Raw genomic sequence first — 72,089 nt, 5'->3', positions numbered from 1 at the left:
TTTTGATCATTTCTTGTCTAATCTTGCTAGAGTCTTGGAGAAATGTGAAAAAACTAACCTTGTTTTAAATTTTGAAAAATGTCATTTTATGGTGGAATAAGGTATAGTTTTAGGTCACGTTATTTCTAGGAATGGTATATCTGTAGATCCTACTAAAATTGATATTATTTCACAATTGCGTTACCCCTCTTCTGTGGAAGAGGTTCGATCTTTTCTTCGACATGCAGGATTTTACAGGAGGTTTATCAAGGACTTCAGCAAGATAGCCAACCCTCTCTCCAACTTACTACAAAAGGATATACCATTTGACTTTCAAGAGAGGTGCAAAGATGCTTTTGATACTTTGAAAAAGGCGCTAACCACCACTCCTATCATCCAGCCACCTGACTTGACATTACCATTCGAGTTTATGTGTGATGCATCAAACTTTGCAGTAGGAGCGGTACTTGCACAAAGAGATGGGAAGCTACCACATGTGATATATTATGCTTCCAAAACATTGGATACAGTGTAGGCTAACTACACCACAACTGAGAAGGAATTATTGGCAGTTGCGTTTGCCTTGGACAAATTCAAACCGTATATACTTGGTTCCAAGGTAATTGTTTACACTGATCATGCAGCATTAAAATTCCTTCTGAAGCAGATTCGAAGCCAAGGTTGATTAGATGGATGCTACTGCTCCAAGAGTTTGACATTGAGATTCTAGACAGAAGTGGGGCGCATAACTTAGTAGCCGACCATCTTAGCAGGATTGAAAATGGAGAAGATAACATTCCTATTTAAGATGACTTTCCTGATGAAGTCCTCCTAGCATTGACTGTTGTCAAAGGTATGTTTCCAAAACCTTGGTTTGCTGACATTGTTAACTATTTGGTTGTTTTTGCTATTCCTCCTTCCTTCTCCAAATATGAAAGAACCAAGCTAAAAAGTGAGGCAAAGTACTATATCTGGGAAGACCCAATCTTATGTCGCATTGGTAGTGACCAAGTCATAAGGAGGTGTGTTACAGATATCGAGATACCTCATGTGCTTGAGTTCTGTCATTCGTCTCCTTTTGGTGGACATTATGGCAGACAAAGAACAAGTAGGAAAGTGTTGGATTGTGGATTATATTGGCCTACTATCTTTAAAGATGCACAGAGGGTATATGAAAATTGTGAGCAGTGTCAAAGGGAAGCCAAATCCATTTTAAGAAAGGATTAAATGCCTCAACAACCCATGCTATACTGTGAAGTATTTGATATTTGGGGTATTGATTTTATGGGTCCTTTTCCTCCTTCTTCTAGGTTTACTTATATTTTGCTTGCTGTAGACTATGTCTCCAAATGGGTGGAAGCCATAGCTACAAGGACTAATGATTCTCGAGTTGTTATGAATTTTGTCATGTCTAACATTTTCTGTAGGTTTGGGATACCACGAGCCATCATCAGTGACCAGGGGACTCATTTCTGCAATAAGCTACTTGAGAACATGTTGAAGAAGTATGGGGTGACACATCGCATTGCTACACCATATCACCCCCAAACTAATGGGCAAGCAGAGATCTCTAACAAGGAGATTAAAAAGATACTAGAGAAAGTAGTGAAGCCTAGTCGAAAGGATTGGGCCACAAGATTGGATGATGCACTTTGGCCACACAGGACAGCCTACAAAACACCTATAGGTATGTCGCCTTTTAGGGTGGTTTTTGGAAAGGCTTGTCATTTACCTGTGGAGATTGAACATCGGGCCTATTGGGTTGTGAAAGCATGCAACTTGGATTTGGAAGAAGCAGGAAGTGAGCGAAAACTTCAGTTGCAAGAACTACAGGAGATTAGGCTTGCAGCCTATGAAAACTCAAAGTTCTACAAAGAGAAAACGAAGAACTTCCATGACCAAACGCTTGTGGCTAGAAAAGATTTCAAGGTAGGCCAAAAGGTGTTACTATACAAATCCAAGCTTGGTCACATGAGTGGTAAGTTGCGTTCTACTTGGGAAGGACCATTCATTGTTACAGAATTCTTTCCTTATGGAGCAGTGGAGATCAAGGAAGAATCCTCAACAAGAACTTTTAAAGTTAATGGGCATCATCTTCGGATATTCAATGAAAATCAAGATATGCTGAATAAGAAGATGGATGGGATGAACTTGACTTCTCCCGCATACCTTCCACCTTGAGGAGGTAAGTACACTTCATACTTTTTCTTTGCATTATATACATATTGAATACATTGAGGACAATGCATGGATAAAGTGTGGGGGTGTGGGGAGATTTCCCCCTTTTCTGATTTTGTTTTCTATTTGTTTTGTTTCTCTTTTCTAATTTTGTTTTTTGTTTGTTTTCTTAAAAAAAATTAAAATAAAAAACAAAAAAAATTTTGCTTTCAATAAAACATATTGACATTGGATTTTTGGATTTGATTCACTAATTGGAACGGTCATAATTCTGGGAAGATAAGAGTCATGTGCTATCAGTGGATTGTTTCTTTGATTTACTAATTGAGTTGATTTGAGAGTTTCTGGAATAAATCTTTTGTGAAAGAGTTTTTGACCTTGTGAGTTTTGAGCTTTATTGTAAAGGATGGACTACAATGTGTCATTCCTATTTTTCCTTGTGTGACTTGCTCATGTCTTGTTTATACTCAAATGTTTAGCTTGATTCTTGTGTTTTGCATCTTAGGTGAATATGCATGATTTGATATGACTCAGGCATTTCTTGTTTTTAGATACTTGGCCAAATAAGCTAACCATGACATTGATCCATTGGTAGCCCCTTGAGCTTAAACCCCTTTTTTCTTGTTTTGAGCATATTGCTAAACCTTAAAAAGAAAAAGACCATGTTTTTCCTTGCTTTAGGGAGAAAGAGGGAGCTAGTGGATTATGTTAAGATTGGTTGAGGAATAAAGTGTGGGGGGTGATTATTTCCCCCACAAAGTTATAAAAATGGCAAAAGGAAAATAATTGTTGATGACAGAGTGTTGAAATGAAAAATGATTATTGTCTGAAAAAAGAGCAACAAAGGATAAAAGAGAAAAAAAAAACATAAAAAAAGGATTGTTTTTGAAACTATGCTCCATAATTCTTTCTACCTTACTATTTCAAAAACACTAAAATCCTAAAAAAATTTCCTACCTTTGCCTTGGCCCTGTTATAACCTGTGAAAAGTCCTCATGATTTTTGAATGCATGTTTTATGAAAGCTGTAAATATTAGAGTCTTGCTAAGCATTGAAAGTGTTTACTTGCATGGGTATTTTGAGTGGAAACACAAGCCAAAACACTTGAGCAAATTTTGGTGAGAAAATATACATTTAACTTGAGTGTTTCTCTTTCATATTTGATTATCTTGTAAACTCAAAAGATTAACTCATGTGTGAAAAACAGAATCTTTCCATTTATATGTGCATGACAACATGATTTCTAGAAGATTGATCTGTTTCCATTTGTATTCATTCCTTTAATCCAGTGAAAATATGAAATAAAAAAAAACTCAGAATAAAGTTTTGAAATTATTCAATTTTGCCCAAGAATGCAAAAGGATAAGTGTGGGTGAGTGATGAGTTCAAATTTTTGCCCTCATTTAATATTTAAATTTGGGGATTTAATTGAATTTTTTGTGCTTAAGGATTGCTTTAATTAGGATTTGTGATTATTGAATTTATTGAGTAAGTTTGGTAAAGATGGCGTAAAAATTGATTTTAGTTGCATAAAATATTATTGGATATTCTAACGTTTGTTAACGCAGCTGGAATTTATTTTTGGTCATTAATAGTGTGGATTTGAAATATTCAACGTTACAAAATAAGTCCAAAATCAGGAAATTCTGGAAAGGAATAAATCAGGAGCTAAATGCATCCCCAGTTTTTATTTACACACTCCTCCTACAAGTGGACCACAAAAACCTGTTCTGCACCCCTAGTTTTTACTAAGTTGCACCCCTCCTACCACTTAAACTCCACTTAACCAGATTATGCCATGTGGCAATCCCCACCTTGCAAATTAGGCCAACCATATGCTGACACGTGTCATAATCCTCCATTCACCAAAATGACCAATCAGATCTTGCCATGTCACCATCTCACACATGAAACCCTAACCCTAATTTTCATCATCTCTTTCCATCACCATGGCAGTCGCCGCCGCCAATCTCATCGTCAAACCTCCGGCCACCACAGTTCCACCATCTTTCTTCTCGCCGGCCACCATTCACGTTCTAGCACCTCCATTGCGCTTCACCATGCCGGAAATCGTGCACCATTCGCGCATCCAACCTATACCAGATCTGCAACCTTGGGCCACCATTTCACCTTGCTGGAAACGCAAATCTACACCACTGATGCCTTCCGTGAGCTACTGCAACAACACACCATTCACTTCGCACCAGTCACGAAGCAGTACCTACATCATCACGCCATAGTGAACGACGCAACAGTAGCCACCCGAGGAGAAGAGAAGCTCTGCCACCATAGCCACCGCACCTGCAACGCACAGCAGCAGCGCGTCTCCAGCAGCAGTCCATGAGCCAGCAACCATCTCGCCGGAGAAGAGAGGAGTCAAGCACCAAGTTTCTGAACCATTGCAGCTGCGAAACTGGCATCACTTCGTAGCTGCAACGCCAGATCACGAATCAGAGTTGCACCTTCGATTCATCATCTTCCCGGAAATCGCAAGCACACAACAGCGTTTTCCATCATCACACACTACGCCGCCGCGTCATTCCTGCAGCTTCGCAACAGAGCCAACCTCGCACCATTGCAGACGCGAGACAGCTTCATCTTCTCGCACACCGTGAACGAATCTGCACCTTGCGCCATCATCTCCAGCCATTGACGCAAATCTTACCACCATTGCCACAACACCACGCGAGCACACAGCAAACAACCATGGCAGCTTCAAGCATCAGATTCGCGTAGCCACTGCGCTCGCCGGAACAACACCAGAACCTCGCACCACCGCACCTTCGCAGCCAAAGTGTGAGAGAAACCCTAGTTTGGAGAGAGAAAGCACTCTGCCACGTGTAAGGCTGCTATTGGACAGTCAATTAGTCAACATTGGTCAACTAGTTAAAGCCAGCAATCAACTATGGTCAAAACTTCAAAAATGGTTAAATAAGAGGGGCAGAATTGGAAATTGGACAGAAATTAAGTTGCTAATTAATTAAATAAAAATAAAAGATTTTAGCAACCGACAGATAAAGCTCAAAGTCCAGTTGAAGCCTATATAAAGAGACTTAAGGGAGCAGAAGCGAAACAACTTACACACTTAGCAACTCTCTGGTTTTAGCAAATACCGTCATCCACCACATCTCTCCTTCTTCCTTTTATTTTCTTTCCTTCATCATATTATTATCATGTATTCCATCAAAACCATGGAGGGCTGCCTAATCATGTATATTCCTTTGTTTCTTCATCAATTGCTTTGTTGCTCTTTTTTTTTTTAGAAAGCAATTATTTCAACACTTTTTCATCAACAATTTTTTCTTTTGTCATTTTTATTAATTTGTGAGTGAGAGACTCACCCACACACTTTATTCCTCAACCATTCCTGAACACAACCATTAGCTCCTTCTTTCTTCCTAAGGTAGAATATGGTCTTTTCTTTTCAAGGTTATGCAATAGGCTTAAAATAAGAAAAAAGGAAGAGGTTTAAAAGCTCAAAGGGGCTACCAATGGATTAATATCAAGGTGGGCTTATTTGGCCAAGTAGCTAAAAACAAGAAATGCCTTAATCATATCAAATCATGCATATTTACCTAAGATGCAAAACAAAAGAGTCAAGTTAAACATTTGAGTATAAACAAACATGAGCAAGTCACTCAAGAAAAAAATAGGAATGGCACATGGCGGTCTATCCTTTGCATTAAGACTCAAGACTTACAAGGTTAAACTCTTTCACAAAAGATTTAATCAAGAAATTCTCAAATCAACTCAATTAGCAAATCATAAAAACAATCCACTCATATCAACATGACTTTTATTTTACCAGAATTATGATCATCCCAATTACTGAATCAAATCCTAAAAATCCAATGTCAATATGTTTTATTGAAAACAGAGAAATATTTTTGGTGGATTTCTTAAGAGACATATTGTTTAAAAGTTCCACTTAGTAAAAAGTTTATACTTTCACAATTTTCTCGAAAAGAAATCACAATTTTTTTTAAATGAAAATAAAAACAAAAAACAAAAAAAAATCCTACCTACAGTTTGTCTCCCCTACACTTATTTAAAAAAAATGTCTTTGATGGACTTATTTTGGGAGGAAACGAAAAAAATTATGACTTCTGACTCAATTTGGTCATATGTCAAAATTTATTTTCTTTAATTTTACAAAGTACAAATCAGCTTGTACCATTTTTTTAATTTTTACTTTTTAAAGTTTATGAAAACTAAAAACAAAAAAACATATTTTTGAATTTTTTTTATTTTTTTATTAAAATCAAAAACAAAAAACAAATATTCATGCATATTAACTTTTCTATCAACAATGATTTCAAAAGAATTTGAATCTAAGGTTTTTACCTGTTGCAACAACCTTTATTCTTTTTCTACAGCCATGTCAACAAAGATAACCACTAAAAACTTATTTACATCATTCACATCAACAAACTTGATGTGTGGAGTGTGTGGCTTCAACTCATCTTGAGCATTATCAGGTGCATTCGGATGGTTAAGCAGATCATCAATAATCCTCATAATTTCATCTTCTGAGCAAAAATTTTCACCTGGTGTTGTTGACTCTACTGCTTCATCATTAACCAAGTCAGTTGCAATAGTAGATGCTTCAGCTGCATCTTCAAATATCGTTGGCTCTTCAACTGCATTTGGTTCCTCTATTGTATTGTTCTCACAACTTTGCTCTTGAAAATGATCATTTGTACTCATATCCTCATCAACAGGTACAACTTTGTATTCACATTGAGCATCATCAACATATCCATCAGTAGCTATGTTTATGTGAGAATCTTTAATTTCTTCATCAGCAACATCTTTCGCAAAATTGATATGTCCATCAGTAGGCATATTACTATTAGTATCATTAGGTCTATTAGTAGATATATCAGTGTGATGTGATTCCGCTATCAATTTTTCAGACTGATTTTGCAAGCTTTGTGTGGCGGCATTCATCATCTCTTTCTGATCTGTCTGATTCATCTTCATCATTTCAGTCATCATATTCATCATATCTTCCAAAGTGACCTTTCTAACTGTATCATTCATTAGCTGACTCAAATCTTCAAACATTTGTTCAGCTCTGATGGCCAACTTCAGAAGCATATCTTTGATTTTATGACGAAGTGCGTTAAAATTTGGATGTTCAGGAAATCTCTGATGGGGTTGAAGGGTGGTATTAAAAGTTACAAGTAATTTTATGAAGTTGTTTTTACTTGCATCCCTCAACATATCAAACAATATTTTCTTATTTTCATACCACTCTTGCTCAATATTTTTGCATCGTGATCAACTCGCAATCTTTCATCCCTGGACTCTAATTTCTCTATAACTTCTCCCATTAGTATCATAACTTCTTTGTAGGATGGTCCATTCGTTGCTTCAACTTGTTGTGGTGGTACAAATTGTTGTTGAAAACTATTTGGAACATATGGTTGTTGAGGTGGACACTCAGAATATGGTTGTTGCTCATATCCCAAAAAAGATGATCTAGGATATAGATCATTAAATTGTTGTAAAGTTAACCCACTTATATCAGGTGCAGAAGTAGGTGTGACAATTGGTTGTTGATAATCATATGAATCACGTGGTTGTTATGGATAGTAATCATAGTTCACTTGAAAATCACATTGTTGATTATTTTCATATGAAAAATTATTTTGCATTTTTGAAAGAGGTTTTCTAAAAATAAATAAGTTGAAAGCTTGTTGAGTAGGCTTCTAGGAAAGAGAGGTGCGTCTCAATGGACAACTTAAGTACCTTATCTTTCCTTAGCCAAAGTGTTTCCCAACTAGTTTCACAAATTTCCCAACAAAATTCCTCAAACAAAATTATGCTTAAAAAAAACTAAACAAAATAAAATATGTACCACACCTGGCCGGCCTAGCCGAATAATAACCATAAAACCCGTCTATGTAACTACCAAGGACGTAAATAATAATAATCACCATACATACGCTAAGTGAATCAAAGTAATTGGCCTAAGCCGCTAAAAGAGCAACAGCGGCCGAACACACTAAAAGAACAACAGCGGCCGAAGCCGCTAAAGAGTAACCGGTCTAGGCCGGTAACTCTAGAAAACTAAGCAAGAACTTGGCAAATTCAGAACATTAATGGTAATACCAATAGGGCCCACGATGATCGAACTAAGGGACCTGGGTTAAGGCCCAAGCCCACTTACGGTCCAAACAAGGGCCCAGCCCATGACATGGCCAGACATAATTAATAATCTGTAAATATGCATGGACCCCACGAATTAACGGTACGCATTCATTACTCTTCTAATCACGAGATTTGACTTTCTAAGAGATTTTACTGACTTGAGCTTCAGAGTCTCTTCTGCAGGTAACCCCCCTCGGGTTCAACCAATTCACACCGCGATATCCACAGGCGACACGTATGGGCCGGGAGGAAGCCTACTGAGGAGATTGCGGACCAGAGTAAGGTAACGCTTGTGTCCGATATATCTTATTTGTTCTCTACAGGAACAAAATAAAATAAGTAAAGAAAATAAAATAAATGTTACGAAAAATAATTGAGAGCAAAAAAATGTTAGTGATAAAAAATAAAAAATAAAATCAAAAGAAATAAAAATAATTAAAATAATTAAAATAAGAACTAAAATGATAAAAATTCTAACCGTGTTCCCCGAAAACGGCGCCAAATTTGATAACGCTGTCATTGACGCAATCAAATTAATACTACTAAACTACAGCAACTTCAGTATTGCTAAGATAATAGTCAAGAAAATAGAATGGGTCAAGTAACCTTAAGTCGTCTCCCAACGAACACGGAATTGATTTTTAACAAATTAGTTCTTATAAAACTATACAAATGAGTTGGTCAAATAAAATAAAAAATATAGGGGATTAAGATAAACAAAGATAGAAATAAAATTTAAAAGATAAAATGAAATAAAAACAATAGTAAAGAAAATAGATTGATTCCATTGCTTTTTCAAAATAGATTCATCATTGGTTATCTAAAGATTATTGGTCGATTAATTATTGTTATAGATTTACAAATTAATCAATGTAAAGTCTTAATTAATTTGTTGGCGTTCTCACTTTTAACCAAAGTACAGTCTCAATTAAAAGTGAGAACTTTTAGATTATCCACAATAAATTCAACCAAAGTACAGTCTCAATCAAATTTTACTATGCCTAATCATGTCTATTCTTTTATCTCCTCACCAAATAAAAAGCTTAATTAATCAAAGTAAAGTCTCAATTAATTATAATTAGAGTAAATACCTTAAACCAAAGTAAAGTCTCAATTATTGGTAAAAACTCATTTAATCATATGAAAGTTTCTAAATAAAATCAAAATAAAGTCTCAATTCAATTTAAAAACTATTGGACTTATATGACCAACATGCATATAGATTTAAAATCATTACTTCTTACGTGATTCAAAGATAAAAGACATAGATGAGTGAAAACCTCAACAATAATAAAAAGAACAACGAAATTAATCGATCTAACCTCAAAATTCAATTATGAAATTACAATGGAATCAACGCAAGAAGTTTAGAACTCCATGAATGCAAAATAAAGAGAGAAGAATAGAGAGAGAAAGGAAACGAAATTAGGCCACCATAAGGGTTCCAAAACTCCGATGTCTCGACCTTTTTTTTCTATTTCTCCCTTAGTCTCTTTATATAGGAATTGGACTTAGCTTTTATGTTGCTAAAACCTCTCAAATATCTTTTAAAATAAAGATAAAGATAAGTATTCAAAGATATTTGGAGAGATATAGACTATTGACAAATATAGTTGGTTAATAATTTATGATATAATTAAAAAAATTAATTATTTAAAGATATCTGATAAATTATCACCAAATAATATTTGTATTAATTTTCTAAATAACCCATTTTCAATCCTCTAGTCCAATTTTGCATAGACATCCAAAAATATCAATATTTGCAGTTAAACCCCTTTCCTTTGACCAGTTTTTGACTTTTTTACCAGATTTGACCAACTTTGACCATTTCAGTGTCCATTTAGAGGATGACATGTGGCAGCTCCTTCTCTCTCCCAAATTAGGGTTTCGTAGATGCTTGTAGTTGCTCCAACAGCGTGTGGCGCGGTGGTCGTCTTCTCCAACGACCTGGTCTGACGTGAACGCGGAGTGACGAAGGTCTGCTACCAGTTTCCACAAGGTGCATGGCTATTCCGACGTTTCTGGCTCGCGATAGTAGATCTGTGAAGATGGTTGGATGCGTTGCGTGATTGGTCAGTTTAGTGAGTAGAGGATCATGACACGTGTCATCATATGGTTGGAGAGATTTAGAAGGTGAGGATTGCCACATGGCATGATCAGGTTGAGTTTATTTTAAGTGGTAGGATGGGTGCAACTTAGTAAAATTCGGACTATAGAACAGGTTTTTGTGGTACACTTGCAATAGAAGTGTGTAAAATAAAATCAAGGGTGCATTCACTACAAGAAAAAATATTTTTAACGAAGGTTTATTTTTACATTACCTAGGGTTAAAACCTCTACTAAGTTCTTTACCCGGGGTTTTGATTTCACTCGCTAAACCATCCCTAGAGAACGTGTTAACCGAGATTTTTATGAACCCCAAGAAGCACCATTCAATAACGAAAGTTTTTTATCCTCTTATATTTAAGATATGTTTTAAAACCTCAGTTAAGTTTTGTGAATTTAAAACCCCGGTTAATTATCATGAATTTTAAAACCTTCATAAAATATCGTGAACTTTAAAACCTCCATAAAATACTATGAATTTTAGAACCTCCATAAAATAACATAGGTTTCAAAACCCCCCATAAAATACCATGGGTTTCAAAACCTCCGTAAAATACTATAGGTTTCAAAACCTTCGTAAAGTACCATAAATTTTTAAATTATTATTATTATATTTTTTTACTCATTTATCATTTATGTATTCATATATATTTTTTCAATCACAATTATTTACATTTATTCTATTTTTTTAATCTATATTTAATGAAATTATACCTAAATAGATATAAACTCATCAAATTGACATTATTTATAGATGACTAAATGTATATCAAAGTACAACAAATATACGAATTCAAATTCAAATTCAAGTATAATATTAGTCAGCAAAAACTATCATGAAGTACTGCAATGGTTCTCAAAACATTAAATGATTCAATTAACTTCCACATTATATTATATTCTTTAACTATCACATGATTTTTCTCATGTCCAGAACTTGTTGTATTAGTCGACACACTTCCTTGATCAGAAACCTACAATATAAATGTGAATCATAATTACAAATGTAAACTCTGAAAAATAAAAGAAGTTATGTAGTCTTACAAATTACCGGTGCAGGATTGAACACAGACTGATAAAATTGATCAGGTGAAGTTATGACTATTCAGATAGATGCTAACCAGACCCCATAATAATCAATTTGGGTTGTCATTGGAGAAAATATTTAAAAATAAATAAAAAGGAAAACTGGAAAAAAGAACCCACAAAGAATAGGAAAAAAAATCTAACAATTATAAAGTTGAAAGAAAATTGATATCTTATATCCAAAGTTGGATCATGAAAAGAATAGAAAAATAAAGTTAAAGAAATAAATTATATCTATCAAGTGCTTTTGGTATTTTAATGTAGTTGGTTGGGTACAAAATTTCCAAACACAACCGGTTGCTATTGGTATTTTAATGTAGTTGGTTGTGTACAAAATTTCCAAACACAACCGGTTACTTCTACTTGATACATTTTGAAATTCATTCAACCTATTAACCCAACTTAACTAAATAATTTTAGCTCGGGTAAGGTCGGTCAGGTGACCTCATGATCATTCCTAGTTGGAATGTCCTTCCCAGTTATCTCACCTCTCAGAAGGCTGTTGTTATTGGCACATACCTATATTTTCTAAGGTGTAAGAACAAATGAAAAGCAATAAAATTTACGCATGACAAAATTTGTTGACCGCAGGCAGTGTCCAGTAATAGACCTTCATCAACTGAATATTATTTAAAATGAAAAGTGACCATCTACATTAAAGGCTTAATAAGATTTGGCTGACATTATCAGTAACAATTTAACAGTAATGGATAATGACATCAACATGAATAGAAACTGGTTCAACTCTGAAGAATATTTTAACAATGAAATTGCAACAATATAAAAAAAAATTCCTGTAAGATGAGTAATGAGTATTGTTTGCAGAAGAAGAAATGCAATGGTTCCCAAAGAAGATAACAAGCTCTAACCCATTTTAAAATTCAGGGGCAAACTAGGAGGGGGGATTTGAGTTGGGGAATTAAAAGTGTTAAACAATAAAGATAAAGATGAACATTGAGCTGAAGCCGTGTGTTTCTATAACAGCACAAGTGATTTATTTATATTGAGGAAAACAAATCAATATAATAAATAGAGAAGATTTCTTCTCCTTTGTAATTTTCCAAACAGTACCTCCCAAAAGATGGCCAGCAACATGAGGCGCAATCACAATTCCTTCTCCTTTGCCTAAAAGTGGTTAAAAATTAAAATGCCATTAAAGATGACACGACCCAAATGAGGGAATATTAATACTCGTCGAGAAGGTTATATGCAAGGTTTGGGAGACTACAAATTTCTTTCAAGTGTGGACAACTTTTTGTCTCACACCAAAAGCTTTATTTTTATGAATTGATAATGCATGCTTTAATTTCACATCACTAATTAATGTACACTTTTATATCATAACTTCTACAGCACGGACAAATATTTCACATGGTGAAAATATGTAAAGTGTTACTACAAAAAAAGTATTAACTTCTGAAAATAAGGTGTATTCACAAATAAACTAAACTTTCAAATCAAATTTCTCTAGTTAACAAAAATCTTCCATTGCTCATGCAAATAATTATAGACACTAGAGACAAGAAACATGTGAACTTGTTATCGTTCAGGCCTCTTCAATTTGCCAAATAACCATGAGTCACATAAAAATATATTTTCACTGTATAGCATGACAAACATAAAAAACTAGGTGAACATCTTCAGCATTGACCATTGATCCTTTAAAAGGCTATACTACGTGACATAAACTTTGGCCATTTAGCCCCACTAAATATTTCAACATGCGGCAAATATATCTTTTTAACTTGGCCCAAAACAAAGCGATTTTCATCTTTGACTCCGTTGTGAGAAATATCCTTAGCTTCAAGAGACCTATTGCCAAGACAAAGGGTTCCAGTTTGGAGGGAACTTTGGATTTCCTAATGGTCTTTAATTTCATGCAATAAATAAAGGTTTGAATGGGATTATGGTCCAGATACTAACCTATATTATATACAAATAGAATGGTGGGGTGGAAGAAGAGAAACAAAATACATGCCACCACTTCAATGCATGACATTGTAACAAAAGTTGAAACACCTACCTGACAGATGATGATTCTAAGAATATGTTAGCATTGTTACACTCTGGAAAGCAGAATCAATATCATCCAGTGTGAGCAGATCGAACTCCGACACTTGCTACAAAAGAGCAAAATATTTTAATATAACCATCCAGCTATGAAACACACACATTTTCCAAATTCTATCTAGTGATTAAAAAGACAAGTGAACATATAAGAACATGAGAGATCCAACATCCTACAAACTAAGAAGCACAAAAAATCTTCTTCTCAACAGCAAAACCAAACAAACCAGTGCGTAATTTCACCTTTCTTGAAAGGTACTGGTCATACATAGTGAGAAGGCCTAATCTGTAGACAAGATCAGTTGAATAAACGGGGGCAGAGAGTCCAAGCTGCTTCATGGCATATGGGAGGGCACCAAGGTGAAGTGTATCAGCATGTGAAAGCAAGACAACATCAATGGTTGATGCCACCCTACATGCCAGTCATAAAACCTCAATAAGAAATCAAAGGTAACAAAACAAACACGCCCAAAAGGCAAAAAAAAACACAAATTTCATTGTCATTCAAATACAATCCCACAAAAAAAAAAGTTTTCTCCTTTCTTATTCAAAACTCTAGTTCCCCGACAACAAACAAGGTATAAAGGAAAATAACCCGTAAAAATCAATACTATGGAGTTGAAATTCATATCATGTTAGGAAGCATAATCTTTCTAAAGTATAACTATTACAAACTCAATTAACAAAGCATATATCATATTTTAATATCATCCTTCTTCATAATCTTCTTCGTCAACAAGTGCATATACTCCACCTTCATCTATTATTCGTAGAGCATTACCAGCATTGAAAGCAAGATTCCATAGTGCCCCTGTAGCAATTTCATGAACAATTTGAAAGTGGAAATTGGTTTAGAAATTAATCAAAATTACTACTCTGAATCAACCAGTTCAATCATACACCCCATTTTGCTTGGGTCTTTTAACCCAACCGACTGATCTAGAGACCAAAAGACCAAAGAAAGAAGTATAGTTCAAAGAAAATAGAAGGAGTGTTGTCCTATAAGTCAAAGCTCTGGACAGAAAAAGAGCAATAGAATAGTTCTTTAAAATTCAAATTTTTATTTGCTAGTAATCATTACCCACTTTAATGCTTGATTCCTGAATTGAATCCATACCTATAATTCCAAACTAAAAAGTATCTTCAACAATTAAGGTAGTTTACCTTTTAAAGGTCAGTGTTACGAGACTCAGCTTCTGTCAGCTCTTGGTTGAATTGAAGAGCATGTTGTTTCTCCTTGTTGAGTGATGATTCCAAATCTTCTTTATCAGCTTTCAAGACTGATATAATATCACCTTTGGGTTTCTCTATTACTGTTACCACACAATGTATCAACATAAAGCAATTTGATAAAATCAAGAGACGAAATACCATATCAGACACTAATAGGTCTATTAATTTAGGTGAACTAAATTAATAGTCAATTTAACTGTAGTGTCAATGCATGTTTGAGTTCGAATATATTTCTGAATTTACACAATATAAGATTTTACTATCCCAAATGATATCACAAGTTATCGTGCAGACAATACAGTACTATGTTATCTACATATAATCAACTTCAACTAAAGGTATAGTAAAACAGTGCATATTACTTTGTATAAATAATAAAGGTAATCATCCTTAAACAAAACAAAATAACTATCAAAATTTATGGTGTAAAATGGTTTGGCTCGGCCAATTCAACCGCAACAAAGACATTCTATGGATTCCAACATGGATGCAAGCCTCGAGCTTTGATCAATAGAAGAACCACATGGCCTCCACTTTAGCTCACAATCCTATAAATGTAAGCTACATCACATAAATCAGACCCTATATTCAACTTGAAATCCACCTTTAGAAATTGAGGTCATGATTAACATTCAAATAGAGCACCACAACCAAAACTATAATTTTGTTCATCTCATTTCCTGTTTCTCATGAAAAAAATTTGTGGAACGGTCATTTTGTAGATCAAGAAGGAAGCAGATTTATAAAACAGTCTCCCAAGTATTTTTAAGTCGTGCCCATAATCATCATTTACAGTTTACTAAAAGGAACAAACCCATCTAATTCGCACCAAAACAACTCCCAATTCTTAAATAGTAGAAAATAAAATTGTTTTCCAAACTCCCTAGCAGGTTAAACTAATGTATAATCAAACATTGAAAACCCCATCCCCTTCTCTGAGTTCATCGCAAAAAAATCACCATGGAGTTAGATTAATTACTATAAACAAGCATTAATTGGAGAGACAAAAAAGACCTGGGTCAAATACACGACATTTTTAGATCCTAGGATCAGTTCCTGCATCTATCTGCAAACACAGAGACATCAACACCTTAGTTATAAAAAACATTTTATTCTCAAATCAAACAAAAATTAGCAATAGCAAGAAACTGATCAACATGTAACGAAATCAAACATATAAACCCTAGATTATAGACACAAGTAATAAAATCAAACAATAAATCCAAACATGCACTAGGGCAAGCCATAACCAAGAGTAGGTAACAGGTAGATGGCGAGAAGAGTGATACCTACCGAATCTAAGCCCGACCATAGTGAGAAGATGGAACTAGTTGGGTGACAATCGAAATCGAATGACGATCGGTGAGAAGGCAACGAAGATAGCTGTGGAGTGTTTTTCACTTGATGAAGATAGGCGTGCGGTGTTTTCCGCGTGATGAAGAGAGGGAGACAGTGAGAAGGAAAGCCAATGGAGGGAATCGCGTGATACGAGCTTCTATAGCAGGGAAAAATGGGGTGAGCTTTTTCAGGGGAAGGCCAGTGGAGGATATGTGCGAGATTGAAATTGCAAGAGAGAGGAAATGAGTTCACCATGTCTAGGTTGAATCTAGGGTTCCTAAATTGCTGCATCACCTCCACTCTACTGTCGACCATCAATGTTCAAGAAGAAAGGAAAAGAATACAAAAATCTGAAGAAAGAAACTAGAGCGGAGAAGCTACGGAGAAGAGAACTAAAAATATTAAAAGAAACTATATAAAAAAAATTTCTGACGGTTTAGAAAAACTAAAAAAAAGTGAAAATATTTGTAGCGGTATTTTTAATTGCTACAAAATGACAGTTAATAAAATAATTTTTTTTAGTGCCTAGACTATTTTGTAGAGGTTTAAAATTAAATCTTTGTAATTTAGCAAAGGTTTTAAAAATCTATACTACATTTTGAAGGTTTAACATTAAACCTTTTGTAATTTAAGGGAGGTTTTAAAAATCTATACTATTTTTTAGAGGTTTAAAGTTAAACCTTTGTAATTTAACGGATGTTTTGAAAACCTACACTATTTTATAGAAGTTTAACACTAAACCTTTGTAATTAGTTAAGTTAATCCATTGCTAAGTTAAGTTAATCAATTGCTAAGGTTATATTAACATTCGCTAAATAACCCCCGTTAAATGCAAATTTTTTTGTAGTGATTAGTGATTTTTCCAAAACTTGCTAATTTTAGACTTATTTAAAGGTGTTCTGTAACTTCAATCAATTTATTTTCCCACCTTGAATGAGCTTAATCTTAACTTCAACTGCATCAATAAATGTTAAAATATCCAAAAATAATTTATGCAGCTAAAAATCACTTTTTAAGACATTTTTATCACACAAGCTCAAATAGTCTAATTATTAGAACTTTCAATTAAATCACTCTTTAAGCATACAAATTCATTTAAATACCCACAATTAAACACTGAATGAGGGCAAAAATACGCACTCATCAGCGTGAAAAGCGAATGACAATGGAAGATGATGCAATGCAACACTACCCACGTTTTCGAGAGCTACAAGAGACAATAAAAATCATAAGAGAATGTAAAAAATAACAAAAAAAATAGAAAAAACAACTGAAAACCTCAACAAAATATATTACCTATTGAATTGTAATGTTGTTACAATGCTTTTAAATTCAGACTAATGCTCTAAAATTCAGACCCAATGCTTTTAAATTCAAACCCAATTATCTTACAAAACTACTCAAAAAATGCCACACAATTTCAAACTCAATGCTCTTAAATTCTTGTGACTTAGTAATCCAAATTGAAAATTAATATATATAAAACGAAAAACAAAAAAAAATGTGTTTTCAACTTACCTTGGAGGAACGACGACACGACAATGGCCGGAAAGTGGTGAAGAAGGCACTATAAAGAAATGGAGGTGTAGGAAAGCGGAGGCGACGGTGGCCGGATTAGTGGTAGCGTGGTGGTAATGAGAGAGAAGAGAGAAATGGAGGTGCAGGTTGTAGGGAGAGGGAAGAGAGAAATGGAGGTTGAAGCGGAGAAGAGAAGCGCAGAGAAGAAGAAAAGGGAAATGGGTTCGCAATTTGAACTCGTAATTAAACTTTATGGCCTCGGTTCAATTTATAACCGAGGCATAAAACACATATTGGCACCGGTCTTCTGCCACCCGAGGCCAAATATGAAACTTCTAGTGACATTTTTGAAATATTAGCCACGTTTTTGGCTTCGGGTCTTTATAACCAAGGCATATGAGCGCTTTTGGCACCGATTTTTAGATAACCGAAGCATAAAACACTTTTTTGCTTCCGGTGTTTTGTGAACCGAGACATAAAAGTTGGCTAGAATTGCAAAAAGGCCACTGCAACATTATATGCTTCGGTTCTTGGACAACCAAGGCATATAAGGCGAGTTAAAAATAGTATTCTGCATTAGTGCAAGATAATAAGGAGACCAAAATGAATCAAACCAACAAAGTATATGACCAAATCACTATTTAAATTTTTTTATTTCGTCTCTTTTATCTTTTTTTTATCATGTTTCATGTTTATATTCCTTTAAAGTCTTCTCTTTCTTCAACAAATCTTCAATTATGTAAACTTCTCTAGAAAACAATATGTTAAAATTTGCATAAAACACCTTGAAATGTTCATATAATTATAACATATATATCATTATTAACTCATCAAGTACTTTTATTATCATCAAAATTATCTTTAAACAAGTTTTATTAGGATTAGACGGTATATGTAAGACCCGTGAAAATTAATTAATCAAATAAATAATTAATTAATAAATGTGGGTAGTGGGAGCATTTATGACATTTAATATTGATTAATGTAACATGGAATAGTACTAGCTTAAATGGTTGAGAGTATTTTTTTTATGTGAAAGGACTTGGGTTCGAGTCCTATGTTTGCCATTTGTGTGTTATTTAATTTATTATTTTTTTTATAATATGATTGATCATGTTAAGTGATAATATAATCATAGAATTATATTAATTAGCATGAAACATGAATTGGTTGAATGGTTATGCATTGCTTTGACATTTGGCATGGTATGGGTTTAAACTTTGGTGAACCCAAACTAAACTTTCTTTTTGTCAAAATTTCCTTTGGTATGAAGATGAAAGGGCATAGAAACCCTAGCTGGCCAAGGAGTTCAGAGAGAATTGGTGGTTGTTCTGGTGCTCAAGGGAAAAGCGTATTGGAGGTATCATTAAGGGGGGGTGGGGACATTGGTGCTCAAGGGAAGACTCATAATTCAAAATTTAAGCAAACGAATTCCAAGTTAGGGGAGCTTTACGCGTTAATTTTTATACTAAGAATGAATTGTATGATATATGTATATGATAATTATCCATGAACCTCTGCTCTCTGTTAATTTTCGTGTTTCTGGAAAATTCCAGAAACCGCCTGGTAGGCTACTCATAGTTGTCAGGCGACGCGAGTTGACTTAACTCGATTTTTATGTTTTTTGTGTTCTGGGAGGATTCTGATCAGGGAGAAATCATGTTCTAATTGTTTATGAATGGTTAAACATCATATAACCTTGAAATCCATGTGATTGGGAGTTAATTGGATGAAAAATTCGTGAATATGATGTTAGGGTTCGAGAATTTGGGATTTTGCGTATTGGTTAAATTATGTAAGTAAAAATAAGGTAATTCTATGTATTTGGTGGTTTAACATAGGATTATTAATCATAAGTGAATGATGGAAGTGAATTGAGTGGAAAATTGATGAACTGGGAGGGTTTATTAGAGTTAGAACTCGTGAAGAGTGCGAGACCAATTCTGGAATTGCCCAGAAATGATGCACCTCCTGGTGGCTTGTGGCTTGTTGCTAGGCGATAATGGTGTCCGTGGTTTTTGTGATTGGTGCAGTGTGGTTCGAGTAGAAGGGTGCACTTGGAAGTTAAGTGGAATAGATTACGGGAAAAATATGCTAAATTGGAAATATTGTAATTAGGATGCTTTAAGATGTAATAGTAAGGCATGAGATGGGTTGAAGGTTGAAGGAATATATCTTTTGGGGTTACAATTGGAAGGTAAAGCAAAATGGATAAATTGTCTTAAGGAAACAAGGAGTATGATTGAGTTAAATGTACTGCGGGTTGAAGAGTATGGTACAATTAGGAGTTAGATTTCTAATGGAGAATGGAATAGGTAGACCTAAGGTATATAACATTCTATGAAAAGATTAAATCTTTGAGATGGTGTATTATATGGGAGAGGGCATAATGCTACTCAATAAATACTAATAAGTGTGAATAATTGGAATGGTCTATGTGATGAGGGTGAGGCAATGCAAAAGCATAAAAGGATTTATGCTAACTAGAATTATTATAGCCTATCAGTAACTAAGTTTATAGTAAGCTGGATAAATGGCAAGGTGGGAGTGGCGTGTGCAAGTGTGCCTGAACTAGAGTTAAAAACCAGTACTACACAACTACTGGTGTAGTGCATGGTGGTGGTGTAGGAATCGCCAAGCGATAGTTGTAGAGTCAATGGGCTCCTGGAACGCGTACTCCTAGCGGTGAGGGTAGTCCTGCCAGGCGATGACTACAATGTTGGTGGTTCAAAGGCACTACGCACCTGGCAGTACGTGTCACCCGCCAGGCGGTCTGGAAATGGGCAGCGCTTGGCGCCTTGTGAGCAACGCCAAGCTATTTTGTTGTAGCAGAGTTTTATCCCGGTTGCTGTGTGGTGCATGGTCTACAATGCTTTGGTGATACTTTAAAGATGGCTTGCTGATGTTCCTGGAGTTGTGGCTCGAAATGTAACCCTTGAGTTGTGGCTCGGGATAGGGGTTAAGCATGTGGCATTCCTTGAGTTGTGGCTCGGAATGGCATCCCTCGAGTTGTGGCTCGGGATGGCAGATGAACACGAGGAACTCTTGAGTTGTGGCTCGGGTTGGCGAGTGTTGCCAGTGTGAGTGTGGTGGTTGTGGCCCGCACGAATGGGTCCAAATAGATTGCCTTCCTCAGTAATTAGCTGACGAGTTTGGTAGTCTTGGGACGTTATGAACTATGTTCGTATTGGTAACTCCACTTGGCGTTACGGTGTGTGATCCGTCGCATGGTTTTCCGTATGTGCTCTATCGGTGGTGGCCGATAGGTATGGTAGCAAGACATCTTAAGGTACTCACTAAAAGATGTAGCACACGGTTAGCATGGTTATGGCCATGTAAAAGGAGGGAATTCCTTTGGTGTGATTGTGTGATATATAAATGTGCTATATATATATATGTTTTATTCTATTAGCTCACCCTATTTGCTTGTGTGTGGCGCTAATCGTATACGTGGTATACATAAATAGATGATGTTGCAGGTGGATCTGATGAGGCATAGCACTGGAGTGGGGCTACTCTTGGGATATTTTCTCAGAGTTTTTATATTGTTTTTATGTGTTCAAATAAATTGTAATCATTGATATTACTAGATTTTTGGACAATTATATTAGTGTTTATAATTATGTGTTTTGGTTTATTGTTGAGATAATAAAAGATTTAAATTTCCCGTGATTTTGGGAAATGTCATATTAATAAATGAGCTTTATTAATTATTTATTTATTTTATTATTTAAATTCGTAATATCCGATCGGATGTTACATTATAGATCTTAACAATTTAAGTTTTCTTGTTAGAGATCATTTAGAGTTGATGTCATTGGTTAGGGAGAAATGTGTTATAATAAATTTCAAAGTACCACAAGCAAATATTTCTATATTTCTTACTCAAGATTTTTTATATTTATAACATATCCATATTAATTACTATTAAACTCATCAGGCTAATTACTAAATACAAAAAAAAAATAAAAGATTTATATAATAACACCGATAATATATATATATATATATATATATATATATATATATATATGTATATATATAATGAAAAAAAGAAGAAAATAGTGTGACTAAATAATACATTGACTTACTTGAAAAAAAGCAACTCACCTTCAAGCCTTGCATCAGTTGCGGTTAGCAACTCACCACCAAATTGCTACTAACCCCAACTTTACCATTTGCAGCGACATCTTTCTCAATAGGCCTCCTCCCACAGGCCACCACAAGAACCATCGCACCATAGCTAAACACATCAGTTTTCTCAGTTGCTCTACTAGTAAGCACATACTCCAGGGTAAGGTACCCCATTGTTTCGGCAACCACAGTGGCATCAGAAGACTTATCATGTTGTGTTTTTGATATCGCTGTCGTTAGGTGATCAAATTACCACTACTTTAGCAACTTCAGTATTGCTAGTTTGTAGTGAACAAAATAGTTAGGGTTAAGATAACCCTGAGTCGTCTCACAACGAATACGGAATTGATCTCAAATATTTGATTCTTAAAAATGCAATTAAAACTAGCAACTATAAAAATAGGAGGATTTTGATGTGCAAAGAAAATGACACGGAAGATTGTAAACACAATAATAGTAAATAGGTCAATTCCACTGCTTTTTCTAAATAAGATTCTTCATTGGTTATCTAGAGATTATTGTTAAATTAATTATTGTTGTTGTTTTACAAATCAATCAATGTAAAGACTCAATTCATTTGTTGGCATCCTCACTTTTAATCAAAGTACAGTCTCAATTAAAAGTGAGAATTGTTAGATTGTCCATAGTAAATTCAATCAAAGTACAATCTCAATTAATTTTACTATGCCTAATCATGTCTATTCCTTGTTTCTTTACCAAATAGAAAACTTAATTAATCAAAGTAAAGTCTTGAATAATTTTAGTTAAAGTAATTACCTCTAATCAAATTAAAGTCTCAATTATTGGCAAAAACTTATTTCATCAAATGAAAGTTTCTAAACAAAATCAAAGTAAAGTCTCAATTTAATTTAAAAACCTTTTAACTCATATGATTAGCATGCATGTAGATTTAAAATCATTATTTTCTATTCGATTAAGAAGCAAAGGACATAGATAAACAAAAACCACAACAATAATCAAAATAACAAAACATATAAATTCATCTAACCTCAGAATCCAGTTAAGAAATTACAGTGGAATCAACCCTAAAAGCTTAGCCCTCCATGGCTTTGATGGAATACATGATAATATGATGAAGGAAAGAAAATAAAAGAAAAGAGAGAATGAGAGATGTGATGGATGACGGTGTCTGCCAAAACCAGAGAGTTTTCAACTGTCTCAGTTGTAAGTTGTAAGTTGTCCGTTCCCCCGCTTCTGCTCCCTTAAGTCTCTTTATATAGGCTTCCACTGGACTTTGGGCTTTATCTGTCAGTTGCTAAAATATTTTATTTTTATTTAATTAATTAGCAACTTAATTCCTGTCCAATTTCCAATTCTGCCCCTCTCATTTAACCATATTTGCAGTTTTGACCAGAGTTGACTGCTAACTTTGACCAGTTGACCAGAGTTGACCAGTTTGAGTGTCCTATCATATGTTGACACGTGGTAGTGCAGATTCTCTATCCAGAATTAGGGTTTCACTCTCACACTATTGTCCCTCCCTCGTGACGGCGCGGCTGCTCCAACGTGGTGGCTGCTCCGGCGAGGTCTTCTTTTCTGGCGAGGACAGGTGCGTGAAAGGACGACGTTGCTGGAGGTGTTGGTGCTCCGGCGAAGTGCTTCGCAGATCTGTAATGGAGGGTCGTGGTGTGGAGGCACGACGAAACTACGGAGAAGATGGTCGCGATGGTGGCTCGTTGCGGTGGCTGCTGTAATGGAAACGCGTTGCTCCTGGTCTGCGGTGGCCATGGTGGTGCGCAAGTGGTTGCGCTACGAACGGCGCGAGGGTGGCACTTCGGGGTGGTTGTTGCTGTTCGTGATTTCCGGCAAGTTGTGGAGGTGCGAACTTGAATCTGGTTCTACTGCAAAGAAGATGAAGCATGTCTCGCTGATGGTTGACGATGGAAGAAGATGGCGTTGTCATGGTGAGGCAGATGGTGGTGCTGTCGCTGCTGTAGTGGTGTGGAGTGCCTCGCGGTGGTCGGAAACGGCGGCTGTCGTGACTGGTGCGTCGCCGGCAATGGTGTGATGGTGATGCAGTGGTAGCCGGCGAGATGAAGAGGTGCGGCAGCGGCTACCATGGTGGTGGAAGGAGAGAAGAAAATTAGGGTTAGGATTTCATGAGTGAGATGGAGGAGATGATGACGTGACAGGATCTGAGTGGTCAATTTGGTGAGTGGAGGATTATGACACGTGGCTTGTTCTGGTTGGCTAATTTTAAAAGGTGCGGATTGCCACAATGCATGATCTGGTTGAGTGAAATTTAAGTGGTAGGAGGGGTGCAACTTAGTGAAAACTGGGGGTGCAAAACATGTTTTTGTGGTCTACTTGCAGGAGGAGTGTGCAAATAAAATCTAGGGGTGCATTTAGCTCCTGATTTATTCTTTTCCAGAATTTCTTGATTTTGGACTTATTTTGTAACTTTGAATATTTCAAAATCACACTATTAATTGACCAAAAATAAATTCCAACTGCATTAACAAACGTTAGAATATCTAATAATATTTTATGCAACTAAAATCAATTTTTACGCCACTTTTACCAAACTTACTCAATAAATCCAATAATCACAAATCCTAATTAAATCAATCTTTAAGCACAGAAAGTTCAATTAAATCCCCAAATTTAAATATTAAATGAGGGCAAAAATTTGAACTCATCAGTTTTTCTTGCTAAACCAAAATCGCCTAACCGAGCATTGAACCTTCATCTAACATAATGTTACTAGTTTTAATTTCCCTATGAATTACCTGGTTTTCACATTTGTGATGCAAGTAGGCCAACACAGATGACACACCTAACAAAATTTTGAGCCTGTGAGACCATGATAAAGGCATCCTAGCCCCACACAAAGCCTTATCTAAACTCCCATTGGGCATTAAGTCATACACCACAAAATCTCACCTTTCTCATGGCACCAACCTTGAAGGTGAACCAGATTTCGATGCCTCAGACTCCCAATTATTAACAACTCAAACAAAAACTCATTCTTACCTTGACCAATATGGTTACACCTCTTCACCACAATAGTGTCACCATTCTCAGGTAGCACACCCTTGTACACAGTCCCAAAAGCGCCATGTCTAATGACCTTGTTAGCATTGAGCCCCTTAGTGGCAAATTTCAACTCCTTGTAGCTGAACTCCTTAGGCATTCTGATAATCTTCGAATCAATAGAGTGATCAAATTTCTTCATTCTTAAAATACACCCAAATCTATGCACCAACAAAGCAAGCAAGAACAAAAGCCCAAGTAGTCACCACCCCAGTAACATCCCCCACAATACCTTTCCTAGAAGACTTACACTCCTTCTAAGAAGTCTTCAAAGCTTAGTTATCAGAATTATGCAAACAAATAATATCAAAGTAAATTTACAGTCATAAAACACACAATTTTATCATACCGAAAAGCTTTCCCCTTCTTTACACTTTCAAATACATACATTGTGACACCAAAAGAATAAACATCATAAGTAGTTTGTTGCCAAGTTCTTGTGTCTGCGACGGAGTGACGGGTTTCGAGTGTGGAGTTTTTCGGTGAGTGTGGAGGTTTTTGTTGACAAAGGTTTCGAGTGAGTCATGGTTATCTACGAAATTTTCGTACGTAATTTACTTTTCTTTTACCTATGAACTATTACATTATCTATGACTACTCTTCGTAGATAAAATAAAATTATCTACAAATAAATTTTTCTAGATAATAGCCAATTTTCTTGTAGTGACACCCTCCTTATAATCCAATGTAATAATATAATAATATATATTAAATTATTAAGAAATAAAAAAAAATATTTGATATCCACCTTCTTTTCATATCCATCTTATTACATCCTCTTTTAATAATAAAAATATATTTAACCAATAAAAAACGAAATAAACAAAATTAAAAAAATGTGGTAATAATATTTATGATTGTTAAACGGTGGTATAAAAAAGTAATAGTGCAAATCATGGTGGGAAATAAAATAAAGAATACTTGACTGACTAGTCTATACGTTGTAATAATGTGGATGTGGAAGTACCTGGATCACAAAGTGACTTGCAGCCTACCTAATCCAAGACTTTCTCTCTTCACAAAATATTAAGAATCACTATTGGCACCACAACAAAGAGAGAAGGAACATGGGGTTTGAAGTTTCAGACTCTGAGAGGGTGCGTGAACTCAAAAGGTTTGATGACACAAAAGCCGGTGTTAAAGGCCTTGTTGATCATGGGATCACAAAAATCCCAAGATTATTTCATCATCCACCTGATGAACATGTGAAGGTCTCAACTTCAGGCAGCACAGCACAAAGTATCCCTGTTATAGACCTTGCACAAGTTCACAAGGATCCAAGTTTACGCCAAGATGTTATTCACAGAATAAGGGAAGCATCTGAGAAATGGGGTTTCTTTCAAGTGGTCAACCATGGCATTCCTTTGACTGTTCTGGAGGACCTGGAAGATGGGGTACGCAGGTTTTATGAACAAGATATTGAGGTGAAAAAGGATCTATATACCCGGGACCATATGAGACCTTTTGTGTATAATAGCAATTTTGATATCTACACTTCACCAGCACTCAATTGGAGGGACACTTTTCTGTGTTATCTAGCTCCTAATCCTCCCAAACCGCAGGACTTGCCAGAAGTATGCAGGTAAGTTTTTTTATGTACAGTGTCCTAAGTTTTATGCCACTTTAGATAAAGCATCTAAGTAATGCATTGATACCATAAAGGTTTTCGTACAATATTACATACTTTTTGTAATTATTACTTAAAAAGTATAGTTCTTAAGATAATTTATTGGATGAAAGTTTAGCTCATACTGTGTGCATATTGTGTGCATATTCTTGTAGGGATATACTTCTGGAATATGGAACACATGTGATGAAACTTGGAATTGCACTGTTTGAATTACTATCAGAAGCTCTAGGGCTGGATAAAAACCATTTAAAAGACATGGGTTGTGCTGAGGGGCTTCTTTCACTCTGCCACTACTACCCTGCTTGCCCCGAACCAGAATTAACTTTGGGAACCACCAAGCATTCTGATAATTGTTTCCTCACAGTACTTCTGCAAGATCATATTGGTGGTCTTCAGGTTCTTTTTCAGAACACATGGATTGATGTAGCCCCAGAACCTGGGGCTCTTGTAGTTAATATTGGTGATTTTCTCCAGGCAAGTGCTTTATTCTTACAGTAAATTACACTAATTACTCCCCAGTTTTTTGAAATTACAAACTTTTCCTATTTCTGTTACATTATTGGGGAACTAAGAATAATATTTTTCAAATAATTAAGTAGATTATAGTAATGCATGAGGACTGTCACTGTAATAATGTTCTTCAAACAATCAATGGAGTTAGTACAGTAATAAAAGAAACTAAGATAAGTAATTGGTATAGTTTACCCTTTTCTTTCATTCTTCCTTCCAAGCCACTAAAATTTTTCATATTTCATGATACTTCTAGCAAATATTTCGTGAAATTTTAAAAATTCAGATAAGAATCTAAAGAAGACTTATTTCTAGCAATCTAAAATAGAAAATCTGTTAGAAAAGTCCTAGGAGATATAGTTGACAACTTTACAATTCTTATGATATGTCCATTGAATTTAAATGAGTGTAACATGATTACTTTTTTTTCTTGAACTGCAGGTTTTGACAAATGACAGATTCAACAGTGTAGAACACAGAGTACTGGCAAATCTCATAGGTCCAAGAATATCTGTTGCATGCTTTTTCAGCGAAGGTATTAAATCATCAGAGAAACTCTACGGACCTATAAAAGAGTTATTATCAGAAGACAATCCTCCCAAATACAGAGAATTCACAGTTAAGGAATATGTGCGCTACTACATGGATAAAGGCCTTGATGGGATCTCTGCTCTTCATCACTTCAGGATTTGAGTTGGATTGATGTGGTTGAATTACCACAATAGATGCATTAGAAATTCAAACATTTATCAAGCTCAATATGATTATTATCGTATTCTCGGACTGAAATATTGTAGTGTCACTTGTCTTGTTATTTTGGAACTTGCTGTTTGGAAATATAACCGTTCATGTTCTACGTTGCAACCCACAGTTCTTTATCTCTTCCTTCTGCGAAATTTTAACTGTTCTTAGGAAACCTAGTTTACACGAAATTAGATTTTGATATATTGGTTTCTCGATTTCCTTTTGGAGGTCGTCCTTGTCCATACCGTAGACAACAAACTCTCTTGTGAAAAAAGTTGATCCACTTCCCGTCGATATTTTGTTATTCCTACAATTAACAATATAATTTACAGACTTACGGTTGGAAATTTGAAAAAGAAAAAACAAAATTTGCTTGATGAAGAACAAATGAATATCTGATCATGTTAATTTAAAATAAAAACATTTCAATTTATAAAACTTAAGAATAACTTCCCACTACCATTGTGATTCTAGAAATAACAAATTTTGAATGTAGACATGTTTCAATCCTGAAGTATTTCACTAACACTCAGGATCTGCAAACACCAATATGTTGTCTTAGAAGCTCAAACCTATTGATTGGAAGTGCTTTCCAAACAAATAAGCCTTACATGTCATTTTCTTGGACTTCATTTGCAGTATCCCTTGGTGGTGATAATGCCTTAGCCTCTTGTGGCAAACTAATGTAATGTTCTCCTTGCTGGAAAAACACATTGCTCCTCCTCCAATGTAATTTTCTCTTTAATTTTTTTACATTAAAATATTCTAATTCGTTGCATCTCTAATCAAGCAAAAATTGTCTTCAAAAGCAACTTTGAAACCTTTTTCAATCAATTGGCCAACACTGAACAAATTTTGTTCTGAGTGCTCTCTGTTTTCCATAGTTAATGCACGCTCAGGACATTGAGGGTAATAGTTGCACAGAACAAGTAGCCCTTCAGCACAACCCTTCTTTTAGGTCAAAATGATCAAGCCCAAGAGCCTTTGACAGTAACTCAAATAAAGCATAACCAAGAACCATTATTTTGAGTATTCAACCACAATACCTCTGCAAGTGTAATGATATTATATAACAATTTGAATACTGTGTCAGGAAATTGTAATACTTGCAAGTATGAATAATTTTAAAAGTGCTATTACAATTATCACAAACCTACAAACTGCAGGAATCACGAGTGTAGTACTCTTTCCTAACCTCTGCATCTTGCTGGTGAAACATGCGATTTCCTTTGGTCATTTCATCCAAAACTGGAGTTGGAATTCCATGATTTATGACCCGAAAAAAACCCCACTTCTCACATGCATATCTAACTTTTCCCACAACACCATCTCTCAAATTAGGATCATCATGGATGCCAGTGAGGTCAATTATGGGGATACTGATCTTTGAATTCGATGCACTTACTAAGCCACAAGAGAGATCATTAGAGTGCTCGCAATATAACATACGTGGAACTTTTTATACACCGTTTTCTACACTCCTTGAACACCAGCCTTTGAATCATCAAATGCCATGAGTTCACTTTTCCTGTCATAACTTGAACTGTTTCTGCCTCCGACTCACGCGTGCCTGTTACTACCATTTTGCAATGCCTCAAATATGAGTAATGAATGTAACTATCAAGAGTTCATAACATCAGGATTGAAAAGTCTGTATATGGAATAGATGATGAAGAATGTTTTCTTTGGAATTTTCCGTAAAAGGTGAATAAATTAGTGGCATCCTTGTTGATTTCCAAAATCCCGTCCACAAAGGATAACTAAATTATTGAACAAAGGCTGTTCAATATCTTAACAAGAATCATTGTTATGAGGAATTATTTTGCTTTAATTTTGATTATAAACTTATTTTAGTACCTTCTTTACTCATAAGTCATATATGATAAGTTCATTCAATTAGCTTTGTGGGTGTTTCAAACATGCATAATTATTGTTTTAGTCTGTGACCAATGAAGTTTGAATGTGTGTACTAAAGAAAGAGGACAGAAAAAAGTTTGACACACGTTTATCAATCTTTAGTGGTTTTACACGTAAGGTCGCAATGGGAAGGTATCTTATCTCAGTTGTAATCCAATTATGTGTGTGCAAGAAGGAACGGTTAAGAGCTTGTACTCTAACGACTGAGGTAGACGGGCTTGTGAAATTGTCCAACATTAGAAATACCAAAATCAGACTCAAGTGCACATGGCATCCCACATGAGCTTATATTATAAAACCAAAGTACATAGTTTATTTCTGTAATATGAACATATACGTTTTTTCAAAGCATGCAATATAACTTCGTTTTTAGTTCTTGAAGCCACATGGTCTTGTACCAAAGTCTAGTAGTAGAATGAGATAAAGCACAAGTCATTCTTAAAATATCAAGTGTTGCATGAATTTGCACAAAATCACAACTTCAAGAATGATATTGAAGAAGCTCCAAGGCGTTTTGAGTATTGATGCGCCAGGTAGTCTTTTAAAGAAGTTTCTCTGTACACTGGTGGATTGTTTTCAGATAACAGTTCTTTGATTGGACCAAAGACTTTTGAGACACCCTCTGCTGACTGATCACCAATTCCAAAAAAGGATGCGATTGATGTTCTTGGGCCAAGATTGTTTGCTAAAACTCTGTGTTGAACACTGATAAATTTGTCATTACTCACTAACTGCACACACAAAAATATCACAAAACTTTAAGTAATCCTTAAACTTATTTCATATTTAATTATATAGAAACTCATTTAAAGCATGGGATTATTTTGAATCCAATTGAAATTCCTGATTTCATTTACTTGTTTTGTTTTCCAATTCAATTAAAGTTATCAGCCGATTATATTAATGACCTTGTGCATTAACACTTGTGTTTATATTAATACAAACAGAAACAATATGTTAGTATTTTGCATTACATTTCAAACTAACATTCTTTGCTGTAAAATACACCATAGCTAAAGAAAAGTATTTAAAATGTTGAATGGCAATGTTGTTCATGCATGATCAGCGCACCTGCATAAGATCTCCGATGTTCACTACAAGAGCTCCATGTATTGCAGGTACATCAATCCATTTATTTTCGTGAAGAATTTGAAGACCACCCATTTGATCTTGCAAAAGTATTGTCATGAAGTCACCATCTGTGTGCTTACTAGTTCCCATAGCTAACTCTGGCTCAGGGCACGCTGGGTAATAGTTACCCAGAAGAACAAGTCCTTCTTCACATTTCATTTCTTTAAGGTGCAAACGATCAAGCCCAAGAGCCTCTGAAACTAACTCAAACAAAGTAGAAGCAAGTGCCATTACTTTTGTTGAGTACTCAGGTACAATATCTCTGCAATTGAAGAACATTAGTTGTTTTAATATACCAAAGAAGTTTGATTCATTTGACTTTTTCTCTTTTTATCTTTTTTAAAAAGTAGATTTTAAGTTTAATTTGACCTTATCTCTACAACATGGATTAAATATTTATGGGTACTCCAATAATATGACAGATGACATGATAGGTCCAATAAACAATAAATTTTACTAAAATGAACTATAAATAACTTTGATACTGTATCAAGAAGTGAATTTTAAATCTAACCTAAAGTTACAAAATCAGTTTGTAAAGTCATGTTTACACCGGCTATATATACCGTAATTTTGCTTAAAAGTCTGATCTAAGATTTTCTGCAATAAATTGGAAAGCAGCAAGACACTTACTAAGGCAAGGACAGGATGATTAAGGAATAAACTAGTGAATTTATCATATTTCCGTCACCAAACTAGAATTGTTGTGTAGATATCATCACCGATATGAGACTATCCTAAGAAATTATTCAAAAGTTGAAGTCACGAGTCGAAAGACCGATGTTAAAGAAAATATCACCACAAACCTACAAACTTGGGGCAACTCTTCAGCTTTGGGTGGATTAGGTGTCCAGAAAAATATGATGGTGTCCCTCCAATCAGTAGATGGGTCTTGGTAAAGACTGTAGTTGGAAAAATAAACAACTTTCTTGCTCAAATCACGTGTGTAGTACGTTTTCCTCACCTTTGCATCTTGTTCATGAAACCTGGAAATTCCTTTGATCATCTCGTTCAAAACATGAGTTGGAATTCCATGATTTGTAATTTGAAAGAAGCCCCAGTTCTCACTTGCATTTCTAACTTTCATCACAACAGCATCTCTCAAAGTGGGGTCATCATGGATGCCTGTGAGATCAATGGTTGGAATAGCAAATTTTGAGTTTGATTCCGTGGTAAAGTCTTCACTGAGATTAGATCTTGAACTATAGAAAATAGGTGGAACCTTTGTCACACCATTTTCTACCAGTCCTTGGACACCCACCTTCGAAAAATCAAATGCATTGAGTTCACTTCTTCTGTCATAGCTGGGAACTGTTCCTGCCTCCAACTCTTTTGTGTTTGTGGCCACCATATTTTGAAGCTATCAATGTATCAAAGTTGTGACGAAAGTAACTGCGAAGGGTTCAAAGGATTGAGGAGGAGCAGAAGAAATAGAGAAATGTCTTCATTTCAAATTTCCCTGAATAAACTACAGACATGGAAAATTATATCACTCAAGCAGCATCGCTTCAGTAAGTGGACTAGATAAGCTTTTTTATTTGTATCTCATTGAATCATATCACTGTGCACCTAAATTAAAATTGCAAAATAATTATTTTAGTTCTGTAACAATTTAATATCACACAATAATTAAAAATTCTGATTTCGTGTCTGAACATTCAAATGTGACCACTACGTCCTGTTAATAAGTTTTTGATGTCTATTTTATCATCTTAATGTCCAAAAATCAATTTAATATTGAATTATTCTTACAAGGTTAATTTAATATTAAATTATAAATTTCCAGAACTAATTTATTATTAAGTTACACAACAAAAATATAGTGTCACACTTTTTACATGATTAAAGATTAAGCTATAATTACTTATCTAGTTTCCTAATTTTTTTGTTTGGTTCGACTTGATCGGTTGCTTCAATTTAGTTCCACAATTATTTAAAAAAATTCAATTTTATCTTTTCTTTAAGTTGAATTAACATTGTGTTTATACATACCACATGTTAAACTGTAAAATTTTAATTTTTTTTTTTAATTTTTTAATTATTTTTTTCTAAAAATTTATAAATTATCACGTATCAGGTTATTATGGTATCACGTGACAATTTCGAATTGTAATAGGTAACAATAGTAATAAATATTTTCAATTTAATACTCTAAATGTTCGATTCAATTTATTAACCATATTTTCTAAAACGATTCAATTTCTATCGTTCAAAATGATCACCGGTCTAATTTTAAAAACTTGAGAATTAATTACATGTATAAATGAAATCTTTGTTTGAAATGATATAAAATACAATTTAATTTAAAGATCTATTATTGGGGGATGAACCCAAAAGATGACAAACAGGCGATACAAAATTAAAGTGAAGTACTGACAGCGATTTCCTATTATTGGTGGTCCTTTCTATCACCATTTCCATTATTTTTTTATTTCTTGTTGCATTTGAAAATAAAAAACCCACATTTTAGTTATAGTTCGAGTGGAATTGATTTAATTTTGATTTTAGTTTTAGAAAGGATTTAATTTGTGAGAATAGAAAACCAAGGATTGAATTATAGTTTGAATATTTTTTACAAGAAGATAATTAATGTTAGAATTATATTCTTACAATTATTTTTCGAAGCCAGAGCATATAAAAATAATATACAATATAAATAAATGAAAAGAACTGGACAACAAAAATTAATTGAGTGTCACTAAACTTGCATTTACACAAACTGTATTTACTTCTGAGTTAATTAATTGAGTGTCATTAAACTTATTAATATTATGAAGTAGAATTTGAGTATTTCATAAGTTTGTAACCATTCCATGTTAGTCTCTTGACTATTATTTGAACTTGTAGCTAATCCAACCTAACCTTTTGAGTACCTTTTTAATAAGTCACTCTTGACTCAATCAGTTCTTTCAATAAGTTACTCTTTGCTCAACCTGAGTATCTTTTTGTTTCTCAGCAACTATTGGCTCAACTTGAGTGTGGATTTGTCTTACATCCACTCTTAATGGACCGTACAAATAAAGACTTAACTAAAATGTAGACAATGAAATTGCACGAAAATTATTTGTTCAACACAATTTACAAGTTAAGATGATTATGCAAACAAAAATAAAGAAACAGTAATGTGATGAAATTGAAACCGTATTCTCCGACAATAACACCAAATTTGACTGTTGTCATTATTTCAAATTAACTTACATAAGCATCAAGTTATTTGTTTAGACTTTCAACTATTGTAACATATACAATTAAGACTTTATTTAACTTCACATGTTCTAATGAATGCAAGTGAAATCTTACTCCCTTTTACATTTGTAGTTAAATAAAGAAGTATGTAAATCTGAATTAACCAACCTAGCATTAATAAACTCATCCCCGATCAAACAAATGCAAGTGAAACCTATTACACTATACTCATTCCTACATATACGAAAGAAGTATTGTTTAGTCTTTACAAGTTCAAATAAAATCACATGAAATACTACTTATTCACTTAAATAAAAGGCTATCAAAAACTTATAAGAATTATGACTAAAGGCATAAGATTGATTTCAACACTCAATTTTGAATTTTGTCCAGGTGAACAAAATTTATTTTCATAAATTCAGAAACTAGTTGTTTCAGTAATCCAAAAAATGGAAAACAAAAAAAAAGAAAAATAATTTTTAAAAAATCAAATAAAAGGATTAGTTAATTATTTTGTATTTAACCTTAAAAAATAATTAATTAATTACAAAATTAAAAAAAATATTCTTTTAAATAATAATTTTAAAAATAACATCGAAAATATTAAAAAAATAATAATTAAAATTATTTAAGAAATTTTCTTAAAATAAGAATTTGTTAATGGAAAATGAAAAATAAAAAATAGAAAAAACCTTTTTTTCCAATGGGCCAGTCCAATTTGTATTTTTCTTCATCACTTTCCTATTTTATTTTGGGTCTTTCTTCCTACACCTCCAAGTATTTCTTCTGCACCTCCAAAATTTCTTTAAATTCTCAAAAAATCCTTTGACCATTTAAGGAAATCCATGGACATCACACCCCCAAAATTTATTCCGAATATCGACTTCCGAAAATTAAAATATATGACTTCCGGAAGTCAAAATATATAACCAGAAGTCGACTTCCGGAAGTCAAACTATATCGCTGGAAGTCAACTTCCGAAAGTCAAAATATATCACTGGAATTCGACTTTCAGAAGTCAAAATATATCACCAGAAGTCGACTTCCGGAAGTCAAAATGTATCACCAAAAGTCAACTTCCGGAAGTCAAAAATTATTATCAGAAGTCGACCTCCGAAAGTCAAAAAAACATTGCCGGAAGTCAAAAAATTAATTCTATTTTAAATATTTTAATTCTTTTTAAAAATTATAAAATATATAAATTAAAAGAAAAATTACTTTAGAAAATACAAAATAAGTAAAAAAAATGCTAAATAAAAAATTGAAAAATAATTTAAATTAAAATAATAAAACTTTAAATTAAAAAAAATGAATATATATATATATATATATATATATATATATATATATATATATATGTTCCTGCAGAGACAAATAAGAGAAGTTAGACACAAATATCACCTTACATCAATCCGTAATCTCTCGAGCTAGCTCCTCCTCAGCTTGCGTATCTCATCCGTTAGTGTCACAGGCTGGACCAATGAGGGGTTACCTGCAGAGAGGACTTCGACGGTCAAGTTAGTGAAAAGATTCTCAGAAAGTCAAATCGCTTGATTAGGGGATTAATGAATATATATATATATATATATATATATATATATATATATATATATATATATTATTTTTAGTTAAAGTTTTACTATTTTAATTTTAATTATTTTTCTATTTTATTTTTAATTTTATTTATTTTGTTGATATTATTATAATTATTTTATTTATATATTTAATGTGTATAGTATTTTCTATTTTATTTGATTTTTTTTTTAATTTTATTGAAAATTTAAATATCTAATTTTAATCATATTTTTAAAATTTGTTGAATTTTATTTTTTTATATTTTCAAATTTAAATTTATTTTAATATAATTTATCAAAAATTTAATAAAAATAAAAAAAGAATTAAAAAAAATCATATTTAAAATAATATATATATATATATACATGAAATAATGAAATTTTAAATGTTAAAAAAACGAAAATATATAAATATATATATATATATATATTTTTTTTCTTTTTTTTTTATTTCAAAGTTTTATTATTTTAAAATCAATTTAAATATTAAATAAAATTAAATGAAGTAGAATACATTTTTTATTTTTATTAAGAAATATGAAAACATAAAAAATAAATAATAAACTGAAAAAACAATTAAAAATTAGAAAACATAAATTTTAAAAAGAACTTAAAATATTTAAAATAGTATTAATTTTTACTTCCATCCTACAATTTTCATTCACTAACAGGGGTTCTTGTCTTACTTAAAAATTGTCAAAATCCTCAACTCATCCACACATGAGGAGTTAAGCATTAATATGTGGGGAATAGTGTTGTAGATTCTGGACTGCATCTTTTTAAAAGTTTGAAATATCGTATTGTCATCACACATTGTAGGGATTGACACACATTTTCCTTCATACAATTTCCATAACCTAAAAACTGAATATCCACCATCAAACGTGTTTCTGGTGCTTCAAAATTGTCAAAATCTTCAACTTATCCGTAAGTGGGGAGTAAAGAATTAATATGTGGGAAATACCATTGTAAATTTTGGACTGCAAGTGTATATTTAAAAAAATTTAAATATGGTATTGTGATCACACAATTCAGTCTCTTAAACAAATTTTCCATCATATAATTTCCGTTATCTGTCGTGGGTGCTTGTCTTACTTAACAATTGTCTAAATCCTCAAGTCATCCGTAAGTGGGGAGTCAAGAATTAATATGTGGGAAGTAGTGTTCCAAATTATGAATTGCACTTGCAGGTGGTTACAAAAATTAAATTATCTTTTTATGATAACACAATGTAGTCACTGACACACATTTTTCTTCATACAATTTTCCTAACCTAAACATTGAATATCCACCATCAAATGTGCATATTTAAAAAAAATAAAATAGGGTGAACTTTTGGTGGTGACATTTAATTTTTTCTTTTTTTAAAGTACTGCAATTGATGACCAAAATATCCAACATAACTCCCCATTTCTACCATTACAACTGCCCACATAAGTCATGATTAACTTTGGAGACTTTTTTTCATGTACACCATGCAAAGAAGACGCTATTAAACCAATGACGTAAGTTCAGATACGACATCAAATATTAATCCATACATAATGTCATAAAAAAATAGGTACTTAGTACTTAAAAAAAAGTTCAAGTAAACACAAATACTTTGTTACATTGCACACACTAAAGTCGTTAATGGAAATTAAGTACTAATCACAAAGATTACTAAACACACTACTCAGACTTCCCTAAACACATAAAGAACTAAGTTTTAGTCATCGATTTATTGCCTGTAGCTGAGTTTATTGCATCCATGTTGTCACTTTCAGGAGGATGTAAGGTCACTGAAAGCTTCATTGGGAGATCATGTGGGAGTGGAAGGAAGAAGGTAACCATGTTGCGAACGTGAGGAGCTTAATTGTTTCATATTGGTCCCCTTCTCCTAACACAGGCTTGTGAAACCATACATCTTTGACTCTTCTTCCCTGATTGCAGCAACGATAGCTTGCAATTTCTTCTTTCAACATCTGTAAATTCATAGTAGTAGACACATAAAAAGCACAATTAATACGACCTTCATAGTTAATAGCAACAAGAAAACTATTGTGAATGTTATTCTCGTGATGGATCACCATCCTTGTTTTGGTAATAAACAGTTATGGTTATGAACTAAACGACCTAATAATTTATAAGCGGATTGGTTACTTGATAGTCAAAAAAAATCTTGACCCCTCCATTAAAGTGGGTTCACGTGACAAAGTAAAGTGGGATAAAGCTTGATTGACATTCATCGTGCAGTGTGTATATTAACTATGCATGTGATGTTGGTATCACGTGATGACATTGACTAAAGCCTACCACTTATCAGGTTCAGTGCTTTTAATTTTAACTTGACATATCACATGCCAAATAATTAAAGCTGCAACACATAGGGAAAATCACTACATCACTAACCACTATGAAAAACAATCCAAGGTTGTTTTGCAAAATGGATCTAAATCTTGTGCGTTCGATTAGTCTACTTTGAATCTAAACCATTAGCATAAACAAACAAAAATTGTCATTGTTGTAACCTACACTGAGCCATTCAGGCTATAAATAATGTCCTTCATCAATTCATTCATCAATCTAATCAAGTAAGTGCAAACTCCTACCCCAAAAATGACATCTACAACATTCACTGTGTTGATGTACTTCAATGGCAACATCTATGTTGAAGATACCTATTCCGATAAATTCATTAGCTCCAACACGGCATGGGTGACCATAACAAATACCATGACGCTGTCCCAACTTAAGCAGGCAATCTTCAAGGAATTCAATTGTGCAACATTGGACGACTATGAAGTAGACTTACGTTACAAGTTATCGATCTTCATATCGGGCGACATTACATACTACCGATCTTGTACGATGTGTGGAGATGACGATGTTGAGTCCATTTTTTACATGGGAATGGCAAAAGCATGTCATCTTTCAATTGAGATAATGGCGTTTATTACAGCAAGACAAAACAACACAATCCATGACGAAGTTTATTTTGATTTTTCTAATAACTTCAACATGTCCCTCAACTTAGATTGAGGTTTATATTTTCTTATTTGAAGTATGTATTTTTATTTATGATGTTCTTCTTCATCAAATGTTTATGCAACTTTTAATTTCAATATACAATCATATACCAAACTACTAACCGGTCCGTCTACCTCAATTATTTCTCAAACTCCTACACATCACAACACCCAAAGGTCCTCTCCTCCAGCTATCATAGAAGTTGAAAACCTAGGTCTACCTACAGCATCCTTAGACGCGTTAAGTGAAGATGAGGGCAATATACTTTTTGATCAACATGATGACCATGACCAAACCCTAGATGTCCACCCCATACAACAACAACACCCTCACCCTCACCCTCAGACACATGTCCCCTATAACCCACCACAACACTTCCAATTATATGAAGAATACAACCAGACCCCACACTAGGAATTCCCAAACGCTTATGACCACCACACAATGTTGCATGACAACTTTGAGCACGATGTTGGTACATTGACCCAAGGAATGAGGTTTCTGTAAGACCCAAGAAAAATTAAATAGTTATTTAAATAATTATTTAATTATGGCGGGTAATGGAAACATTTAAAGCAATTAATGTGTGGAACTATGACGTGGATAAGTACTAGCTCAAGTGGTTGAGAGTATTTTATTGTGTGTGAGGACTTGGGTTCGAGTCTTATGTGTGTCAATTGAATGTTATTTAATTTATGCCTTTTTGTTTAATTATATATTGAATGCGTGGCGTGATGATAAATTCCTAAAAAATTGTAGGAGTTATCATGAAAGATGAATTGGTTGAATGGTTGTGAAATTGACTTGGTGAGTGATGGGTTGTAGGTTCAAACCTTGTTGAGAACTAATCAATTTTCTTTTTGCCAAAATTTCGTTAGTATGAATATGAAAGGGTTTAGGAACCCTAGCAGCCAATCGATAGGTAATTCAGAGGGCTGGGAACATCTTGTTAGGGGACTTAATTAACCATTAAACCTTCATTATATTTAATTTTCGTTTTGGTGGTAAAAAGGGTAATTAGAGAGGTATTGATTCAAGAAAAGAGAGAGAATTAGCAAGAGGAGAGGTATTAGGACTGGAGTGTGAACATTGGGTAGATAACGGTTCGTGTGGGCGTACTGCAGAGAGGAGTTGGAAGGGAAAAACAGTGTGACAGGTGCAAACAAGTGAGGAGGAGGTTTTGCTGCGAGGCACACTCACCAATTCGGGTTTGAGAGCGGGAGATCCAGGTAAGGGGAGTTGCTCTATGTGTTTTCTTTTAGTTATATCAATTACACTGTGTCGCATGATCGAAATTGCATGTTATCTGTTAGTTTGTGCACTGTTTCATCGAAGTTTTTGGTTTTTTTTTCCAGAAACCGCCTGGCGGTTCAATCCCTACCGCCAGGCGGCACATCAGTGATGAGCCTTGTTCTTGTTTTGGTTTGAATCGCCTGGCGGCGATGAATTCCTGCCAGGTAGCGCGACATCGTTCTCGGTCTTTGTTGTTGTTTGTTGCTATTCGTGCAAGTGCGTATGTGTTTTCTGTGGTTGATGTGAGTGAGTTCTATTGGATACCTTTTTGGACCGAAATGGATTACCAAATTAAGGAATGGTAAGGGTTGAGGGATGATAATGTGTGAATTGATTTGGGTTGCACATGAGGGTGAATATAAAGCCACTTTTATGAATCAAATTGAGAGTAGAAAGTTAGTATGTAATGCAAGTATGGTTGCATCTTGGTGACTGAAATTGGTAGGGATGGAAATTGGAAAATGGACTGAGTACGTGATAGGAATGGAGAATCCTGTGATTCTGCAGAACACTGGTGTACCGCCTGGCGGCAAGCAGCACGCCGCCAGGCGACGTGGGTGCAAGTACATCTTTTGCGTGCTTAAAAGAGGGAGAAGAGGGTGGAAGTGAGTAGAATTGGGATGAGTCATGTTTTTAGACAAATATTGATAAAGTTGTAAGAGATAAATAACCTGTAGTATAAAATTAGGGAAATTGGATTAAGTATGAAGGCATGAGCATGATATGGTAAGATTGTAAGAAGTGTAATTTGAAATAGTAAGAACAAGAATTTTAGTGACAAGTCTCAGATTTGAATGAACACACTTATTGGTGTCGCAGCTGGAATAAGAGATAGTTGGATTAAGATTTGAGGTTATACCTATGATTTGTGTAGAATGAATTATGAATTAACTGAGTAGGAAGTGTGGTACTGTGATAAAGCAATTTGAGTAGAGAATGTGGTATGGGAAAATATACTATGTGGCTTTTATTAGGAAATAGGAGAGCTTACGGTATAATGTTGGAAGAAATTGGTGCATTGTAGGTGTGATAGGGAGTTTGGAATGGGAGTTATAGGTACTGTAATCAGTCAAGAGGTTGGCTAGGAAATCCAGAATGAGAGTGGGGTTAACCAATATTGTTTTGCTACCTTGGAGAGATTAAGGAAGTGTGGGATAATTTGAAAAAGAGACGAAAACATGACTGGTATGGTACTGTCACAGCGCCTGGCGGTTGGACTGGGTGCGCCAGGCGGTCGAAGACCTAAAAAGGGGGTCTGCAGAGGTTGGCGCCTGGTGGTGAGGTGAGATCTGCCAGGCGGACATGAGGCAATGAGCTTTCTGTTCGAGGACATAGCGCCTGACGGTGGGACGTAAACTGCCAGGTGGCCTGAACCTGTTTCGCTAGGCGGTGCTGGGTGATGCGCTAGGCGCTTGCGTATCAGGTTATGAGTTGTGTGTGTTGCTTTTAACTGACAATGACACTATGCTTGGATCGGGAGATGCTGTGCCATGAGCGGGTAGGCTCATAGATGGTGGTTAACATGTGATGATATGAGCGGGGAGGTTCATATCCAGTTACTCTCACGTGGGGATACGACCGAGGTAGGTTCGCATGTTCCGTGCTCATGGTTGAGAGATGCCACATGCGGGGAGGTACGGGGCTGGTGGATCACATGTGTTGGACTACGGGCAGGCAGGTTCGTAGAGCAGGACTACGAGCGAGGAGGTTCGTAGAGCAGGACTACGAGCGGGGAGGTTCGTAGAGATAGGACCACGAGCGGGCATGTTCGTGTGAGCATCATATTCTCGAGTCCAAGGCTAACCTGTTGTGTGATCTGAAGGCTACAAAGCCTTGGGGTTAAGGTCTTGGCCAAGAACTATGTAGAATGAATAAGATGCGTGTATGATTTATTTTGCATATTGTATACCTGTTATTTTATTTTTCTCAACTCACCCTTTCTGTTTGTGTGTGGCGATGATCGTGTGATTCGTTACACGGGAGCAGATGTTGAAATAGGTGGAGCTGAGGATGTCCAGCCGACGGAGTGAGGGCTAGCTTTGGGATTAGAGCTAGGGTTTTTTTCTCTCATGTATTTACTATATTTTATTATGAACATGAATTTTGGAAACTTGTAACACTTTAATGTTTATGTTATGAGTTTTGGCGCGTGCTTTTCATGAATTTAAATTTTCCCACGTTGGGAGTATTATTAATGCGACTTTTGATTTAATTTATTTTAAGTAATATTCCTTAGGGATGTTACAGTTTCAAACAAAGGAACAACTTCTAGATGCTTTAAATAGGTACCACATAACAAACCATTGCATCTACAAGACCACACACTCAAACACGACAAGGTTGAGGGTGCAATGTGTGCAACACGTGTGTCCTTGGAAATGTCAGGCAATATTACGTACAAGGGACCAAGTGTGGTAAATTAGACAGGTTGAAGGTGTGCACACATGTGCAACACAACTCATAACGCAAGACCATAGGCACATGGGCTCAAGAATAATATCTCAACATGTAAGGCAAATAGTGGAGTCAGACCCATCCACACCAATTGCAACAATAATTTCTTTCATCCAGACCTCTATGGGATATAACACAACCTACAGAAAGGCATGGTTGGCGAAACAACAAACAATTGAAGATGTGTACGAAAATTGGGAACAATCTTACAACCGATTGTCGTGCCTACTACAAGCCATGCAAACTTATTTGCCTGGGATTGTATACAAGTTGAAAACTAGTCCAATTACAAACGGGGAGGAGGTCCTAGAAAACCAACAACACTTTCGAAGAGTGTTCTGGACATTCAAACCATGCATTGATGGCTTCCCATTTTGCAAACCAATAGTGCAAGTGGATGGAACCTTCGTTTATGGAAGGTATAAGGGTACCCTTCTAGTAGCTGTTGCACAAGATGGGAGAAATAACATTTTCCCATTGCATTTGCTATAGTAGAGGGTGAAACTGCCGAAGCTTGGTTTTTTTTCCTTAAAAACCTAAGGACACACGTTACGCCTCAACAAAATTTGTGCTTAATGTCAGACCGCCACAATTCAATCAGTGCAGCATTCAACAGGCCCAGTAGTGGCTGGACTGAAGGGAACTGTGTGCAAGTGTTTTGTATTCGACACATTGCACAAAATTTTACAAAAAGATTCAAGAATACAACTCTGAAAAAGGACCTCGTCAACATGGGTAAGTTATTACATGTAAATTTGTCTTTTTCATTTTTTTGGCTGTTAATTTTTCACACCCATTATTAGAAAATAAATTCTTATAATTATATTTGTAGCGTACGCATTGATGGAGCCACGTTGTAACTACTACTACAACATCATTAGAGGAGACAACCCAGAAGCAGCAGCTTGGGTAGACCAAATTCCAAGGGAACAGTGGTGTCTTGCATATGATCAAGGAAGAAGGTGGGGCCACATAACAACGAATCTAGTTGAAGTAATAAATTCTGTCTTGAAGAAGACAAGGAATTTGTCAATTTCATCCATAATATTGGCCACGTACACCAGGTGCAACACATACTTCACAAAAAGAGGTAGGCAAATAACTACAATGGCCAGTGTTGGTCATGTGTACTCTGAATACGTGACCAACTTCCTACACGATGCGGACTCCAAGTCAAACACGCACCATGTCGTTGAATTTGATAGAAATACCACAAGATTCAGAGTGGAAGAGATGGTCAATCCTAGAGAAGTACGTCCTGCAGGAAAATTTGTAGTCAGATTAGATGAAAAGTGGTGCGATTGTGGAAAGTTTCAAAAAATACATCTACCATGTTCACATGTTATTGCAACTTGCAAGCATGCACATCATGACTTCAACATGTACATAAGTCCCCATTATAGAATGGATGTCATCATGAAAGCATATGACAATTTATTTGACGAGTTAAGACATGAAGAATATTGGCCACCATACCAAGGGCCAAAGGTTTGGCCTCATCCTACCACAAAAAGGAGCGAGAGGGGTCGTCCTAAATCAAGTAGAATTAGGACTGGGATGGATATTAAGGAAGGAAGACAATCAAAAGAGTGTTCCTATTGTAGAATTGAAGGACACACAAGAAATCATTGTCCTAATAACCCTGTACTTAGATAATTCACATCAAACCACTTAGTTTATGTTGTACTTTTAATTGTATTCAATAAACTTGTACTTGATTCAATTCAATGGTACATATTTTCTTATTATCTTTTATTGTTACTTATTTTACATAAACCAAAAACAAATAACAAAATTATTTAAAATACAATAATGAAATGCTTTTAAATTATTTTAGTTATTTCCATCATTTTTAAAATATTTTTAACAAATTTTCAAAGTTTATAATATACAATTTTTTAAAATTATCAGAAATTAAAAGATAACTGTAATTTTGATATTTATAAACATCTATTAAAAATAACTAATACTACGCAAATTATAAAAATAAATTAAATTGACTTTTATATTTTCAAATTACACATAAAATAACTTACTACACAATACAAAATCTATTTTTAAATCAACAAATTTAAAAAGAAAAAAATATTATTTATTATTTTTTTCTTTCAAATAATACCTAAAATAACTAAAAATACAATACTATATCTATTTCTAAAAAAATATATATTTAACCTTTAATGTAAAATTTTTACAAAAAATAAAAGATAAAAAATAAATCTTATATCTATTTTATTAAAAAAATTAATTCTAATTTATTTAAAAAAAAAACCAAGTTCAGAATTCGGATCCTTGAAGACCGAATTCTGACTTGGAATAAAAAAAATAGGTTTAATTACTCGTAAGGTACCCAATTTGGGTCAAGGGTGTCAATTTGGTATCCGGCGAAAAAAAAGTTTCAATTTGATATCCAAGTTATTTTAAGTGCATCAATCAGGTACATTTTCATTGACGACGTTAGAGTCATTAACGTTGACGAATGAATAGGGTCTGTTGACACAAATATTTGACATGTGGTATGGCACTTATTTCTGACGTGGTATTTTCAAAATAACTAATAAATGAATTTGCGTTTGAATTAAAAAATAAAGTCTTCGAATGTGTTAAGTTTGGAAAGCCGAAAAGGTGAGTGAGAAGTGAGAAGGACTGGAGGAAGAAACGATCGGGGTTTCTGCAAAATCGAAGGGCGAATCGATCGGAGAAGGTGAAATTGTTCGAAGAAGGTGAAATCGTTCGGAGAAGGCGATCAAAGGTATGTTTTTTTGAGACCCCTGTTCTTCGTTCTCTTCAGGGCATGGCTTTAGGGTTTTTTTATGCGAATGCGTTTGCTTTGAAATTGGTGTGTTGGTATGCTTTAGTGTGTTGTTTTTATACGCGTTTGTCGGTTGAATGTGCTTTTTAAGTAATGTGGTTGGGTGTGTATTTGTTTAATCGATTTTGTGGTCCACCGTTTGTGTGAAAGTGACGGTGTTGAAGTTGTGGTCCCCCATTTTAAATTGTTTGTCGGTGTGTATGTGGTATTGACTGTAAATTTGGTATTATTGTTTGGGCAATTTTATAGATTACAGATGGACGACCACTAAAATACGTGGGTGAGAGCAATACCCTGACATGTGACCTAGATAGGTGGAGCTACTTCGAAATAATGTCCATTCTGAAGGAAATGGGGTATGTGAACGTCAAAGAGATGTGGTATTCAGTGGGCGGAGGTTCGGTGTTGGATGGAAGGTTAGAGTTGCTAAGTGATGACAAAGGGGCATGCCATATGGTGAATATTGCCATACTCAATGGCCAAGTGCATCTTTTTGTTGTACACATGGTATTTGAACCTCAGATAGTTCATTTGTTGGAGTATGGTGGTAATGAGGTTACAGTTGATGAAGGAGTTGATGTGTGCTGCTGCAGAGGTAGGAGAAGACGGTGGAGTTAGAGCTGCTGCAGAGGTTGGAGAAGATGTTGGAGTTGGACCTTCTACTGAGGTAGATGGTGGAGTTGGGATTGGATCTACTCCAGTAGTTAATGTGGATGTTGGGATAGGAGGTAGTGCAGCTGTTGGAGAGGATGGTGGAATTGGAGCTGCTGCAAAGGTTGGAAAGGTTGATAGTGGATATGAAGCTGGTGCAGAGGTAGGAGAGGATGATGGTGGAATTAGAGCTGTTGTAGAGGTGGGAGAGGATGATGGTGGCACAAAGGTTGATGATGGTGCAGAGGTTGAGGTAGAAGCTGAGGATAATTCTGCTGTAGAAGTTGGGTTGGATGGTGGTGCAGAGGTGTCCGAGGAGGAATCATCTGAGGGCAGTAGTGAGAGCGATGAAGATTTTGATGTTCATAGTTGGAATGAATATGAGGAGGAATTATCTGCTGCTGAAGGAGATGATGGTCTGTTTGATGTACCTATTGGAGGAGATGATGCATCTGAAGATGAACTTTTTTGAATTCAGAATTAAAGAAGGTAAGGTTGGTGGAGTGAGAGGTTCATCATCCCAAAAGCCCAACCTTAAACTTGTGGACCAAAGAGGATTCTCTGATACAGAATGGCAATCTGAAACATTAGATAGTGATACAAGTGATGAAGATAGAGATAGATATGGGAGTTTTAGTATATTTTCTCAACCAAAAAATATGGAGGACTATAATTGGGAGGAACACTTTACTGATGTAATTAGGACTTATGGGGTGCACAGTGGGAGGAAGCTGAAAATATTTAGAAATGACAAAAGAAGAATTTGTGTTAAGTGTTTAGGTGCGAAGGGTAAGTGCAAGTGGTATGCCTACTGTGCTTACAAGGCTGCCCAAAGCACTTGGCAATTGAGGAAAATAATTAACAACCATACTTGTAGTCGTGAATTCAATGTGAGGCTAATGACTTCTAAAGGGTTGAGTGGACGGTTGGAGAAGACATTAAGAGAGAATCCAGGTGTGAAATTGACTGCCTTGAAAAACAAGATTGGAAGGAAGTGGAATATAGGTGTTTCTAGGTCTATGACCTTCAGGGCAAGGACAATGGCATATACAAACATAGATGGATCATTTAAGGAACAATATAAACGCATTTATGATTATGCAAATGAACTTTTAAGGTCCAATCCGGGGTCAACTGTGAAAGTTCATGTTGAAGAGAATGAAGGGAACCCAATATTCAAAAGACTTTATGTCTGTCTGAAGGCCTGCAAAGACAGCTTTGTCTCTTGTAGGCCCATAATTGGTGTAGATGGCTATTTTTTGAAGGGCAAATATGGTGGTGAGTTGTTGACAACTGTAGGAAGAGATGGAAATGACCAGATGCTCCCTTTGGCATACGCAGTAGTTGAGGTTGAAAATAAGGAGACATGGAATTAGTTTTTGGATTTATTGATTGGAGACCTTGGTGGGCCTGAACTTTGCTGCACTTATACATTTATTTCAGATCAACAAAAAGTAAGTTTATTGACCTTTTTCTGTCACTTTTCAAATTTTTATGCAACTGCTATTCTTTTAATACTGCTATACTTTACATTACTTTGATAGGGACTGCTCCCAGCATTGCAAGAATTGTTACCTGGTGTGGACCAAAGGTTTTGCTTGAGGCACATCTATTCTAATTACAGAAAGAAATTTCGTGGAAAAAATCTGAAGTTGTTGTTATGGAAAGCAGCCTACTGCACACATTCTCAAGCATGGGAGGCAGTCATGAGGGAAATTAAAGAAGTTAATGTAGACGCATTCAAACACTTGTTAGCCATCCCACCAAGGTATGTTGTACTAATTCCTGCAGTACATTGTATATATTGTGAACTGTTTTTGAAGTCAATTTTTTTTTTCAATATAGGTTTTGGTCTAGGTCCAGATTTATAGCCACACCTACATGTGATACTATGGTGAATAATATGTCTAAGGGGTTTAACAGTACAATTCTGGATGCAAGGAGCAAACCAATAATCAGTATGATGGAAGAAATTCAGATTTATCTCATGAAGAGATGGGCAAGCAATAGAAAGAAGATTAGTACATTTGAAGGTACAATCTGCCCATGAATTAAGAAGAGAATGGAAGAGTAGGCAACGAAGACTAAATATTGGCTTCCAAGGTAATACTGATACATTATTGTGATAATGTTACAATTCATTTTGAAATGTGAATTCACTTTATTTTTTTGCACTCATAACAGCTGGTCAGGACAAAGATTGTTTGAGGTGAGTCATATGTCAATGATTGGAGAACAATTTGTGGTTGACATTGACAAACAAGAATGCAGCTGTAGAAAGTGGACCATAACAGCAATCCCATGCTGCCATGCGCTGACTGCTATAAGATTTTTAAATCTGAATGCTGAAGATTTCCTTCCACATTGGTTTCTTGCATCTACTTATGAAGAGACATATTTGTCACTCATATACCCTGTCAACGGACCTCATCTGTGGGAGATGACTACTGCAAATGATGTTTTGCCTCCAACAAAGAGGGTCCTGCCAGGAAGACCGAAAAAGAAAAGAAGATTGGAGGCTTGGGAATTGAGGAAGGATGACACTCAACTGAGACAAGGTGGTACCTTATGTAGAGAAATTGGCCACAAAAGAACAAGCTACCCACATGCTTCTCCTGCACCAGCAGAAACTGCTCCATTTGGAACACAACAAAACACACCTACAGACCCTACTCAACCAAGTAAGAAAACTCCATAAACTGAGCATACTCAACCAAGTCAGCCTACTCCACCAATTCAGTCTACTCAACCAAGTCAGACTACACAAGTCCCACAGCCACACAATGACACTCTTCCAACACAAGCAAGTTAGACTAGTGCAGTCCATCAAATGTAGTCTACTACAACAGCAACCTACAGAGAAAAATTGTCGTTCAGGAGGGGCCCAATACTGAATCCGTGATTGTCCAATACTATGTGAATTTAAATTTTATTTGCTGTTGTGTTTGGAAGATCAAATTGGAAAAAACTTTTGTAATCTGGTGGTGTATTTTGGTTTGTTTTTTTAGAAGCATTATGTATATTGAACATCCACTTGGTACGAACATCAATTACCATCTTTTGAGTAAGCAGAACAATATTCAATGAATATGATATTGGGTAATTATGCACACATTGGCTTATTACTGGATGGAAATGTTTTTGGCTTATTATGTATAGGTTGCCTTATTATTGTTGGATGAATATGGTAATCCAGTTTGTGTGCTTTCATGGTATAGTTTTTTGTGGTTTCATTACAAGGCTATATATGATTGCTGGATGAATATGATGCTCCAGTTTGTATGCTATCATTCCAAATATAGTTCAAATAAAGTGATAGGAAAATTTACTGCAAAGCTATTTTCATTCCATAATCAAAATCCATTACAATAACATAACGTAAATACAAACATTCTAACCCATGAAACTGCATCCACACCCACTGTACTCCATCCAGGTTACAACAAAATCAAAAAATTTTGCTCAACTTACAAACCAATATTACGTTCACCAGTCCCAGAAAACATATTACCCATGTTAAAAACCTAATCCTTTTCTCAGACACCATAACTGATTTTTCAAGAGCATATATTTTTCTCCTTTGTCTTCGTATGGTTGCATCTCTTTCATCCCCATTGTCTTCGTTGAACCACTTGAAATAATTGCATCCTTTAGATTCTTCATTGGCACCACTTCGCTGGTTACAGGAAATGAAACCCACAAAAATGCTTAACACCAACAAACATTGTGGAAACCAAAAATTTAAACAATAATTAATACCTTGTAGTTAGGGCACCCAAGAAATTGTTTTCCAAAATTCTTAACTGTTTTAGCAACTTTCAACGCTGCAACCTCCCCACAATAGCACATTGGGGTTCCACCCGCACTCCTATACGAAACAGTAGGGGAGGAGACACTATTTTTTTGCGATGCCCACGAAGAACACGCACAACCCTCACTGCGAGACATTGAAGAATTGATTGGAAGAAGAAGACACACAACAAGAAGCAACCTCTTGAGCTCTAAACCTGCGACATAATGGAACGGAAGAAGAAGATCAGACATTGACGAATTGATTGGAAGAAGAAGACACAAATCAAGAAGCCACATCTTAAGCTCCGAAGTGCCGACTTTTTCCCTTTTTCTACTTCTCCCTTGGCCTCTTTATGTAGGCTACAATCGGACTTGGACTTTATCTATTCGATTGCTAAATTATTTTATCTTTATTTAATTAATTAGCAACTTAATTTTTGTCCAATTTCCAATTCTGCCCCTTTTGTTTGTCCATTTTTACAATATTGACCAGAATTTGACTAGAGTTGACTATTGTTTTGACTAGTTGACTTGTTGACCAATTGACTGCCCTATCAGATGCTGACATGTGGCGTAGAGACTCTCTCTCTCTCTCTCTCTCTCTCCAGAACTAGGGTTTTTGCCTCCATGTTTCTCCGTCCCTTGGCAGTTGCGCGGATATGCAGACTTAGGCACGGTGGTGGCTGAAAACAACACTATAATTGGTGCGTTCTGCATTCATGGTGAAGCTATTGCAATGGTTCGCGTCTCTTCTCCGCTGTTGTAGATTCATGAAGGCTGCCATGGCTACTGGTGTGTGAAGTTCGCTGTTGCAACTTGTTCCAAGCGGATTACTTCAGGCGCGGTTGCTTCTAGGTTCTCGCAAGCGTAGATCTGTGAAGATGAAGGTGTTGATTGTGCGCTACTGCAGCGTGAACGAAGAGGCTGCTGCTATGGAGGCTGCTCGCGTGAAGATCTGGTCATGGGAAGAGGAAGATGGTGCGTTGCAGTTCGTGGTGCATATTTGTGATGGTGGCGTGGCTGCAGGATGAAGAAGACTGAACTGTGGTGGCCGGACTTGGTGCAGGCGGCGGCCACCGGTGGTGCTGGTGGGAGAGGAGAAAATTAGGGTTAGGGTTTCATGTGTGAGATGGAGGAGATGATGACATGGCACACTCTGATTGGTTCACATGCATGTGCAAGGATTAATGCCACATGGAATATTTTAATTGGAGAAATTTAAAAGTTGGGGATTGCCACATGGCATAGTCTGGTTGAGTGGAGTTTAAATGGTAGAAGGGGTACAACTTAGTAAAAACTGGGGGTGCATAACAGGTTTTTGTGGTCCACTTGCAGGAGGAGTGTGTAAATAAAAACAGGGGCTGCATTTAGCTCCTGACTATTTCTTTTCCAAAATTTTCTGATTTTGGACTTATTTTGTAACTTTGAATATTTCAAATCCAAACTTTTAATGACCTAAATTATATTCCAGCTGCATTAACAAACGTTAGAATATCCAATAATATTTTATGCAACTAAAATCAATTTTTACGCTATTTTTTACTTACGTACTCAATAAATCCAATAATCACAAATCCTAATTAAATCAATCCTTCAGCACAAAAAAGTTCGATTAAATACCCAGAATTAAACACTGAATGAGGGAAAAAATACGCACTCATCACAAACCTTCAAACAACTAGGCAGAATACGAGGTCATTGTCGTAGGATTGCACCTAGCCCTTGAAATGGAAGCCAGATGCCTCTTATGTAAAACTGATTCCAAACTCACTTTCGGACACCTCACCGGTGAGTACCAAGTCAAAGACGACCTCCTGTCACAATACTACCATTTAGTAATGAACTTGGTGGGGAAACTAAAAGAGTTCAAGATCAAACACGTACCCAGAAGCGACAATGTCAGAGCTGACCTTTTGTCAAAACTCGCAAGCACGAAAAAGAAAGGACGCTAGAGGTCCCTGTTGCAGCAAGTACTCACCACCCCATCCATACAAACACAAACAGAGTGCTTCGAGGTCACCACTAAGGAGTCGTGGATGAGTCCTTTCGTCACGTACCTCTAAAAAGGGGAGGTACCCGCCAACGAAGAAAAAGGATGGGTCAGGATGGCGGCAAGATACACGTTGCTAGCCGAAGAACTCTTCAGAAGAGGCTTCAGCAAACCACTACTCAAGTGCATCACGAGCGACAAAGCATCCTACGTCATGAAGGAGATACATGAAGGCACCTATGGATACTACTCCGGCCCGAAAACAATGGCAGCACGAATCCTGCAGGCCAGGTACTTTTGGCCAACAATGGAACAAGACTGCACCAACTTTGTCAAAAAAGGCCAACCTTGCCAAAAGCACGGGCCCTGCTCCCATCTGCACCAGGAAGAATTCCACCACATATCATTACCCTGGCCATTCTCCAAGTGGGGAATGGACATCGTGGGACCTTTCACACCCGGAAAAGGGCAAGTTAAATTCCTCCTAGTCGCAGTCGACTATTTCTCTAAGTTGATTGAAGCTGAGCCACTCGCGAACATCACGACCAAACAAGTCCAATGGTACCCGCCAACGAAGAAAAAGGATGGGTCAGGATGGCGGCAAGATACACGTTGATAGCCGAAGAACTCTTCAGAAGAGGCTTCAGCAAACCACTACTCAAGTGCATCACGAGCGACAAAGCATCCTACGTCATGAAGGAGATACATGAAGGCACCTATGGATACTACTCCGGCCCGAAAACAATGGCAGCATGAATCCTGCGGGCCAGGTACTTTTGGCCAACAATGGAACAAGACTGCACCAACTTTGTCAAAAAATGCCAACCTTGCCAAAAGCACGGGCCCTGCTCCCATCTGCATCAGGAAGAACTCCACCACATATCATTACCCTGGCCATTCTCCAAGTGGGGAATGGACATCGTGGGACCTTCCACACCCAGAAAAGGGCAAGTTAAATTCCTCCTAGTCGCAGTCGACTATTTCTCTAAGTTGATTGAAGTTGAGCCACTCGCGAACATCACGACCAAACAAGTCCAATGTTTCGTCTGGAAAAACATCATTTGCAAGTGTGGCATACCCCACACTATCATCACAGACAATGGGCGACAATTCATTGACAAAGGCCTGGTAGAGTTTTACCGAAACCTCCCCATCCAACACATTACAAGCTCAGTAGAATACCCGCAGACCAATGGCCAAGCAGAAGCTGCGAGCAAGCTCATCTTAGGCCAATTAAAGAAGAGACTTGATGGCGCCAAAGGAAAATGGCCAGAGGAGCTCACGGAAATACTTTGGGCATACAGGTGTACCCCACAATCCTCGACCAAAGAGGTCCCAGACAGCCTAGTTTATGGCACCGGCGCAATGATACAATAGAGATCAAAGAACCGTTAATTTGGCAAACACATTTCGAACACGACCCCAACGAAGCATGTATGAACACACACCTCGACCTACTCGTAGAAAGAAGAGAGCGGGCGCACATCCAGGACATGGCAACCAAACTTCGAGCAACAAGAAAATACAATTCAAAACTTGACCCCCGGTCCTTCCACAAAGAGAACCTGGTTTGGAGGATGGTAAGTAAAGCCAGGAAACATGACGACAAGTTGTCATCAAATTGGGAGGGACCATTCCGCGTACTGCAGGAGGTAGGTAATGGCGCATATCGGCTAGCACGACTATCGGGAGAACCAATTCCCAACACCTGGAACATCTCCCGCTTGAAGTTTTATTTCAGTTAAATCATGTATTGGCTAGACACTATAATCAAAAGATGAACTCTTTCCTAACCTGGCATTTTTTCCTAAGGAGGGATTTGGCCAGGCAGGTTTTAACGAGGCATCTACCAGTAATGAAAGTTCAGGGATTACAAGCATATCTTTAACTAATTTCACGACCGCCCAACCTCTAATCTAAGAGCCGCTAGACGATCTCCAACAAAAACGTATTTCCTAGCCTCTAATCTAAGAGTCGCTGGTCGAGTGCATCTAACAACCTCCTAGCCTCTAATCTAAGAGCCGCTGGTTGAGCGCATAATAAATTTCCCAAAATCACTACCCATTGACGATGAATGAAGCACCGCAACCAGAAACATGGGAAACCACCCCATCCATTGTAACACTAAGAATACACCGAAGTGATTTAAAACCAAACATGACAACAACTAGTCGTCCAACGATAAGCTATCAAGATGTCACGCATCCACTTAACAGAAATCACAAAACGATGAAAAAACAAAATAAATAATAATTCGGTAAAAACTGATCGAGTAGAAGGAAGTGAAACATATCTTTCATTAAACATCTAAACCAACAAAATATCCATCTTTACAAAGATACCTACAACCCGCCAATAAGTCGTCATCCCAACTATAGTAACCAGATCTAACTAAAAAAACAAGTTCGGCGTCCTCGCCCCTAATGACAATAACCGAAAACAAAAGTTCGGCGACCTCGGCCCCAATAACCAAACTATTCATCAGCAGCCTCGTCGTTAACTTCCTCAGCCATTTCCTCTGCATCCTCAGCCTCCTCCTCACCATCTTCCCCCTCCGGCATCACTCCATCCGCATTGGCAAGAGGAGTCGTCATAACCGTCTTCTCATTCCCTACCATCGTCGCCTCCTACTCAGCCTTTAAGCGGCTAATCTCCGCAATATCCAACATACGATTATCGTACACATCAAGATTCACGTTAAACCGGTAGTCGGTCACAAACACCTCCTTATATAAGAAGTTGGCTTGCCTCAGCGCCTTCTGGAATTCGTTCACATGCTCAAAATAAATGGCTTACTGCAGCCCGTGTATCTCACTCGCCTCTTCCAACTTCTTCTTTTCCTCAGCCCAAGACTTTTGGTCACTCTCCCTCAAACCCTTCAACAAAGCGATCTCCTCAGCCAATTTCTTTTTGTCCCCAGCACCCAGCTCCTCCTGTAGCATAGTTGTGACCCTCCTGCCTAACACGACTCCTCGAGCTAAGTACTCATTCAATGCTCTCATCACCAACCCAGAATCAGCTGCTTCTACCACGCCCACCTTGGCATCACTCAACTTAATCTCCACCCCCTTCCTCATCTGAATCTTGCTCTTCTCAAATCCACCCAAATTCGGGTTACTCGAGCCACTCGACCCCACGCCTTCGGTATTCGCAAGGGCATGCAACATCTTCCTATCTTTTCCAAAACCCTTCATTTTGGAAGGAGCCGGCCTTTTTGCAACCGCAGGGCGGTACGTATCCACAATTGGACCAACAAGGTTCGACGCTTGCGACTGCCCCTCCGCCTTGGCCACGTTCGCCATCTTGTCGCGAATCTTGGCAGAAAGATCAACCTCACCACCAACCTTCTTTACGTGATTCACCATTACACATACACAAAACAAAGTTCTTCAGATTAGTCCAAAACCAGCAATAACCAAAAATGCAAAAAACATACCACATAAATCCTTGGCAGGACTATCCGTCAAGTAACAGCAAACAACCCATTTGCCAGGAATCCTGGTCGGCAGTCTCTTAAGCACATCCACCACCCGCATACTATCAGCGTCCAACATATCCTTAGAGATTGCGTCCAAACAAGTAGGCGTTTCAGTCCAGTAAAACGGAAACTTAGGAAACCCGTTATTGTCATAATATAGCAATCGTCCAACCGCAAGAATATGCACATGAAAAAAACCATCTTTAAACTTCTTAAATGACTAAACCCGTCTAACAAGCCAATCTTTGGATGACTTATTTTGGTTGACTTGTTGACTTTGACCAAAGTTGACCTTTGACTAAGATTAGCTTAACTTAAACCAACATGCTAATCTTTGTTTGTCTTATTTTTGTAGGTAATTAAAGAAAGTAGAGCATGCTAGGTGGCGCATGGTGATTGGAGCATGTGGATGATGTGGAGAAGAGAGAGAAAAGAAAAAAGCATAAAGTAAAACCAAAAGTAGACATGTACCTTGTCTCCTTTTATCATTTTGGATTATTCCTTTGAAAGCTACTTGGTCTCCTTCCCATTTTAGCCTAGAATCCTCATAGAAATGCATCCACCAATCAATGCCTCTCATTTTGGCCGTGTGGCATTCCTAGCCTAGGAATTAGGGTTTGCTAGTTGATCCCTTTCATGTTTGTGTTTTTTCTGCTAAAGGACCCTTATGGACTTCTATTTAAAGGGGCTCCTTGTCTTGTAAAAGGGTTGATCATTTTGATGTTATAAACCTTGTGTTTCAACCACTAAATTTCCATGAGCTTTCCTTCCATGAAGTGAAACTCACCTTTGCCTTGTCTTGCTTGCAAGTGGCGGCACCATTCACTCATTTATAGGGTTTGGTTGGCTTAGATCCCCCCGATGAGTGGCGTGCTTCCTCCATTGCACCACCTTCTATACTTTCCATTTTATTTGTTTCTTCTTTCATTTTTGTTCTCTAACTTGAACTTGAATCCAACTCTCTTCTCTCTTTTATGAGTTTGAGAAATGAACCTTCACATCTAGATAGCTTGCTATCTTAATGTCCAGTGGGAATTTTTGAAAAGCTTTCTTAAACAACTTCACCATGTTCATAAATCTAAAAGGAAACAAGATAATCCTTCATAACAATGATACTTCGAAAAACATCCTCTAACGCCCTCGGCCACCCAATCATATCCTTCCCTCTTCGGCCAAAGAGATTCAACATGCTCACTGGCCGAATCTTCACGAACTTCTCTCTCAACTTCGATGTGTAAAGACTCGAACGACGTGCTACAAAACTCTAACCTAAGCCCCCAAAACTAGCACTGGAGTCACCAAAATTAGAACTATTAGAAGAAGTCGACATACCTCAGTAAGCGGCAAATATGGAAGCACAAAAACCACAACACTTAGAGGAATCCCAACAGAATTCCAGAAACCAAAATCGCGACTAAGAGCAAATAAGCAAAACTATACTTAAAGACCACACTCATGCCCCCTCACCTTCACCTAAGAGTCTAGAAGCCTAAGGCCCAACAGCCAAAAAATGCTTCGAAAAACACACCCTGACAACACAGTAAAACCAAAAGTCACGTCCCTTTAATATAACTGACATTCTGTCAATTGTCAATCACGATGTTTCAATACACCTGACATTGTGCCAACCGTCAGAAAAACCAAAGGAAAGATAGTGGCCCTAATCTAACATGAAAGATAACGACCCAAATCTAACAAAAGTTAGCGGCCAAATATCACGAAAGATAACGACCCAAATATAGCGAAAGATAGCAGCCAACCTCTATCGCAAAACATAGCGGCCAACCTACAATACAACAGATAACAACCAACCTCTAGCGTGAAAGATAGCGGCCCCGCTGCACCATAATGACAACACACTTTCACATTAAGTCTATACGTCACTACGTTCCTCTAGACTGGGAGGCCAGTATACCCATAGAGTATACAACCAAGTCCCACAAATGAAAATTGCAACACAAATACAACGGCCCCAAACGTGCAACACAAACCCAACGACAAGACACTCACATAAAGTTTACACGTCACTACGCTCCTCTAGACTGAGAGGCTGATGTCCCAACCACACCCGAGTGTGCGGCCACCAGCAACCCTCTGGGTCGCACACCCTCTATATTAGATACTCCCTGATAACGCTGTCGTTGACCCGATCAAATTAATACTACTAAACTATAACAACGTCAGTATTGCTAAGATAGTAGTCAACAAAATAGTAAGGGTAAAGTAACCCAAAGTCATCTCCCAACGAACACGGAATTGATTTTTAACAAGTTAGTTCTTATAAAACTATACAAGAGTTAGTCAAATAAAATTATAAAAATATGAGGGATAAAGATTAAAAGATAAAATAAGTTAGAATACAGTCTCAATCAAATTTACTATGTCTAATCATGTCTATTCTTTTATCTCCTCACCAAATAAAAAGCTTAATTAATCAAAGTAAAGTCTCAATTAATTGTAGTTAGAGTAAATACCTTTAATCAAAGTAAAGTCTCAATTATTGGTAAAAACTCATTTAATCACATGAAAGTTTCTAAATAAAATCAAAGTAAATTCTCAATTAAATTTAAAAACCCTTGAACTCATATGATCAACATGCATATAGATTTAAAATCATTACTTTTTACATGATTCAAAGATAAAAGGCATAGATGAAATTAAACCTCAACAATAATAAAAAGAACAAAGAAATTATTTCATTCTAACCTTAGAATCCATAATGAAATTACAATGGAATCAACCCAAGAAATTTAAAACTCCATGAATGCAAAATAAAGAGAGAAGAATAGAGAGAAGAAAGAAATTAGGCCCCCCTAAGGGTTCCTAAATTCCGAAGTGTCGAGAATGTTTTCTGCTTCTCCCTTGGTCTCTTTATATAGGAATTGGACTGGGCTTTTCTGTTGCTAAAATCTCTTAAATATCTTTTAAAATAAAGATAAATATAAATATTTAAAAATATTTGGAGAGATATAGAGTATTTGACAAATATAGTTGGTTGATAATATCAATATCTAATATAATTAAATAAATTAATTACTTAAAGATATATGATAAATTATCACCAATTAATATTTGTATTAATTTTCCAATCAACCATTTGCAATCTCCTCAAATTATCTTCTAAATAATCCAATATCTTCAAGATATATTTGTTTGTTGTGGATCTAAAAAGATTCCAGAAAATCTTGTCATATTTAAAAAGATTTGGTAGTTAATATCTTTTAATATTTTATGATATAATTAAATAAGATAATTATTTAAAAATATCAAATAAAATATCTAAAGATATATTTTTCCCAAATTATCTTCTATCATAAAGATAAAGAAAACCGCAAGGTCCAATTTTTTTTGTTCCTCTCTTCTTGGTTTAACCAAACTTCTTCACTTTTTCAAGTTTTTCTTGCCGTCTTCATGCAATGCTTGGCCTGAATATTTGTGCTTTTGATAATTTCTTATTCTTGGATTTATCTTTAAGGTGTCATGAAGCTTTAATCAATTTATTTCCACACCTCCATGAGCTCAACTTAGCTGCAGCTGCATTAACACACCTCAAAATATCCAAAGAACATTTATGCAACTAAAAAGCTATTTTTAACATGTTTTTGTATCTCATGCTCAATAAACCCAATTATAGGAAATCCCAATTAAATCAATCTTTAAACACACAAATTCAATTAAATACCCAGAATTAAACACTGAATGAGGGAAAAAATACGCACTCATCACTCCCTATCACCAGCATGCGGCCATAGGCAATCCCATAGGCCACACACCCTTTGCTAGATACTCCCTCCTCAAGTATGCGGCCACCAACAATCCTCTAGGCCGCATACACCATATTGAACACTCTCCTCTGCAGTGTGCGGCCATTGGCAATCCAGTGGGCTGAACACTGAATGCTAAACCCCTTCATGCAGTGTATAGTTGTCAATAATTGCCTCAAACCGCCTACCTCGCATTAAAGAACCCATACTATAAGTAGCCCAAATCCAACTACAGTTTATCTAGGTGGTCAAGACAAGTAGGAAGTATCCAGCCATGTGAGTATGCGATATCTAGTAATGGCAACCCATTAACGCTTACGCTTACCATCAACCCTTCAAGGATCTCTTAGTAATTTCTCTCCTTACCCTTGGATCCAGAGGCAACTATAAAAGGTATTTGGGCCCAAAAGCCCATTCCAAGTAGGACCCACAGGTAAAGAGGTATAAATAGCACATTGTTCTATTCATTGATTATGCATTAAATATTCCCTGAATCCACTAACATCACCAGCACTGACTTAGGAATCAGAGTGTCTTTTGCAAGCATACCTACGTTATCATCAGAGCTTCATTGGAGTAAGAAGATTTCACCCGACTACTCAACACTAGAGCCACACAACAGACTTGTGGAATACAACTTGGTCCCCTGAGAACATGAACAAAACTCATCATTTAAAATAACACAATTTTAAAGTCCTAATACAACAATATCATAATTCAAACAACTATAAAAAAATTCTAACTATTTTACTTCATTGTGCATTAAAAATTAAAACTTACTTCTACCACATGTTTTCAAAATATAAAATACATGTCACCACTTAAGTGAACATAAATCATGTTTGCATTAATTGTCAATCTAATTTATTTATGACTTCACTTTTTTATTAATATATATTTATAATTTTATATAGTTTTTATTTTAATATAGGATTTTTTATCTTATTTTGAATTTTGATTTTCATTCAAATTTATCTTTTCATATTAAAATTATTTTTATTATTATATTTTTTCATATTAAAATATATATAATTTTTCATTAATATATTAAAAATATTTTTATATAAAACTAAAAACCATAATGTTCTTTACACCTTCTATTTCTCCCCCTCGTGTAAACTTACATCATTAAGATGACGAAGTCCAATCTTGTGGACCAATTGCTTAAAAATTCTTCTTGGCAAAGACTTTATAAATAAACCTGCCAGATTTTCACATGAATGAATTTTTTGGATATCTATATCATCCTTTCAATACACTATTGTCTTCATATATGGTCATCTTTGTTGGGGATAGCCGCAAGTTTCTTGTACATGTTGAATAATAGACCTTAACCAAACATATCCATAACTTTCCTCATAATTCTATATGATTAGATGATATTGTTACTATGGTTTGTTTCATATACCATCATGAAACCATTGTGTTGCCACATGTGAACAAACATCTTGTTTGTGATCAACCATTGTGAGAATATGTAAAATAACATGCATATACATAACCCATCAGGTTTGATTCTGAATCATTTGGATGAAATAATCTCATATTCGTAGTACCCTTAAGGTAACGAAACATATGTTTTACTCCAAATCATTTTCTTCTTGTAGTTGAAGAATTATATTTTGCTTAAAAAAATTTACAACAAATGCAATATCAAGTCGAGTATAATTAGAAAGATACATTAGTGTTTCTATGATACTAAGATATGGTGCTTCTAGACCAAGAAGATCTTCATCATTTTATTGAGGTCTAAGAAGAACATTTATCAACATCTAACGACCTCACAACTATAGGAGTGCATAATGGACGTGTCTTGTCCACTTAGAACATTTTAAGAACCTTAATCATATAAGTATATTAATCTATAAAAACACTTTTATTTAAATACTCAATTTCTAATTTCAAACAAGAATTTTCCCTTCAAAGATCATTCATCTCAAATTTTTTCGTGGAGCAATCAATTGCCTTGTGAGCTCATCAAGAGTTCCATCAATGTTTATGTCATTTACATAAACAATAATTATGGCAAATTGATTTTCTAATATTTTCATATAAATACAAGGACAAAAAGGATTATTTCTAAATCTTTCTTCTAAAAAGTACTCAATAAGACGGTTATACCACACACGTCCTGATTGTTTTAATCAATAAAAGGTCTTGTTCAATTTTATTGAATACCCTCTTTAGAATTTTCCTTGTTGGGTAAATAAAATACTTTAGGGATTTTCATATAAATATGATTCTCAAGAGAACCGTACAAATAGACTGTAACGTCATTCATTAGATGTAAATGCAAACCTTATTATGCAACTAGGATTATCAAATATTACAATGTTGTTGCATCCAATACTAGTAAATATGTCTTTTCACAAATCAATATCAGGTTTTGTGAAAGACCTTGAGCAACCAATTGTGCTTTGTATCTAATAATGTCACAATTGCGTAAAAATCCATATGTACCCAATGGGTTTCGCACCTTCAGGTGTGCGAACTATAGGTCCAAAAACCTTTCGTTTAGCAAGCAAATCTAATTATGCTTCTTTTGCATATTTTCATTTTGGCCAATCATTTCTTTGTCGATTGTATGATTGTATAAAAATTAGGAAAACAAAAAAAATTGAAACATACAATAATCATATTATGAAAAAATAATTTTAATATAAAAGATAAATTTTGAACGAAAAAAAATCAAATATAATAAACTCCAAAATAAAAAAGATAAAAAAAAGTACGTTAAAAAGATGATTTCCATACATTTAACCAAGCCTCTTGACCAGTAAAGAACCGAGAGGAAGGTTCGACAGTGTGAACTGGAATTAAAATCTTTTTATTTTTTTTTGGTTCCCTAACTCCCAATGCAACGTCCTATTTAATAAATAAGCTTAATTAAATGAAACATCACATATAATATAATATAAAGAACAACGTCATGGAGTTTAAGCGTCAAGCATTATAGTTATCCATGAATAAACTGAAATAAAGACTAGGCACACCAAGATGCAATGAACAAAATTAAAAGGTTCAACGGATGTCCAAAAACTTGCTCATAAGCAAAGGATTACAACATAATAATAACTCTTCAATGTGGGCTCAATAGTGAGCCCAACACCAAACCATGCCCAACTAAGCTGCAACATTCCCATCGCCACTACGATCACCAGAAGTTCCCATATTTGCCCACACTAAGGGATTAATGATCCTTGTAAAAAGGAAAAATCGCATAAGAAGACCAACACAAACAAGAAGGGTAAGCTAGAGTGAAAAGGTGTTATCATACAATTTAAAAGCCAAGAACAAATAAATCAACCAAGCATGTGATAGCAAACAAGCAAGACTCTAAGACTCAATTATTCAATTATCTGGATACATATAATTAGTCGGATTCATTGAATGTTTGCACTTGTGGTGGCCTCTACTGCTCTACAGAGTCATTGCCGATGGGTTTCACCCTTCCACGCACAAGGTTAGCTTTCAAACATCTAAGGTCATTATCCTGCCAAAGACTAGGGTCTCATGCTACACTCACCACTTTAGTTAGTACGCTCTAAGTGAGACTAACTGGCTCTTTAAAGCTTCATGTTGCAATCCTTACTTGAATCCTTACTTAATTATATACGCTGAGACAACACCACAAAACCTTACTAAGAGGTTCGTGAAATTACGTCAATTACATGAGGCACCACCATGAGCTCTCACCAGGAGGGTCATGGAATTACGTTTGTTACATGAGGCACCACCATGAGCTCTCACCAAGAGGTTCATGGAATTATGTCCATCCCGCAAGGCACCACCATGAATCTCACAAAAAGATTCATGGAATTATGTCCCAACTCATACCATAGTCATGCTTCACCAACCAACCATAAAATTATCATGCATACCAATCTCATGCCAATATACAATCAATCATCTAATTATGTTTCATACGCATAATCACACCAAGCTCATCAATTTCAGTCTCATTGTGTCATATAGAATACATATAAGGCATCATATGTAACACCACTGTCAATCTCGCTCAAGCTAAGGAACCCCTCGTTCAAGCTACCAGATCTCGCTTGGGCGAGATTGCAAACAGCGGGCACGTCAAGGTCTCGCTTAAGCTAGCCCATCTCGCTCAGGTGAGATTCTCTCATTCAGGCGAGAGGCCTTCGCTTAGGCGAGTCCTCAAGACAGAGAGACGAGTGAATTGTTGTCGTTCTCGCTCAGGTGAGAGCTCCTCGCTTAAGCGAGAGCTATTTGTTTTGGGCGAGCACCCAGCTCGCCTGGGCGAGTTAAGTAGAACCCACCTGCTCTCATTCGTGCCAAACCAGATTTCAACCAGAAATACATACAACATACAACATTCATACCATCAAAGCAACATTTAAACATACCAGAACATAAGGACAGTCCCACAACAAGCAAAATAATCGCAAAGATATGAAACCCTAACTACCCTTACCTTATCAAAAGCTACTGTGAGGGATTTTGGCATGACCAGAAAATGCACCACAACTCCTAAAACAGTTTTTTCAATTTGGAAATACCTACACCAGAACGAAGACGGGTTACTACCATGAACCCTAGCAGGAACCGCGAAAAATAAGCCAGAGAGTAGAAAGTATGGGTCGAGAATCAACTTACATGGGATAGAAAATGGAGCTAATGTGACAGGATTTGCTTACTGTAGAAAATTGGTTCATGGAAATCTGAGATGATGAACTCAAAATATAGATGTAATGCATGAAATGAAATTAGACCAACTCTTAAAGTGACTAGCTGAAACTGCAAAGTGACTAGTTGAAACTGCAAAGTAACAGCAAGTGGAATTGATGCATGACAGCCCAATCTTAAAATATAATACTGATACCAGTAAATTATTATGCAAATGATTCAAACAAACTTACAATGGTGTTTATGAATGGATGATGCAGCTGGACAATTGAGCTATCAACAGACAGCAATTGAAAGTTAACCATTGATTATACATGATAGCAACATCACATATTAGAATAATGAATCAAATGGTGAATATAAAGCTTAAGCAACTACTCTATAACACTCCTAAAATGAGTATTTAAAACTGAAACAAGCCTAATACACTAGAATTACATAGAAATAACAACTAAAAAATATTAATTTCATCTACTAAAGAACTATAGTAGGTATTTATTGTTAGTTTTGAAATGGTTGAAAAGCCAAGAAGGGGGGTTGAATTGGCTAGTTAAAAATTTAGGCTATCTTTGCAAGCTAAAAACCACCTTTAATTGAATCAAATAGATAACCAAGTTAGGATGTAAAAGGTGTTGGACAATATACTTTCAGTCGATAAAAAACAGAGTTAACAAATTGATTGTACTAAACAGATTTTGTTCTAGTATAATCAATCGATTGAAATAGGAAAACAGTCAACTAAAATACTGGAAAAAATACAGAAATGCAGATTTGAGATTTAAACCAGAAACAATGCACAAGAATCATCAAGACAGGTTCTAAATGATTATGCAAACATGTTCAATGCTATAAATGTCATGAAAACATGCAAGATCATGAAAAAGATTATTAAAGCACAAGTTCTTTAAACTTTAAAATGAAAATGCATGAGAGAAAGGTTAGAGGAGAGAGGACACCACAAGATTTTTATACTGGTTCACTCAAACCTGAGCTACATCCAATTTGTCAAGGGAGTCTGAGTTTAACTTTGCACTAATTCAAAACATTTACAAAGTATCCACCCTTACACTTCCAAAATATGCAAAAACACCACAAAAGACTCTTGAATCACAGAAGAATCACACCAGCACAGCAAGAACCCTCTTGCAGAACTGGAAAACCAGCAGGCACACACACAAAGCTTGAGAAAGATCAAACCTCGGTGGTATAACAGCTCAGCCTACCACAATCCACTTTCTCCAAGCCAAAAGCTCTAAGAATTGATCCAAGATCAATCTTCAACTGCTGCAAACTGTATGATCACGAAGGAGAGAGTTTCCACAAGTTTCAAGAATAAAATCATGTGTTAGTTTCGAAATCGTTGAAAAGCCAAGAAGGGGGGTTGAATTGGCTAGTTAAAAATTTAGGCTATCTTTGCAAGCTAAAAACCACCTTTAATTGAATGAAATAGATCACCAAGTTAGAATGCAAACAGTAATAAATTGTACACTTTCAATCGATCAAAAACAGAGTTAACATATTGATTTTATTAAACAGATTCTATTCTGGTATAATCCATCGATTGAAACAGAAAAATAGTCGACTAAAATACTGGGAACAATGCAGAAATGCGAATTTGAATTTTAAACCATAAATAATGCTCAAGAAGGATCAAGACCAGTTCCAAATGATTATACAAACATGCTCACTACTGCAGATGCCATGAAAACATGCAAGAACATGAAAAAGATGATTAAAGCACAAGTTCTTTAAACTTTAAAAAGAAAATGCAAGAGAGAAAGGTTAGAGAAGAGAGGACACCACGAGATTTTTATACTGGTTCACTCAAACCTGAGCTACATCCAGTTTGTCAAGGCAACCTTAGCTTGACTTTGCACTATTTCAAAAGTTTTACAAAGTATCCACCCTTACACTTCCAAAATATGCAAAAACACCACAAAAGACTCTTGAATCACACAAAAATCACACCAACACAGCAAGAACCCTCTTGCAGACTTGGAAAACCACCAGGCACACACACAAAGCTTGAGAAAGATCAAACCTTAGTGGTAGCACAACCCAGCCTACCACAAACCACTTTCTCCAAGCTTCAAACCAAGCCAAAAGCTCCAAGAATTGATCCAAGATCAATCTTCAATAGCTGCAACACGTATGATCACGAAGGAGAGAGTTTCCACGAGTTTTCAGAACAAATTCGTGCTCTAAAATGATCAACTTTTTTCTCTTTTGAAAATCACCGCTTAAGTAGTCAAACTGTTACGAAATTCAACTGGTTGATTTCACTTGACTTAAGTGAAATCAGTCGAATAAAAACTAAATCAACTGATTGAATTTGTTGCAATTGAAGACTACTGCAGTCAACCTTTTAACCTATTAAAAAGTCATTCAACAGATTAAAAGATACATTTTAACTTGTTGAAAAACCATTCAACAGATTAAAAACACAATAAAGACCAAACTACATCCAATTAATGCTATAAGGTCTACAACATGAATTACAAACTACAAATACAGTTTCTTAATGATGTAACTACATGGAGAGCACACGTTACAGCCTTGATCACCATGGATATCATCATATCCCCTTTCCTTCATCAATGTAGGCTTCATTCCAATGGTAATGGCTTCAAGATAGTTCAAAAGAGCTTCATTCAATCTTCATCAAATCTTCAAGAAGCAAACCATATTGGCTTCTCATGTTAACAATCTCCCCCTGATTTGATGAAGCCAACCTCTATTTCCTTTCATCCATCTTCTTCTATCTCTCATTGCAAAATTCTTCCATTTGTTGGATACCAATTGATGAAGTAAAACCTTAGCTTGAAGCTTGTGAACTTGAAAAACATTTTACAGTAGCAATACACACAAGCTAGCAAGTATACAAATGTGATCATGCTCCCCTTATCAATAATATGGGTTCAAATTCAGATTTGATTATTGATTCCAATTTTAATGCTTAGTTTAATGTGATCAATTATCCATTTTCCAATTTTTCTAATTTTTCTCCCCCTTTGGATTCATCAAATAGAACAAATGCATAAAGATAACAAGCATTGCATATTATTTGATTAATACTGGAAGGGAATACAACCAACAAAAACTGAAAACATAAAACAGATGCATAAAGCTGATACAATTAGCCGACTAAAATGAAAAACAACCAACTGAAACAGACAAAACTCAAACTGAAAAATCACAAACACAAGGATGCAATGCATGATCCTAAACAACCACCACACTCAATCATCCTGAGGATCATTTATGGTCTCGAATGAGTGGAGCATATCATGGATATTAGGAATTTGGCCATCCAATGCATTGAACCTCTCATTGCAATAGTTGTCATGTTCATGTTGGGACACATTGAGCTCATGCATTTGGTAAGGATTTTTGTGACAATCATACCAAGTAACCTTTGATCCACCTTGAGACCAACAACATGGAAGTGTTTGATTTCAACAATAGGATTTCTCAAGCATTGGCCATAGTATTGCATCTTGTTGAATTCTGGAACAGCCCTAGTTTCACCTTTTCTCACTTGCACACCCATTGGTTTGAGTCCAACCACATCTTTCCAAGCTCTCTTGTTGATCTCCATTTGAACACCCTTGATGTTGGACTGTAGGACATCATTTTTGAACTCCAAGTTGGTGAAAAACACCTTCACCAAGTCTGGATAGATTTTCCCTGAAAGTTCAAGGAAGGACTTCAACTTTTGATCCTTTAGTTGTTGGAAAAGGCTCTCAAAGCCTTCAGCCCTTAGCCATGAGAACCTCAGCACCTTAGGAATGTTGATCTGCTTCCTATTCATCTCAATAAGGAACACTTGAATGTTGTCCTCATGATTCTCAAACCATGCTTCAATTCTTCCATGGCTTTCATGATTTGGAGACCTTGGGGTAGGAGGAGTGGAGTGCTCATCATCAGATTGGATAGCTCTTTGGGAACGACGAGGCATGATGAGTGTTGGTATGGCTGTTTCTAAGAGATGTATGATGCAAATGCAGCAATACAAGTGCAATATTATAATTCAACAAGCTGATTTTTAGAAACAGTTGATTAAATGGTGCAGATTTTTCTAATTAATTCATTTTAGGTTACCCAAATCAATTTAATGCAGTCCAAAACAGTATCTCATGCATTCATGATGTTTTCAATGTGTTTTTATGAGTGAATCAATCAGTTCAGATCATATGAGCTGCATGCACATTGGAATTGTACACTAGAATGCTTTTTGGTCAAACAAATCAGTAAAAGTAACACATAGCTGATGAAATGGCCAGTTAGGAGCAGATAGTACCTGACAAAAAAATGCTTTCTTTGATTTGGTCAGCTTAACAATTCAATTCGTGAGTAAATGCACAGTTTAAGTAAAATCAACACGTTGAAAAACAGAATCAGTTGACTAAAACAACATCAGAGCATTAGAGATTAAAAATAGAGTCGGGTTAAGTGAAAATCAATCAATTGAAAATCGTGATATTTAACTTCATTTTTCCATATTCATTTTTAATGAAATCAGCATACTGAATTGTGAAAAGAGTAGATTAAAAATCATAGCAGATCAATTTTTCACCATTCAGTGGCAGTTTAAGTGAAATAAACATATTGAAAACAAAATCAACAGGTTGACAGATCATGAATTATGCAAACAGAGGCAGATTTAAGTGAAATCAACACGTTGAAATGCAAAATCAACAGGTTGACTATGACAGTTTTCAACTTTTGCATACAATAGTAGATTTGTATGAAACCAATGCATGAGTACATAAGATTAACATGCTACAAACACATCAGACCACATTCTTGATGTCTAAAATGCCTAGTTCAGTTCTTAGCTTGTTAAACCTATCTCTAGCTAATGGTTTTGTAAACAAATCCGTCAATTGATTTTCAGTTTAACAAATTTGATTTCACAATCTACCTTTTAAACATGATCACGAATGAAATGATGCCTAATCTCTATATGTTTGGTTTTAGAATGTTGTATTGGATTCTTGGTTAAGTTGATTGCACTAGTATTATCACAATATAAAGGTACCTTGCTTAGCCTTACACCATAGTCCAAAAGTTGATGTTTCAACCATATGATTTGTGCACAACGATGTCCAACAGCACTATATTCAGCTTCAGCTGTGGAAAGTGCCACACAAACTTGCTTTTTGCTATTCCATGAGATTAGACATGATCCAAGCAAATGGCAAGTACCACTTATGCTTTTCCTATCTAATTTGCACTCTACATAGTCTGAATCTGAAAAGCCACTAAAAGATATGTTAGAATCACATGGATACCATAAACCAACATTGGTTGTTCCTTTAAGGTACTTTAGAATCCTTTTTGCAGCCTTAAAGTGTGATTCCTTTGGATTTGCTTGAAATCTAGCACATAAGCATACTCCAAACTGAATATCTGGCCTACTTGCTGTATGATAGAGCAAAGACCCAATCAACCCTCTATATTTGGTTGAATCTACTGGTTAGCCAACCTCATCTGCATCCATAAGACAATTTGTTGCAATTGGAGTGGCAGCTTCCTTGCAATCCTCCATTTTGAACTTTTTCAACAAGTCAAAACAATATTTTGATTGGTTTAAAAATGTTCCATGCTTGAGTTGCTTGACTTGTAGCCCTAGAAAGTATGTAAGCTCACCCATCATGGACATCTCAAATTCTCCCTGCATAGTTGGAACAAACTCTTCACACAATGTGTTGTTATTTGAACCAAAGATGATATCATCAACATACACTTGAACAAGTATAACATCTTTATCATGTTTTCTAATGAAGAGTGTTTTATCCACTACACCTCTAACATAACCTTTTGATAAGAGAAAATTGCTTAGCCTTTCATACCAGTGTCTTCGTGCTTGTTTCAAACCATATAAGGCCTTTTTCAATTTGAAAACATGGTTAGGCTAGAGATGATCCTCAAATCCAAGAGGTTGTGATACATACACTTCTTCATTTAGGAAACCATTCAAGAATGCATTTTTCACATCCATTTGATGCAATTTAAAGTTACACATGCAAGCATATGCTAAGAGTAATCTCACAGCTTCTAGCCTAGCTACAAGTGCATAAATTTCATCAAAATCAATGCCTTCTTCTTAATTATAACCTTTAGCAACTAGTCTAGCTTGTTTCTTACAATATTACCATCTTCATCGATTTTGTTTCTAAAAACCCATTTGGTTCCAATTATATTCATATCATCAGTTTTAGGTACTAGAAACCACACATCATTTCTTGTGAATTGATTGAGTTCATCTTGCATAGCCACAATCTAATTACTATCATTTAAAGCATCATTCACATTCTTAGGTTCAATTTGAGATACAAACCAACATGTTCACAAAATACAATTCTACGTCTATTAGATACTCCCTGTTTGATATCACCTATGATGTTGTCCTTTGATAGGCTGGATCCAATCCTTGGGCAAGTTGATGTCTGCAGCTTTTTCAGTCGACTATTTTTCCTTTTCAGCCGATTGATTTCCTGCAGTAGTGGGCATTTTTGCAGCAGAAATCTGCTCTTGTAGTAGATCTTCCTCATCTACATTCTTTGACACTTGATCTTGCAACTTTGGGTTAGTTTCATCAAAATCAACATGCATAGACTCTTCAACAGTCATCAATCTCTTATTATAGACTCTATATGCACGACTTTGTGTAGCATAGCCTAGAAAAACACCTTCATCCGCTTTTGCATCAAATTTGCCAAGACTTTCTTTGCCATTATTTAAGATGAAGCACTTACATCCAAATACTTTTAGGTGACTTAAAACAGACCTCCTCCCTTTGAAAAGCTCATAGGGAGTTTTCTTCAAAATTGGCCTAATCAACACTCTATTTAAAACGTAGCAAGCAATTTTGTTATGGGGTTTTCATTCAACATAGTTCTAGCTAGTTCCTCAAGTGACCTGTTTTTCCTTTCAACAACACCATTTTGTTGTGGGGTTCTTGGTGCAGAAAAATTATGGTAAATACCATGCTTTTTGCAAAAGTGTTCAAACTTTTCATTTTGAAATTCCCCACCATGATCACTTCGAATAGACACTATCTTGGAACTCTATTCATTTTCAAGCATCTTGGCAAGTCTTTTGAAAGCATGAAAAGTGTCATTTTTGGCAGCTAAGAACAAAGTCCATGTGTACCTAGAGAAATCATCAACAATGACTAATGCATAAAGATTGCCACCAAGACTCATGGTTCGTGATGGACCAAATAGATCCATGTGAAGCATCTTTAAAGGTCTTTCAGTTGAAACAACATTTTTGGATTTAAAAGAGACCTTAGTTTGTTTTCCTTTTTGACATGCTTCACACACTCTATCCTTTTCAAACTTTAGTTTTGGTAGTCCTTCAACCAACTATTTTCTATTCAGCCGATTGAAATGTTGCATGTGTATATGACAAAGTCTTCTATGCCATAACCAAGTATCATCCTCTTTTGTAAGCAAACAATGGATGCTAAATGATGCATGATGCAGCAAGTAGATATATATTATTGACTCTTTTGCCTATCAAAACAATACTACCATGTGCATCATATATCAAACAACTATTTGGTTCAAACATGACTTTAAAGCCTTTATCACATAGTTGACTTATACTTATCAACTTGTGTTTGAGTCCTTCAACCAGCAACACATTCTTGATGTTGAAAGAGGATCCATTGCCTATGACTCCATTTCCAAGGATTCTTCCTTTGTTGTTGTCTCCATAGGTTACAAACCCTTCCTCCTTCAACTCCAATTTTACAAATTTGGTTTTATCTCCTGTCATATGTCTCGAACAACCACTATCAAGGTACCACAATTCTTTCTTATCACCTTCCATGACCTGTAAAATAGATTTGGATTATTTGGTACCCTTTGATAGGTTGGGTCCATCATGGTTATGCCTTTCTAGATCCTTTTGGGATCCATTTCATAATCCCTTTAGGAACATCATATTTTCTAGCATGACAATTCTTAATAACATGACCTTTTTGCATACAGTAGTTTCATGAAATGAATGGCATGTCACTTGGCATACTTTTTGAAAAGAAACTAGAGAGCTTCTTGGTTTTCTTTTGAAAAGAAGGATTGAAACCAAGTCCAGCTTTGCCAAACACACAATTTTGTGAACCAAGAACAACCTCTAAGTTTGCTTCTCCTCTTGTGAACCTTGCATAGGTCTTTATAAGGTATTTCACTTGATTTTTCAAAACTGTGCAATTTTCACAAGATTTTTCAGCTGACTGATTTCTAAAACAGTCGGTTGAATTACTGTAAATCATTTCCAAATGTTCAAAATCAATTTTTAAATCAGTTGTTTCTTTTTCTAGTTGACTAACTTTGTTTTCCAGCCAATTGTTTAAGCCTTTCAACCGATTGTTTAATGCAGAAATCTTGTTTGCTTCATTATGCAACTCTTCAAAATCATGCAACAATTCATTATAGTCATTTAAGTCTAGAGAACTTACTTGGCTTGAGGAAGATGAATCATAACCAGTCGTGAGACACAAGTTGGCTTCTTCACTCTCATCTTGTGAGGAGCTACTTGTTGTTGAATCATCATTATCCTCCCATGCAATGTATGCACGTTTCTCCTTTGACTTCTTCTATTTTTTCCTATCAACACTCTTCTCCTTTTCTTTTT

General features: G+C 35.8%; 4 protein-coding genes and 2 pseudogenes across 13 annotated transcripts; 3 read left to right on the top strand and 3 right to left on the bottom strand.

Moving 5' to 3' along the window:
• Nucleotides 1–11,214: 11,214 nt before the first annotated feature.
• Nucleotides 11,215–16,551, bottom strand: LOC114184939 (cleavage and polyadenylation specificity factor subunit 2-like). Of its 9 annotated transcripts, XR_014993235.1 has the most exons (9): nucleotides 16,399–16,551; nucleotides 16,102–16,303; nucleotides 15,823–15,874; nucleotides 14,740–14,888; nucleotides 14,357–14,386; nucleotides 13,819–13,987; nucleotides 13,532–13,628; nucleotides 12,580–12,633; nucleotides 11,215–11,396 (listed from the first exon to the last, which is right to left on the bottom strand). XR_014993235.1 is itself a non-coding variant. In XM_085670217.1 (7 exons), exons 4-6 carry the CDS (start codon nucleotides 14,377–14,379, stop codon nucleotides 13,548–13,550), a joined length of 273 nt encoding a protein of 90 aa, XP_085526343.1. In that variant the 5' UTR covers nucleotides 14,380–14,386; nucleotides 14,740–14,888; nucleotides 15,823–15,874; nucleotides 16,102–16,547; the 3' UTR covers nucleotides 11,215–11,396; nucleotides 13,532–13,547. The 9 variants fall into 9 exon arrangements, 2 of the variants coding, with proteins under 2 accessions (XP_085526343.1, XP_085526342.1); XR_003604697.2 differs by having other exon boundaries at nucleotides 14,330–14,386; nucleotides 16,102–16,547; XR_014993222.1 differs by having other exon boundaries at nucleotides 16,102–16,545.
• A 9,269-nt stretch (nucleotides 16,552–25,820) lies between these two features.
• LOC114194371 (1-aminocyclopropane-1-carboxylate oxidase homolog 1-like) lies at nucleotides 25,821–27,856 on the top strand. The gene is made up of 3 exons (XM_028084584.2): nucleotides 25,821–26,434; nucleotides 26,635–26,956; nucleotides 27,434–27,856. The coding sequence occupies exons 1-3, from the start codon at nucleotides 25,920–25,922 to the stop codon at nucleotides 27,683–27,685; spliced, it is 1,089 nt and encodes a 362-aa protein (XP_027940385.1). The 5' UTR covers nucleotides 25,821–25,919; the 3' UTR covers nucleotides 27,686–27,856.
• A 443-nt stretch (nucleotides 27,857–28,299) lies between these two features.
• LOC114188433 (1-aminocyclopropane-1-carboxylate oxidase homolog) lies at nucleotides 28,300–29,475 on the bottom strand (annotated as a pseudogene).
• A 429-nt stretch (nucleotides 29,476–29,904) lies between these two features.
• Nucleotides 29,905–32,296, bottom strand: LOC114174116 (1-aminocyclopropane-1-carboxylate oxidase homolog 1-like). Of its 2 annotated transcripts, none has more exons than XM_028058888.2 (3): nucleotides 31,591–32,296; nucleotides 30,725–31,046; nucleotides 29,905–30,358 (listed from the first exon to the last, which is right to left on the bottom strand). In XM_028058888.2, the coding sequence occupies exons 1-3, from the start codon at nucleotides 32,133–32,135 to the stop codon at nucleotides 30,287–30,289; spliced, it is 939 nt and encodes a 312-aa protein (XP_027914689.1). In that variant the 5' UTR covers nucleotides 32,136–32,296; the 3' UTR covers nucleotides 29,905–30,286. The 2 variants fall into 2 exon arrangements, with proteins under 2 accessions (XP_027914689.1, XP_027914681.1); XM_028058880.2 differs by having other exon boundaries at nucleotides 29,905–30,384; nucleotides 31,591–32,293.
• A 7,997-nt stretch (nucleotides 32,297–40,293) lies between these two features.
• LOC146888721 (uncharacterized) lies at nucleotides 40,294–46,235 on the top strand (annotated as a pseudogene).
• Nucleotides 46,236–46,422: 187 nt separating this feature from the next.
• Nucleotides 46,423–48,461, top strand: LOC146888720 (uncharacterized). Its single transcript, XM_085665942.1, has 3 exons — nucleotides 46,423–47,112; nucleotides 47,308–47,531; nucleotides 47,948–48,461. The coding sequence occupies exons 1-3, from the start codon at nucleotides 46,423–46,425 to the stop codon at nucleotides 48,459–48,461; spliced, it is 1,428 nt and encodes a 475-aa protein (XP_085522068.1).
• Nucleotides 48,462–72,089: the final 23,628 nt, after the last annotated feature.

Source organism: Vigna unguiculata, chromosome 1 (genome assembly GCF_037176805.1).
Source record: "Vigna unguiculata cultivar grain cowpea cultivar isolate G323 ecotype 2 chromosome 1, ASM3717680v1, whole genome shotgun sequence".
Classification (NCBI taxonomy): domain Eukaryota; kingdom Viridiplantae; phylum Streptophyta; class Magnoliopsida; order Fabales; family Fabaceae; genus Vigna; species Vigna unguiculata.
The sequence above is the reverse complement of the archived record's forward strand: the minus strand, read 5'-3'. Positions and strand labels throughout refer to the sequence as shown.

Bases quoted from the DNA above. Each gene is read 5' to 3' on its own strand.
- LOC114184939 (XM_085670217.1), bottom strand. From the start codon at position 14,379: ATGGAATCTTGCTTTCAATGCTG. The intron at 13,988-14,356 runs GTAATGCTCTAC...ACTGGCATGTAG, and splicing joins GAATCTTGCTTTCAATGCTG to GGTGGCATCAACCATTGATG. The intron at 13,629-13,818 runs GTGAAATTACGC...GCTCTTTTGTAG, and splicing joins ACCAGTACCTTTCAAGAAAG to CAAGTGTCGGAGTTCGATCT.
- LOC114194371 (XM_028084584.2), top strand. From the start codon at position 25,920: ATGGGGTTTGAAGTTTCAGACTCTGAGAGGGTGCGTGAACTCAAAAGG. The intron at 26,435-26,634 runs GTAAGTTTTTTT...ATATTCTTGTAG, and splicing joins GACTTGCCAGAAGTATGCAG to GGATATACTTCTGGAATATG. The intron at 26,957-27,433 runs GCAAGTGCTTTA...CTTGAACTGCAG, and splicing joins ATATTGGTGATTTTCTCCAG to GTTTTGACAAATGACAGATT.
- LOC114174116 (XM_028058880.2), bottom strand. From the start codon at position 32,135: ATGGTGGCCACAAACACAAAAGAGTTGGAGGCAGGAACAGTTCCCAGC. The intron at 31,047-31,590 runs GTTTGTGGTGAT...CTTCAATTGCAG, and splicing joins GAGTTGCCCCAAGTTTGTAG to AGATATTGTACCTGAGTACT. The intron at 30,385-30,724 runs GTGCGCTGATCA...TTGTGTGTGCAG, and splicing joins ACATCGGAGATCTTATGCAG to TTAGTGAGTAATGACAAATT.
- LOC146888720 (XM_085665942.1), top strand. From the start codon at position 46,423: ATGGAGGACTATAATTGGGAGGAACACTTTACTGATGTAATTAGGACT. The intron at 47,113-47,307 runs GTTGAAAATAAG...TTACTTTGATAG, and splicing joins TGGCATACGCAGTAGTTGAG to GGACTGCTCCCAGCATTGCA. The intron at 47,532-47,947 runs GTATGTTGTACT...CACTCATAACAG, and splicing joins TTGTTAGCCATCCCACCAAG to CTGGTCAGGACAAAGATTGT.